Source organism: Pleurodeles waltl, chromosome 7 (assembly GCF_031143425.1).
Source record: "Pleurodeles waltl isolate 20211129_DDA chromosome 7, aPleWal1.hap1.20221129, whole genome shotgun sequence".
In the NCBI taxonomy this organism is placed as follows: domain Eukaryota; kingdom Metazoa; phylum Chordata; class Amphibia; order Caudata; family Salamandridae; genus Pleurodeles; species Pleurodeles waltl.
This window is the reverse complement of record NC_090446.1, coordinates 1388413453-1388485541: the sequence shown is the minus strand read 5'-3', so window position 1 is coordinate 1388485541 and position 72089 is coordinate 1388413453.

Genomic DNA, 72089 nt, shown 5'->3' with positions numbered 1-72089 from the left:
ACCTCCGCAAGTGTCTTCTCACCTTCGTTTATCGCTCCGCTGACTTTCTTACATTTGGCGATGAGGTCCTATTGAGAAAGCAAAGAGAGGTCAGACGCAAACAAGCAAATCCATGCGGTGAAGAATAGTTCTGAACTCAGCAGTCCTGACAACACGATCCTCGAGGCTTCAGGCATCTAAGGTACTTCGCGCTCGTACCTGTGTATTGTTTTCGCTCTCCGCCCGTTAATCATTGTAGCACGAGAGTTTCCATGCGCGACCCTAACAACGCTTAACAACGCATCTATCAGGAGGCATGAACCTCGCGCATAGCAACAGTAACCACGACGCGTGCATAGCAACAGTAACCACGACGCGCTGGGCCTTGGCGTCTTATCCGAGGCACGAAACTTGCTGCATTCAGTTCCAGCAACTGTTATTTTTTTGGCGCTTTTGATCCAACGCGTGTTACACCAAGATTTTGATCTTTATCTTTGGCACACCTTCAATAAGAACTAAATTAATCAAGATCTCTTTCACTAGGAATGCTGTATTGGAATTCAGTTCAGGATGAAAAGACAACCATTAATTATTTCATTGTCTTGCGGCTAGGGTAACTGTATCTACCCACTTGATTTCTAATCTAACAGTCATGCAGAACGTACCTGATGCACCGTTTTTTTTAACCTCTCCAGGGGATCCACCCATCCCATGGCAGAAGTGGAAAAAAGTTTTTAACAATTATGCTAGGGTGTGTGGTACCTCTCTGAGCGCAGAAAGGAAGACATCACTTTTAATGCACTGTTTAGGGACCGAGGGCCAAGAAGTCTATGAAAATCTTCCGGAGCTCTCTGATGCAGATTCAAATGGCCTCAATGAATTTGAAATTTCGTTAAAAAAACTGGATTTACATTTTCTACCAAAAGTGAGTACTGTTCTAGAAAGGTACCAGTTTGGAAAAAGGATGCAATGCCAAGAGGAAACCATGGAACAGTATATAACAGAACTCAGAAGACTTGCTTCCACTTGTGCGTTTGGAGCTACTTATGAGGAACGTTTAAGGGATCAATTCTTGCTAGGGTGCTCTTTGGAAAAAGCAAAGGAGAGCATGTGACAAAAAGAAAATCCATCCCTAGACGAAGTCCTGGTATTGGCCAGAACTTGTGAACACTCCAAGAAATGTGTTGAGGTGCTTCGTAAGGACTCCATTGTATCGGACACAATAAGAGAAGAAGGAGCTTCTGTGAAAGCGATACGATGCAACAACACTGACAATAAAGGTGCTGGAGAATCAGCAATGACATTGACGAAGATGTGCTACCCAAGGGTTATGGTGGTGAGCCAATAAAGCTGTTGGGTTACTTTTGGGGAAGTATAGAATTTAAAGAATGCCTTATTCCGGCAAAGATTAATATTTCTGTAAAAGGGGACTCTTTAATTAGTTGGTTTCATCAATGTGATCTTCGAATTTTGCTTGATCCAAATGAAGATCCTCCGGTTAGACTTAAGGAAAATCACATGGTTCAATCTGTTTCAGAAGATCTATGTGGTTGGGTGAAAGAGTTTCCAGATGTATTTAGCAAGAGTTTAGGTTGTCTTAAGAACTATGTACATAGAATCAGGCTTAAGCCAGGAGCACAGCCGAGTTCAGCGAAAGTAGGGAATGTTCCCTTGTTGGTAAGGGAAAAAATGAAAGCTGAGATTGACAAACTCATTGCGAGTGGGATCATTCAAGAGGTTGAGGCTTCAGAATGGGTGGCACCAGTGGTGATGGCAAGGAAAGCCAATGGCGACGCTAGGCTCTGTGTTGACCTTAGAGATCTAAACAAGTCTGTCATAATAGATCACTATCCACTCCCAAATATTACAGAGTTGTTGTGTTCACTCTGTGGAGCAAGGCACTTCTCTACCCTAGATTTGACCTCGGCTTACCATCAGATTAATCTGCATAGGTCTTCCCAAGAACTCACCACTTTTATTACACTTAAGTTCCTAAGAATGCCGTTTGGTCGATTTCGGCGGCATCGGTCTTTCAGAGGGCCATGGAAATAATTTTGGGAGGCATGGAAGGGGTGAAAGTGTATCAGGATGATCTACTTGTCACAGGGACCAATCTAGTGGAACACAATACGAGATTGAGGATGGTCTTAGAGAAGCTACGTAACAATGGTTTAACACTCAAGGCTGAGAAGTGCAAGATAAACATTCCCAACATTGAGTACTTGGGTCATGAAATTTCGGCGAGGGGAATTTGTCCCAAGACAAGTTTAGTCAACACTATCAAAAATTTGCCAAGTCCACAAAATAAAGAAGAACTTGTGAAGTTTTTAGGGATGGCGGAGTTTTATAATAAATTTGTCCCACGCTTTGCAGAAAGAACCTATAACATGAGACAGTTGTTAAGGAAAAGAGCAGAATTTAAGTGGGATCAGGCATGTGAAAGGGAGTATCAAGACATCAAAGTCAGCTTGGATAGGGCAGCAGATTTAGGAAGTTTTGATGCACGTGATGATATCATTCTGATGACTGACGCTAGCTCAAAAGGTCTTGGTGCGGTCTTATTGCAAAAAAAGCAAGGTCAAGTGAGGACAATTCTTTTTGTGTCTAGATGTTTGAAGGAAGCAGAATTCAATTATTCTGTTGTTGAAAAAGAGGTGCTTAGTGTCTTTTGGGCAGTGAGAAAACTGAGGAAGTTTTTGTGGGGACATAAATTTCAGATAGTGACGGACCACAAGCCTCTCATAGAGGTATTTACTAAAAAAGGAATAGAGATGATTTCTCATAGAATCAGAAAGTGGGTAGTGGCACTGCAAGAATTTGTTTTTGTGATCTCCTACATGCCTGGGACATTAAATATTCAGGCTGATTGTCTTTCGAGACTTTGCACAGACACAGGAAAAGATGATGAGATTTTTGAAGGAGGGTGTTTTGCAGACATAGTGGCTGATGAGGAGATAAAAGTTTGCATAGTTACGGAGGGAGCTATTTCAGAACCAACATGGGTGGATGAGTTGTCTAAAGATGCCACGTTGCAGCTAGTGCTAGATAAAGTCATTAATGGTTGGGGTGTCAAAGAAAAACCAGGTGAAGAATTGTCAGGTTACTGGCAGGTTAGAAATTAATTGTCTGTGGTGAAAGGGCTTTTGATGAGAGGCAGCAAGTTGGTTCCCCCAACTAGCTTGAGAATGGAACTCGTAAATCGTGCTCACTCAAGTCACATGGGCATATCCAAAATTAAGGAGAGATTAAGGAACGCCTACTGGTGGCCTGCCATGGACATGATGGTAGAAAGGGCAGTGAGGAATTGTCATGAGTGCGTGTGTTTTGATAAAGTATTAAAATGTAGGATTCAACCCATGGTCATGCGTGAAGAGTCCTCCGGTCCCTGGGTTGACATAGCTTTAGACATTTTAGGTCCAATCAAACTGAAATCTACTGACCGTTATATTTTAGTCTGCATTGACATGTTTTCACGTTGGCCAGAAGTCAGATTTGTGAATTCGGTTGAATCAAGAGACATAATTAATTTTCTAGATGACTTATTTGAAAGAGAGTTATTCCCCTCTACTTTGCTAACTGACAATGGAGTGCAATTTGTTTCTGAAGCAACGGAGTCCTTCTTGAAAGAAAGAAATGTAGTACATAAAAGGACAGCTCTTTATCACCCAGAGTCCAATGGAGTTGTTGAGCGCTTTATTAAGGTGTTGAAGCAATGCATGCAATTAGCGCTTGTTAATAGTGTTGAGTGGGAGAGTGATGTGAAGAGAAAAGTTCGAGAATATCGTCTAATGCCACACTCCACCACAGGGGTGACTCCTTTTCAGTTGTACAGTGAGATGGAACCTAGGTGGGTAACGGAGAAAAGAAAAGAGGTCAATGATCAAGTAGATAACATTGAAGGTTGGAGAGAGAGAGAGAGAGAGAGAGAGAGAGAGGTGAAAGCGAAAAGAAAGTCGTGGTATGACCAGCGTAAAGCTGTAAAGAAAACAGTGTTGTGTGAAGGTGATTATGTTAAAATAAAGTCTCCAAGAAAGGAAGGGAAATCATCTAAATTTAAAGGTCCTTTTAAAGTTATAAAATTGTTCAAAAATGCTGTGAAAACAGATGATCACAGGATATGGAACTTGAATAGGGTGGCCAAATGTTTGGGGCCTGATGTAGGTCAAAGCATGTCCTCAGATGTTACTGCTCGAGAGGCTCGAAATGCCTTAAGTGCTCCTAGCATACGAGATCCAACTGAGACTCGACCGAAGAGAAATGCATCAACACCGTCATGGTTCAAAGACTATGTATTGTGAACACTGAACTTTGCTCTTTCTTCATGGATTTTTTGTTGCTAATTTCAGGCTGTTTGTGTTGGTTTGCATGTAACATAATCTGCTTATTACTCAAGTGTTATTAATGTGTAGTTCCATTAATATGCTATTTATTTATTCTTTTTCGAGTTGAGATGAGGAAGATGGTGTGGTATCCTCTATGTGGGTGCTCTGGCATGAGCATAAGAATGAGAGAGGTGGCACGAGCGTAAGAAGAGAGAGAATGTAAGAATGTTGGGAGAGTGGAATGTGGGAGGCGTTGGTGAGAGAAGCCGTTTGGAGGCAGAGAGAGCCAACATGAAGAGATAAGGACGTGGTTGGTGTAGGACTTGTTATATAACTTATTTCGGAATAAACTTACTCTTCTTTGAACCTCCGCAAGTGTCTTCTCACCTGCGTTTATTGCTCCGCTGACTTTCTTACACACTCCCAAATCAAGGTCCCCTATATGAGGATGAGAAACTTTTACACACAGAAAGTTCTAAGGGAGATTTGACTATACATGTATATTATAAATTATTATATGAGTACATTGAAACCATGGAGGTGCAGAACTGTTATGTTTGTATGAAAAGTCTGTCATCACAGCTTGAACTAACATATGAAATTTCTTGTAGTCTGTTACTAACATGACTGTATGATCAGAAGTAGTACCATTACTTCTATTCAAACTATGAACTAGTGTTTTCTTTTGTGCCTATCATGAAGCACCTGAGTAGTAAGCACAAAACATTGGCATTGTGGGAGGATTATTTGAACCTATCCTAACATTTCCAACAGCATATGCACATAAGAATAATTTGCCCTGCATACTTAGTTCAGTAGAAAAAGAGTTAATTGGACAAGTTGACGACAAAAGGAGTGCAATGAAAGCTAACATAGAAAAGGGAGTAGTTTTACAGAATTGGGAAAAAAGTAACACATTCAATGTCTGAAAGTCAAGGATTTTTAGCATTAGATTGACAACATGTAGAGAAATTATGTATATATAGACCAAAGTCAATAACAGTCACACATTTTGTAGGAACTAGGTGAATGTAGACATGTTTTTGTTTTCAAAAGTACTTTGACTTTTATGTTAAATGGACAGGATCTAGCAATACTATTTTATTTATGGGAAAAAACGAATTAAGGCTGCCTAGAGGTTGGTGCGGAACTTGTTATCTGGAAGTAGTTTTTCTGAAAATGTATCATGTGGACAGTACTAATGAACCAGTCTGGGATGAGAAATCAAACTCTGAGGTTAAAAGAGGAGCAAGTACCTCAAAGATAGTGGGAAATATATTTGGTGGCGTAATTTAATCAATGGGAGTTATCTTGAATGATATCAAGATTAGGAAATTGTCAACAATAATAGATAAGTTATCTACTGACTATGCAGGAGCTTTGTTATTAATGGACACAGAGATGGTTGGTGTGAGATCAATGGTTTTGCAAAACCGTCTTGCATTAGATATCTTATTCACAAAGGAGGGCAGAGTCTGTAAGACATTACATGTGCAACATTGTTGCACATATATACCTGATAATAGTAAGGAGATAAGAAAGTAAATTGTAAACGTGCCTGACCTGAAGAGCCATAGACACAGGTGCATGGAAAGCAATTGGAAGCGTTTTTTCAGTCATTGGAAAATGTTTTGGAGATATGAGAAAAGGAATAGTAGGAACCATCTTGAGACCTCTGTTGATTGCGGCTTTGTATGTTGTAGGTACACTTGGCTTTTACAAACTGTACAAAATACGCAAAGAGAAACGAGCAAAGAATAGGCAGATGAAAGAGGAGATATAAGTGGAGAAAAGGAGAAGCATTTACTATTGTAATCCCAAGAAAATGGAGAATTACAGCAGACCTTATCGAAATAAGACAAAGCAATTCTGAATCATCTCACTGAAATGAGAATTTGGCATTTTGCAATGGCTTAATTCGCCATCAAAGGAGGTCCTGATAGAGCGTAAATTTTAGCTTGGTTCCTCGTATCACTGAAGTCAGCAGACTGTGACACGTTTAAGGTCATAAACGTAGAAGAGAGAAAAATTAATGTTAAACGTAGAAGAGAGAAAAATGAATGTAGAAAGCTGCACTGACACACATTTTAAATGTGCCCTTTGCTTGTATTTCACAGTTCAGCATGGGTGCCTTTCTGGTTAAATCATGTGCTAAAACGTTAAAGCTGATGTTAAATGTAATTTAGACTCTAAACTAATCGCCAATGTCATCTTATGTTTAGTGAAAGATTAATGTCTTTGAAAATATGTGAAAATGAGAACAATGCACTTCTCTTTTATACCCAATGTAATGCAATAACAAAGCTTTTTCCAACTTAAATGACATGTTTTACTTATACTGATTACATTTATTAATGCAAAATTTATGAGTTTGCATATTATGTGTGTTTCATTAACAAGCATTATTCAATTGCATTTTATGTTTTTTTCTGTTAGCATAACTAAGGCCTACAGAGCTTGCATTTTGCAGTCATGGGAAAGTATTGAAATGTTTGTTTTTTCATAACGTGGAGTTTTCCTTCAGATTTGTTTCCATTGAGAAGAAAAGCCCCACTTGTAAAGAGTCTATTGTTTGACTGCAGGAGAACTGTGCCCAGTTGGCCTTGCAATGGACATAATGTAGGAACCTAGACTGAAATCGTACACATTTGTACAATCCATTGGAGTCACACAGAAAAGGAGATGTTCTCATGACAGACTTGGGAAAACTGTTGCAACCTGAAGTCAGACGATAAAGCCTAATTGGATGATGCCTCTTTTTTTCGTAATATGAACTCATCATGGTGATCTGCAGAGCAGCCCTCGTCCTGTCTTGGTCAGAGACAGACACTTCCCTGATGCTGACTAGATGCTTTGCTGATGCAGGTTCCCTTAATGCTGTACCCCTTTGAGAGGTATTTGCTCTTGCCCCTTGAAATGCCCTCTGAGGTTAGAATCTCCACTATGCTGACACGTATTTTATTTTTCTTTTAGTTAGTGTCGTGTAGCTTGAGTTATTCTATTTTTTCAAATTATTTTTATCCTTTTTGCATTTTGTATTTTGCCCACATGTGTTATTCCCCACACATGTATGTCCGAAATTTGCCAAGCTGGAGAGTTGGCATGTGCAATGATTATTAACTTGATCTGAATTTGAATTGACTAAATGATTGCAAAATCTGAGCACTGCGTGATTTCCATGTCTCAGATCTTTCTGTCAACTTTATGTACCATTCTTGAATGCTTAGTTTTGCTAATGTTAATACGCCTGAACTTATTTAATCGCCTTGGGCAACCCTTGGTGATTATGTATCTTTATAATTTTGTTTTGATCATAGTCTACATGAATTTGAGCTTGTGTTTGTAATAAAGCTTTGAACTATATTCCTGATTGGAGTTTTCCTTCCGTGGCCACATTCGTCATGGTGTCTAAATTATTGGGTGATGTTGAAGTAATTGTTTATGGTTCACCACACATCTTATGGGGTCAAAAGGTTTGTCAACCTTGATGTGCCTCCTATTCCTGCAAAGGATGAAAAAATGCGTTCAAAAGAGCAGCCTGATGTGCTCCCTAACTCCTTCAATGCAGAAGCCGCATCCATAAGTATTGCACCATGTAACCCAGACTCAAAGCTTGACTTTCATCAAACTAACAGACTGAGGTCGCCCTCATTAGTGCTCCTTGGCCCATTCGGTTACCCTGTCTGTATAATGTGACCATTCATGGACTTCAGGGGCAGGACTAGAGAAGCAGGTATAATAATAATACTAATAATAATGATAATAATAATAATAATATATGGGATAAAGTACGTACTGCAGTAAATTATAAGGATAGTGCACCAGTGAGGAGTTCTATGACAATACAGAGGAATGTGGTTGAAAGCAAAGTTTCTTTATAAGGTCATGGAACTCCAAGGTGACTTGCAATAGCCATGTAATATACAGCAGGGGTACGTTATTCTATATCATACATGGTCACACCACAACTCTTTCTATGAATTACTTAAATACTTGTTGTGGTGTTCTTTTATATGAAAGAAATAGGATGATTGAAAACATGAAGAATACATTTAGAATCACTAGTGGAAAATTAATAACACCAAAAAGTAGTTAGACTTTGTTGCAAAAAATAAAATGCTGCAGCTCAGGACGTGTAAAACATGTAGAGAGATTTTCTATTTCCTTTAATTAGCTAAAGGGTGGAAAAACTAAACGTGTTGCCATAAATATATCCTTTCTGCATATCACTGTTGAGCTAGAAAAACAGAGCAGAAGAAGAAAAAGACCCGTTATGTTTTTGTTTTTTAAAGTGCAACTTTAATTATGCCTGAGACTTGTCTTTACCCTCAGCTGTTGGCTCTGACAGCAAGCATTGTGATGCCAGACCTCAACTGTAATAAGCTAATATAGTTGAGCAGCTATGTAGTTTGGGATGTCACAAGTCACCTTCAATAAGTGAATTAGAGTTACTTTTACATAGGAATAACAGGCTCCCATATATAAAACTAACAATAATAATACTAATAATAAATTGTTTTATATATAACTAAATATTACATGTCTGCATTTCTAAGTGCTGTAAATTATAGGTGTTACTGTTGGACCTGGCCCTTTTTGCAGGGTCATCCCCAAAACGTTTTGCCTCCTTCCTCCTATTTTTTCAGACCAGTTTTTGTTGGCTTCAGGACTCTGGACACTTTGCCACTTCTAACCAGTGCTAAAGTGCATATGCTTTCTTTCTAAATTATATTGGTGATTGGTTTATCCATGTTTGGCATACTTGATCTACTACTAATAAGTCCCCAGTAAAGTGCACTAGAGTTGCCCAGGGCTTGTAAATCAAATGCTATTAGTGGGCCTGCAGCACTGATTGTGCCGACCACATAAGTAGTCCTGTAAACATGGCTCAGACCTGCCGCTGCAGTGTCTGTGTGTGCAGTCTTGCACTGCCAATTCAACTTGGCAAGTGTACCCACTTGCCAGGCCTGAGCCTTCCCTTTTTGTACATGTAAGGCACCCTTAAGGTAGGCCCTAGGTAGCCCCCTGGGCAGGGTGCAGTGTATGTTAAAGGTAGGACATGTAGTGATGTGTTTTACATGTCCTCACAGTGAAATACTGCCAAATTCGGTTTTCACTATTGCAAGTCCTATCTCTCCCTATAGGTTAACATGGGGACTGCTTTTAAGTAACCTTTAAATACAATTTCCCACTTGGAGCAGATAGTGATTTAAAGTTTGGGGTCTCTGAAATCACAATTAAAAAATACATCTTTTGGTAAAGTTGTGTTTTAGACTGCCAGTTTGAAAATGCCACTGTGTCTCTGCCTGCTTTTGTATTCCATGTCTGGGTCAAACTGACAATTGGGCTGTTGTGAATTCCCTCTAGCAAGTGACTCAAAGGAAGCTGGGGTGTAGCATACATAGCCTGATGAGTCTCCTGGGCTAGAGTGGGGAGGGAGGAGCTGACACTTACACCTGAAAGGGCTGTGCCTGTCCTCACACAATGCAGTCTTCAACCCCCTGGTGTGTGTCTGGGGCCAGGCCAGGGCAAGGCATGATCTTGTGAACAACAGAGACTTCCTTTGAAGTTTGCCATCTTCAAAGGCAGAAAGCGGTTTAAGTAGTGGACCCAAAACCCCAGACTTTTAGAACATTCTGGATCAAGATGAACCTCTGCCAAGGAGAAGAGCTGAAGAGCTGGAGGAGCAGTACTGCCCCTTTGCTGTGTGTGCTTTGGTGGGTTGGCCTGCAGTTGCTGCTTCTGCCTTAGAGAGGGCAAAGACTGTGTAATCCTGCTTGTGAAGTTTCTCCAAGGGCTTTCACTGAGCTTACCCCCATTCTGAAGTCTCAGGGCCATCAGAGGCTTCCTCTCCCAGCACCTGAACTCTCTTGCTGAGACTCCAACCATGCCAAAGGGTGCCTAATCCAGTACCTGGGCCCTGGAAAGGAGAAGTTTGTGAAAAACCAAGAAAAACCAAGTGCACCGACTTCAGAGGATGCCCAGACTGATGACACTGCCGGATCCCGCGCTGCCGCCTGCAACTGAAGTAGTGGTCCCCATTCAAGTGAGGCGACCCCGACCGACCCCACGGGCCTGCCACCGCCACAGCCTCACTGAAGTCCACAATTCTGTGAGATTCTGAAGTGCTGTGTCACCGACCTCAGTGGCACCCGATTCTGCCACGGCACCTGCAGCCTCGTGCCGCGACCCATTGAGGTCGCCACACTACGTTGTGACTGCCGGCTATCAACCCCGCCGGAAGTGGAAGGAACTAATGCTTCGCACTGATACCGCCTCACCTCCACAACTCAGCAGCAAGGAACTGATGCCTCCGCTCCTTTTCTCTGCAGTACCGTAACCAACACCGCACCATCGCCTCGATCCCTGACTCCGTGCACCGGATTGTTTCCTCATTTTCACAAGGTACTGTACCTGGGGGTCCGTGCAAGTCTGTGACCGGTGGCATTGGGGTTAGATCATTGGGAACGACTCCGCCACGATGCTGTGATATCACCAATTTGAAGCATTTGTGTTTCTAAGCGCTATATTGAAGTTTAATCTTTAAAAATTGATAACTTTGCTTGTGTATGTTGGATTTGTTTTGTTTGGGTCTTGTTTTACTCAGATTATATTGGCTATTTGTCTAAACTGGTGTTGAGTGCTTTTGTGGTGTTTTCACCGGGTTACTGTGAGTGTTGGTACAACTACTTTACACATTGCCTCTGAGATAAGACTGACTGCTTGTGCCAAGCTACAAGGGGGTGAGCACTGGTTATCCTAGGTGTGCATCTCCCTTACCCTGACTAAAGTGAGGGTCCCTGCTTGGACAGAGTGCAAACTGACTGCAAACCAGAGACCCTATTTCTAATAGTTACTATTACTGGAATGAAGATTCTCAATTTACTCACCTGATAAGGATTTGAGGATGAGTTTTTCTTGCAAAATGCAAATTCGCCGTCTCTGGATTATCCAGGAGTTGTATCCTTGTTTTGTCAAAACAACACCCCACCCCATCCTACTTTACACAAGTGAGACAAGAGCAAAGCTCGTGGGAACCTTTAGTGAGGCAGCCAAGCTGCTTGGGCTCCTGCTCACCAGAACTTTCCAGAGTCCTAAGGGATTATACCTTCAATGGTATCAGTCTGAAAACTAGAAATATGCCAGCAGACAACAGGAAGTATATTTCAAACACTGGTACCAAGAAATGGGAAGGGACATCCTCAAGCTTAAGCTCAAAGAGAGCTGAATTTTAAGCACCAACAAAAGATCATCAAGCTGAAGAGTATGGGTGGAAATGTAAGGATGGAACCAAGGTCTAAGATACATTGAAAAGTACCCGCAGCTGCCTTATGGACAGTCCCTTCACCTCTGTGCCATATTCTTAGGTATCTTCTTGGACATGGTTTCTCATCTCATTTTTCCACACCTCTCAGCCTTGCAGTCCTGGTAGATCTCAAGGTCTGAGCTGTTTCAAACATTTGTTTACTGACTCATGAGCCTTGAGCCCTGACTTGGATGGTCAAGGGTCCAACTCACACCTGAGTCTGTGTTCTTGACCTGATCTTTTCTTCACAGTCCCCCATCCAGGTTCACCACACCCTGGATTCCTGTTTGTATATTATCTGGACTAAACACCAACCTGAGAAAAACTATTTTTTACAATCGTTTTATTTCGAACCCAAATCCTCAACATTTTCAAAATTAATTATATTCACAAGGTGGTTAATTCCTATCTGATGATGCCTTTCAGCCTTTCATGTGCATTTTGTTTTCAGCAATCTGGTTTTTCGTTGGCTCATGTATGCTAGGGGACACTCCTGAACGAGTCTTACAGTTACCCTCCTGCTATTAATAGCTCTGTGGCATTGCATTCCAACCTGCCCTTGTATTTTTTTTTAATATTTTTGGAAACCCCCTCCACTTGAAATGCCTTACTTCAAGGAAGTGTTACTACTCCACTAGTTTTCTACTGCTGTCTAAGGTTATCAGAAATCAGGTTGATAATTTGGGAAAGGCAACCCCCTACAAACTCAGTTAACACTTAGACTGGTATCTGTAGTACAAGCGGCAAGCAAATTCCCAGAAAATGCATGTTAAATTCAACCAGTACCAACAGTTCGTAATGCAAAACAATAACACAGTAAAATTGCCAATTAAAATAAATTAAATCTGATAAATAAATAAATCTGTAACTGATTTTCTGCTTTTTCATCCAATCACACATAGGCAGTGTAGTTGGCCAATTTCCAACATTCTTTTAAACCTATTACTGCAGGATTTCCACAAGGTTCTTCTGTAAGAGCAATATTATATTATCATTATGGTCATACTCTGGCGAATATTATTGTTTCTTTCGGACTAAAGGTTTTTGCTTATTCTGGAAATACACACACTGTTCTCAGACTTGATGGAGATATGGTGTCACTATAAATAAAAAATCAAAACATGTACGGAAGAAGTGTCCAACTGGATGAAATTCAATTACTTGATTTTTGAAAATCCGTCTTTGCAAACTCCAGAGTGGTAGCCGGATTCTCTCAGTCTGCTTCCTACAACGGGTCACCGGGTTTAAAAGACCAGGGATTATCTTTGATAAGCAGCTCTCTTTTGAAACTCAAATTAGCCAAATGATTTCTGTTTGCTTTTGTCTGCTTAGCACCATAAGAAAAATCTTGCTTTTCCTGCCCACTTCCTCCAGGGAAATATTTATGCAGGCTTTAATAATAAGTAGACATGCCTGATAATGTGCTTTAGGAAGCATTCCTTACATTTGTGCACATCTCACCCAGCTCCAATGACTGCTAATTTCCAAATTGATCACTTTCAAATCTTATTGCCACTGGCTCAATGTCTTCCATGATCTCTCTGTTGACAAATATATCTCCTTGCCTTCTGTTTTCCAGTTCCCTGAACTTCATCTCTGGTTCGGGAAAGCCAGACTGACTGGCTGACTTTTGCAATGATCACCTCTTTCCAGGGTAAACATGTGCTGTAAAAAATGTGCAATCAACCAATCAATCCCATAACGGGGAACTGGAGATATGATTTTTAAAACTTTTAAGACAGAAGTCTCCTAGTAAAAGTAAAGCACGATTGAGAATTATTAGCTCATGGTTGACAAGGACCTCAGCAGGATATTTGGTCAACCGCAATGAAGTGGACTATTGAATATCCACCACCAGAATATCATCGTACAAAAATATAAAGGACAGAATATTGAGGGACAAAATATTGAACGCTAACTGTATATTGGGAAATATAGATTTACTATTCCTAACTCTACATATCTTGAAGATATATGTCCTGCATAGGTGCATACTTGTGAAGTTAGGTATAGAAAACCTAGACTTAGCCTGTCAATATTGTTTTTGATATTTTGTCCTCCAAATTATTTCCTGACAATATCCTGGTGTCAATACGCACAGAGCCTTTAACCAAACTTTGGGATTTTCATTTTGAAAATAAAAAACATAGGCCGTCATTACAACCTTGGTGGTCAAAGACCGCCAGGGCTGTTTTGACGGAAGCACCGCCAACAGGCTGGCGGTGCTTCACATGGGATTATGACCGCAGCGGAAGCACTGTGGTCGCACCGCCGGGACCGGAGGTTTCCCGCCACATTGGTCCCGGAGGTTGAAATCCCCCAGGGCAGCGCTGCCCAGGGGATTACGAGTCCCCCTCCCGCCAGCCTTTTCATGGCGGTATGAACCGCCATGAAAAGGCTGGTGGAAAGGGGAGTTGCGGGGCCCCCTGCCACAGCCCCATGGAGCTTTTAACTGTCTGCATAGCAGACAATGAAAAGCGCGATGGGTGCAACTGCACCCGTCGCACCGCCGCAACACCGCCGGCTCCATTTGGAGCCGGCTCCCGTGTTGCGGCCGAGATCCTCGCTGGGCCGGTGGGTGGAAACTAGGTTTCCACCCGCCGGCCCAGTGGGGATCTCCAAATTGACACCCCGGGAATGCGGCCGCATTGGCGGGCGCGCGGCGGTTTCAACTTGGCGGGCAGCAATGAGGCCCATAATGCCCCCTCGCCATGGGAGTCATCTCCAATGGAGAGGGGGAAATCTGTTTTTTTCACTTTCGCTTATGGATTGTAAAAAACAGCAATGCCAGTCCATCCTAATTGGGCGGATGGGCATATAGCCAACTCTTTGACAGCCCCTTACTCCATCGTGCTCTCAGAGATGTTTGCCCATGGCTGTGATGGCATAGTCAGTGTCGTGGCCAAACTAATGTCTGCCTGCATATAAATCGGGCAGGCGGACCGCTGTGTTGGTGGGGAGGGGAAACTAATGCTGTTGTGATGGAATTCCCTTTTTGCAGACATATACATTAAGGCCCTCATTATGATATTGTTGGTAAATCCCACTTACTGCCACGCTGATGACTGTCAACTTACTGCCGCGGCGGCGGACATCTGTTCACCAAATTATGACACACATACACACCAATCTATTAGTATACAGCCACATACACAAATCTGCACTGCATGACCTGTGTCTGGAACCTACCATGGCCTGTGTGACCAGGGAAAGGGCCCCAGCCTCTCACTTTGGAGGAGTTGGAGAGACTGGTGGATGGGGTCCTACCCCAGTATGGACTGGTGTATGGGCCCCCAGACCAACAGGTGAGTACACTGTGAGCACGATGCATGTGGCAGGAATGCCTGGAGTTGTGTGTGTAAAGGCCTTGTGTAAGGGGGTGGATGGATGTTCTCTGCAGGTTGTGTGCTGGGCCATGTGTGTGTAAATGGTAATGGAAACAGGTATGGTGGACCATATGTGTAACAGGCAGGACTGTTTGTCTTAAGCTATTTTTCTGTGTGTATTGCCTCTGCAGGTTAGCGCTCATCAAAAGAAGGGTATAATGTGTGCCATCGCCACGGCCGTGCAGACCCTGGGAGTCTATGGCAGGCAAAGCACCCACTGTCGCAAACGGTGGGAGGACCTGAGACGCTGGGCATGGAAGACAGCGGAGGCCCAGCTGGGGATGGCCTCCCAACGAGGAAGGGGTGCCCGTCGAACCCTGACCCCACTGATGGCCCGCATACTGGCGGTGGCCTATCCTGAGCTGGATGGGCGCTTGAGGGCATCACAGCAGCCACAAGGGGGTGGGTACAGTGCCCATCATTACAACTTACGCATGGTAGGGTGGTATCCAGCTGGGGGATGTGTTTCAGTGGGTGCCCCTAGGCCAGGCCTGCATTGCAGCGTAGGTCCCCTGGTGGCTAGGGTTTAGAATGGAAAATCTTGGAAACTAGCTTTTAGGCATCCACTACTGTTCAGGGCTGTTTGGGTCCCAGGTGTGCTGCATTTGGCGGTGTTTGCCCCTCCTTATGCTTTGGTCGCTTACTATTCCTCTGGAAGTGCAATGCATATTGCCTAGGACTGTTCTCTGTGTGAGACAGTACTGTGTACGCCAACGGTGGTGTTGTTGCAGCCATTGACCAAGTGTATCCTTTGTCTCTTTCCCCCCGTTTTTTGTTTTGCCATCCTGTCCTTATGTGTATTAGCATCATCTGGCGGAGGAGCAGAGGCACCGGCGAGGGAGGGAGCTGCATCCCACAGGACCCAGGAGGAAGGGTCCACCGACGGTGAGGGCACCAGTGGGACGGAGGGCGAGGGGGGCACCATGGCGGAGTCTGGAGGGGACAGTTCTGACACAGATACCTCCTCCGATGGAAGCTCCCTGGTGGCGACGGACACTTCTGTGACCACCCTAGCTACAGGTACAGCTGCCACCCCCCGTACCAGCGCCTCCCTCCCAGCAGCCCCTCTTTGAGTTGCCGTGCCTGTTCACCCAGGAGGGTGGTCATCTCCTTCACCCCAGGCACCTCAGGCCCTGCCCCAGTTTGCCCTGCTGCCCTGAGTGAGGAGGCTATTGAACTCCTGAGATCCATCTCCCTGTAGGGCAGTCAACCATTGTGAATGCCATCCAGGGGCTGACAGCCCAGATGCAACAATCTTATGCATTCCTGGAGGGCATTCACACTGGATTGGCGGCCCAACAGAGATCGATTCAGGCCCTGTCCTCCTCTCTGATGGCAGCCATTGTCTTTGTTCCTACTGTCCCCCCTCCAACTTCCACTGCCCAGTCCCATTCCCCTCAACCCCAACCTATCCCAAGCACACATACAGACGAGCATGCACACAGGACAACACCCAAGAGTGTCACAGGCAAACACAAGCACCACACTTCATCCCACAGGCACTCACACAAACACCATCCAGTTGCAGACATAACAACATCCACTATTTCCACTGTCTCCCCTCCTCCTCCTCCTCCACCTCCCACCCAGTTACGTCCACACTCACACCTGCATGCACTACATCATCATCCACTACCAGCATCATCACCACACCAAGCTAAACACACACCTCACTGGCAGACACCTCCACAACAGCCATGCACATGTCCCCTGCATCCCCTCCCACTGTGTCTGTCCCCCCTCCTAAAGTACACAAACGCAAGCACTCAGACACCCAACAGACATCCACCTCACAACAGCAAACAGCCCATTCACCTGTACCCAAAGGCAGCAGACACCTGCACAACCACTCCCTCATCCTCCACTCCTATTCCTTTGCCCTCTTCCCGCCCCAATGTCCCTAAAAACTGTTCCTATCCACCATTGACCTCTTCTCTGCCCCTCCCCCCCATCCTGCACATATGGCCAGGGTAGGAAGAACCCAGCCAAGCACCTCAGCCACACAGTCCACGGACCCAGTCCTCACTGCACCCACTCGTGGTGGAAAGGATCGAGGCCACATGTCCTGAAGGGGAAGGAGTCTGCACCAGCCAGCCTAAAGGGGAAGGAGACTGCCCCAGCATGCAAGAAGGGAAAGGAGCCTGTACCTGCAACCCGAAAGGCCAAGGAGCCTGCACCAGCAGGCAGGAAAAGCAAGGAGCCTCCACCTGCCACCCGAAAGGCCAAGGAGCCTGCACCAGCAGGCAGGAAGATCAAGGAGCCTGCACCAGCAGGCAGGAAGATCAAGGAGCCTGCACCTGAAGGAAGGAAGATCAAGGAGCCTGCACCAGCAAGCAGGTAGAGCAAGGGGCCTGGACCAGGAACTGTGACGGAGCACCCACCACCAACCATGGTTGTGCAGCTGTCCGAGGTTGCAGGGGATAGGCAGGAGCCTCACCCCACCAGCAGCACCACCACTGTGCAGCTGTACGAGGTTAAAAGGGATGGGCAGGAACCTCCCCTGCCAGCAGCACCACTACTGAGCAGCCGCCCGAGGTTGCATGGGATGGCAGGAGCCTCCCCACCCCCCAGCAGCACCATTGGCATGGGCACTGCAGGGGCCCCCAGGGGCCCCACGGCACCCCATACCGCCATCCTGTTCCTGGCGGGCGAACCGCCAGGAACAGGATGGCGGTATGGGGTGTCAGAATCCCCATGGCGGATTCCCATGGGCAGCGGAAAGTCAGCGGTACACCGCCGGCTTTCCGCTTCTGGCCGCGGCTGTATCGCCGCGGTCAGAATGCCCGGCGGAGCACCGCCAGCCTGTTGGCGGTGCTACCGCCAACCTCCGCCCTGGCGGTATTTACCGCCAGGGTCAGAATGACCCCCATAGTGTTTGTGCCCAGCTGTACCTGGCTGAATTATGGACTCGTGCTGAGGTGTCCGGGTGCTCCTAGCTACACCATGTCAACTGCAAATCTTCAGTCTGCCTTTTCGAGGCTGAGAGACTGATTGTGGTGCTTTGTTATTGTTTTATTTTACAGGTTGGACTTTGTTTGGTTCCTCAATAAAGTTTGGGAGGGATGTAGAGTCCAGCTGGACTCGTTCTAGTGTTTCTGTCAGCCACTCTGCTGAGGGCTGGTCTTACATGTGCACTCCACACCCACCCAACACAGGCGTCACCAGTCAGGTGACCCTGCCAATAAAAGGGGCCAGGCGCACGTGCCTGAGGCCAGTTTATACCACCAAAATACTGTGTCTGCGTGACTTCGTTCCGGAGCTGAGGGCCTAGGGCCCCCAACATTACAAAGCCCACTGGCATGACCTGCCTCGGTCCCCCTTTGGGCGCTCCATGCGATAGGTGAATCCCCGAGCAGGGAGGACACCAGGACCCACAATAGTTCAGAGGAGCCCTGTCATAAGTGTCACAGCTCCCTAGTAAACAGCAGCAGGGGCCTAGAAACAAACAGAATATTAAAAATTGGCGCATGCTTGCCTTTACTGCACCTTTCCCCTGTAAATCTGGCACGGGGTACTGGACTGAGAAGCAGGAGGCTCATTATTGCCACCAACCCACACCTGCAGACGGTGGTTTGAGAAACGTTAGAGGGGAGCTCCTGCCAAGGCCACACCAAAAATATGGGTACCAGATGGACTCGAGCAACTCCATACACTAAGTGGGGTTGTAGAGACAGAGGAGCTTAGACGCCTGACGCCCCCCCCCCCCAAGGGAAGTGCCCCCGCAGTCTACACCAGGATGCAACCGGAAAGGAAATTTCCTTGGCATACTGTTTACTGCAAGCCCCAAGAACAGTGCGCCATATGCTTGCACAGGTGCAACATTGCCACCCAAGGACTACAAATGACACAGAGCGCTGGACGACTGGCCTGAAGACTGACATGGGAAAAACAAACAAAAAGAAACAGCAGGACCCGAAGCAGACACGGCCTATAGGAGAAGATAAAGACACGTCTCAGGGAGTCGGTGACCCCGCTGCCACAGACCGGGACACTGGAAGACCAAACGCTCCAAGGTATACTGCAGGCAATAGCGGAGAGGCGCTTGAAACTAAAATCGATCAGTGGCGTAGCGTGGGGGGTGCAGGGGGGGCCGGCCGCACCGGGCGCAACATCTGGGGGGGGGGGACTCGAGTGCTAAAATCCACGGGTTAGGGGGCGCAAATTACTTGCCTTGCCCCGGGTGCTGACAACCCACGCTACGCCACTGAAATCGATACACAGAACAGATCTGGAAATACTGCGCAATGACCATAAACGCCTAGCAGAATGGGTCACAACAAACGAAAGAGACATAACCGATCTATCTCCATCGTTAATATCAGCAAAGGAGCACCTAACCAACTTGGAAACAAAGTTATGGACACTAGAAATTCGAGCAGAAATTGCTGAAAACAGAGCATGCCGTAATAATAATATTCGCCTAGTGGGATTAGCGGAGAAAATCGGAAGTGACGAAATTCTGGTTTACCTGGAAGGCTGGCTGTGAGACGAAATAGCACATGAAGGCCTTTCTGTTTTCTATGCCCTTGAAAGGGTGCACAGAGTCCTGGCAAGGCCCCCACCCCATCAGGGGCTCCTTTGCAACCAGTGGGGGCCAGCTTACTGCACTACAAAGATCGCAACCACATTTTCAACCATGCCAGGCAAAAGGGCAATATTGTGTGGAGACTTGGGACTGGGTGGAGCGACAACCCCAGCAGGTCAAAACCACCAAAAGAAGTGACCTCCCCCCAATAATAGATCAGCACGGGGAACACCACTCAGGAAGAGAACAGCCCCATCCACAACTGAAACCCATCGCGAAAGGGAGAGAGTAATGTACATGGTGGCGTCAATGAATGGGAGCGGCGCCAGCCGAACTTCCACGATGGAGGATGAGGCTGAGGGGGTCTCTGATTCCAACCAAGAATCCACCTCCTCTGGAACACTAAGCAACGAACTGCCTATCGTCACACCAGAAACGCCCCACAACATTATCTGAGCAGCAACCTGCTTGCCACAACACACAAGACTGAAAGATAAAATACCTGAATCAGTGCCACTGAACTTTTTCTTCAATCTCTGAATAGCTGGATGGGCGCTCCTGGCGGAGTGCCTCACATAGGAAAAGGACTTACCCAAGACATTTGGCCAGTCCTCACAGGAGAGGTTATAGTTAGATAATACATTTGGATAAGGGTTTAATACCTACTCGTCTTGGAGAGTGGGAGCTGGGTTATATGCTCTATGTTGGTTTTCTTGGGAAAAACAAGCTGTTTCCCCAGGGCCCCTAAAGCCCTGCCAGGAACTAGGAGGCTAGCAGACCCTGGAGTGAATGACAAAGGGTGGTGGCAGAACGACCAGATAGAATAAATGGTTGCATGGCGCCCCCCATAAAGTATAGGATCCTTTCCTGGAATTTAATGGGGATGCACACAATGACAAAACGATACAAGGTATTCTGTTATTTGAATAGGCAAGTATTCAAATAGCTAGGCTGCAAGAAACACATCTAGCAGCCAAGGAGAGGGTAGCTTTGCATAGAAGGTAGAGGGGCCAGCTAACCTTCACAGCCTACTCTGCATATGACCCTTATCTGGAAATGGGCGGAAGTCCCATTCCAACACACAGGAGAGGGATAGATCATGAAGGAAGATATGTGGCAGTTATGGGCAGACTGGAGGGACACACAATTAATTAGTGCCTGTGCCCCAAACACAGACCAGGGGGCCTTCCTAGTGACATTATCAAGAACACTAGCTCCTCATTTAATTCACACGCCACTCATAATACGAGGAGACTTCAACTGCATCGCAGACCGACCCTACTATGGATCACTCACACCCGCACCTGACGGAATCCCCGATAAACCCCATTGCCCACACCTACAAGTCCTGGCAAATGCAGTGGAGCCCAATAGAGACTTGGTAGAGGCCACCCCTTCAAACAAAGGACTACTCCTTCTTTTCTGCCTACATGAGCTACATCTAGACACCTTTTTCTGCTCATTCGAAGCACATTTGCAGGGTAAGCGACATGGAATACCTGTCCAAGACCATTTCAGGCCCCAAAGCAGTCCTACTTCAACTAAACTGGGCGGGCCCCAGATGCCGCATTCCAACCTGGAAGCTAAAACCCAAATCCCTTGAAGACCCAGCCTATCAAACTGTGATACAAGAACACATATGACAATATTTCAAGGAAAATAAGGGCACAGCGTCCTCTTCCCTGTTGTATGGGATGCTTTCAAAGTAGCAATAAGGGGAAAATGCATAGCCACATCGTTGGGAATAAGGACTACCCTAATGCGGGAAGTCATGGTGGCAAAGCATGATCTAAGGGTGGTGGAGAAGGACAGACCAGGCCATCCGGAACTGCAGACTACACTTTTGGTTGCTAGAGAGAAGGTAGAAGGGTGTATCGAAAGGCTCCAATGCTTTGATTACAAACAATATATGGTAAGGGCACATTAGGAAAGGGATAAAACGGGGTCCCTACTAGCTTGGCTAGCAAATCATCAAAGAGGAAAACACCAATAGCAGGAATTCAAAATGGAGATGACGAGCAACTCTATCAACAAGAGAAAATAAACAAAAGCTTCACTCAGTACTACACCACCCTATACTCAAGTAGCACTATCAGCAATGCATCTGACCTATAAACATTTATGTACCCTCTAATGGCCCCAAACCTCACCCAAGAGGAGATAGAAGAACTGGAAGGAGAGATCACCCTGGACGAGGTCTGAGCGGTGGTGAAAGGACTGACACAAAGGAAGACCCCGGGAACAGACGGATTCCCGGGAGAGATCTACACTTCTTATCTAGATTAATTAGGCCCAAGACTAGGAGACCTATACACAACAGCAAAGGAAGAAGGTGGCTTGCCGGGACCCACTCAGGTGGCACTGGTGGTCCCACTGCTGAAACCAGGGATACATGACAGTGCAGCATACTGACCTTTGTTGATGTTAAACACAGATTACAAGCTCCTTAGCCGAATCCTTGCCACCAGACTCTTACCCCTTATGCACAAATTGGTCCACCCAGACCAAGCCAGCTTCATACCAGGCCGCAACACAGCTCACAATATTAGCCATTTCCTAGCACTCATTAAAGTGGAAACATGCTGCTGAGAAGAGGTGGCAGTGTTTGCCATTGATATAGAGAAAGCATTCAACAGCCTTGAATGGGACTATCTATACAGGGTCTTGACACGCTTGCAGCTCGGCCAGGGCATCATAACCTGAATGAAACTACGTTACACTGACCCTGTGGTGAGAGTGCGGTCGGACAGAACCATGTCTGACAGATACATTGTCAGCAGGGAAACAAGGCCCTTGTCCGGGTTGCTGTTTGCACTAGAAATTGAGCCACTGGCCACCCAAGCCAGAGATGGAGGTTGGTACCATGGCGCCGCAGCCGAGGACTACCCACATTGCATAGCATTGTATGTAGATGCCTTGCTGATGTTCTTGAAGAACACCACAACTGACCTCAAAGCAGCTAGAAACTCACTTGAGAAATTTGGCTCAATATCAGGCTTCAGGGTTAATTGACACAAATTGAAACTGCTCCTGATGGCAGTGGGCAACCCCTGCCCCCTGAGGGGCTAGAGATACTCCAATGGGAGCCGATCTGTCTGACTTACCTAGGCGTGAGGATCTACCATGATCGGGCTGATGTCCTTGATATATACAGAAGGCAATCAGAGCACTGAAATCAAGCATGGATTTCTGAAAAAGGCTCACCCATTGGCATGAGGGAGAGTGGCCTTACTCAAGATGGTGGTCATCCCCCACTTGTTGTACTACTTCAACACTCTTCCAATATGGATCCCTAGTAAGTGTTCCATGAGCTGTTCTCCATGGTAGTTGCCTTCCTGTGGGGAGAGGACTGCAGGAGAGTGGCTCTCACTACTCTACAGTGACCCACACATAATGCGGGACTCGCAGTCCCCGATTTTGAGACATATTACATAGCTGCACAGCTGCAGTGGTTCACACAGTGGCTTTCTGGCTAAAGGACATTGGAGCGATCTGTAGGACCATTCTTCACTGTTCTCGCTCAACTCAATCGGAACTCTGTTAAGATCTAACCGCCCAACAGAGAGAAATACCCAATAATTCTGAACCATCTGAAATTGCTGAAACAGATGTTTGCAACAGACACACACTAAATTGCCCTATTCCCCAGACATACCTTGTCTACCTATGTTAGAGACATTGCCTCACAGCAGAGATTGGAGGGGATTAAGAGACTGGACTCCCGCAGGGGACGAACACTGTGGGTGACATGTTCCGTGAGGGGGGCCTTCTTCTGTTCAAGGACTTCCACTCGGAGTTCGACCTTCCACAAGGACACTTTCTACTACCCAAGGCTATCACAACAGTATTCCGCAAACATTGGAGCACAGGGTTATTAGAACCTCAACCAAACATAGCATGTCAATACATAGTACTATCCTCTGGTACAATCAAAGCAGTAACATTCCTCTATAGAGCTATACGTAGCAATATAATGCAACCTCTTGACACATTTAGAACCCACCGGGAGGAAGACTTGGAAACCCCCCTAAGGGATAAAGACTGGGATTCATTACTAGAGAGGGCACCTAAAGTATCTATAAACGCTAGATTCAAATTAATCAACTACTGTATAATACACAGGGCATACATGACCCCGGGATGCATCAATAAGTACTTTCAGATGACCGAAGTGGCATGTCTGGGATGCGGGGAGGTGGGTGCCGAACTAATACACATGATCTGGACATGCCCGTAGCTTGCTGACTATTGAGTGGCTGTGACCACCACAGTTGCGGAGGTAACCTCAAGGGATGTACCTAATTCCCCTGCCCACTGCATATTGCACTGGTTTCCACACACCCCTAAGAATAAGGTCACCAGCCGATTCCAACACCTGGCATACATACTGGTGAAGAGAGAAATAACTAGGAATTGGAAGGCCCCGAGTGGGCCCGGACTCACTTGCTGGCAAAAGGAACTCGAACGCTGGGCGGGATATAATGGAGGGGTCCTACTAGAAATGGCCAAGCATGGGAGACTATAATAGATTGTTTGAAAGAACATGCCCCACACTCTCAACTGGGGTCACAGGAGAACTCACCCACCGCAGCACCCGCTCCACCCCCAATTAATCATAGCCTATAAAGACAACACAACAGACAGAAATAGCCACGCTGATAGAAACGAACAAACAGCCACGGCAAACTCGACACAGGAGCCACAATAGCACCACAGAAATGGCAGAGGCACAATATACAAACATTCAGGTCATACACTCTGAGTGAACACATCATATTTAGGTCAGGGATATGGCTCAGGGGTGAGATGGGAGGGAGGTCTGACTTAGCGCAATTGTACCAACATTGTGACTTTCAACACAAGATAATGTATAGTAACGAGGCAATTGGTGCCTGAAATGTGATATGAATGAAAGACTAATTATTCAAGACGGTTTGAAAACTCAATAAAATATGTTTAAAAAAAAAAATCAAAATAGGTAGTGTGAAGGCTGCCTTTTGTTCTGCCAACTCTTCTTGTAGCCCTACTAAATGGCTAATCCTTGTTACGTGGGCAGTTATTGAGTTATTGACAACCCGTGACTTCCTGGACCCAGAGGGAAGACTATTCATCTGGTGACAAGAGTTGTAAACACCAGCCAGTAATGTGTGGGGTGAGGCCTATGGGGGTGAGATGAGCGGAGAAATTGGTTGTAGGCTAGTTGTGGCTCAGGCAGCACAAATAACAATTTTATTAATTTGCTTTTCCACTATAACTATCAAACATTTACTTTTACAACACAATTAGATTTTAAAAACTAAGTAGAAAATAAACCTGAATCATTTTGCTAGCATTTTTACAGGCATAGGTAGGAACCAATAATGTCTAGGTTTGATTACAATAACAAATGGAGCTCTGTGAAAAAAGCAGTATCCCACTGAGCATTACACATAAAATTCTGTTGTGTGATCTGAATGGTACTCAGGCCCATATTTATACTTTTTTAGCTCTGCATTTGCGCCGCTTTTTGACGCAAATACAATTGTATTTTGTAAATTTGCGCCGCTTTTGTGTAAAAAAATGACGCAAATGCGGTGCTAAAAAAGTATAAATATGGGCCTCATTCTTTATTTGGGGTCTTCCATTTCATCTGTCCCATAGACTACAGTTAGTGCAGAACACCTCAGGCTGTCTGATATTAGGCCTCAACAAGTGTTTCCACATTTCTGCCCATAGGATCCAGCTCTAGTTACGTCTGATTTCCAAATGGAACACTTTCAAAGCTTTTTGCCACTCTCACAAATTCTTGAATGACCTCTCCGTGAACACCTATCAGACACATTTATTCACATTGTGCACATCTCCCCACCTTCTGTGCTCCAGTTTCCTAAACTTTGTTTCCGTTCCGAGGTTCAGGAAAGCCAGACTGGGTGGCTGGCCCTTTGCAGTGAAGGCAGCTAAGACCTGGAATGCTCTACCTCATGAAATGTCAATCTGAAAAAACTCTTACACAGTTTCACAAGTTATTAAAAACACACATTTTTACCACCTTCTGTTCGAGACTCTTCAGTGCTTTAAGGTCTAGTCGGCTCCAGAACATCCTTTTCTGGGGTGATTGCGTGCTTTATAAAATTTGCAATCAATCATAAGGCAAAGTGGAGAGATTTTTTTTTTAATTTTAAGGCAAAAAGCTCCTTGTAAAAGTATTAGTTTAGAGTTCACCAAAATCTAAGCTTGCTTTCCGGTTGACCGCAATGGAGTGGCGATCAGACACACCAAGCAGGTGTGTCTGCTAGTGTTTTTCTGGGATAAGATAGATATGAACTGTTTAATTATACCTAGGCCTACTCATGCAGAATCCAGCTTAACCTACACAGTGAAAAAAGACTTTGGAAATCCGGGGCCTGATTTAGAGTTTGAGGACAGAGTACTCCGTCAGAAATGTGCTGCACATACACTGTCCACCAAACCCTCAGTCTGCCTGCGCAGTTATAAGTGTGGCGGATCATTGATTTTTCCAAAGTGGTGCCCTCGCTGTCTCTGACATCGAAAAACTTACTACGATGACCCAATGGAGTAGAGGCTGTCAGAGGAAGTGCATCAGCCCCCCACGCCATTTAGAGTGGATAGTCTGATGTCCTATCTTTCTGTCTGTCATGAAAATAAAAACATAATGACCCCACACCATGGGACAAAACTCTAAGGCTGTGTGGGCCATTTTTTTTTTTTTCAGAAACGAGCCTTGGAAGTGTGTTTCTAAAAATCAAAAAAAGTTTTCTATGTAGGTGTCAGAAACATGGTGGATGCACACCAACCTTTATGTGCCTTGACAGGAGCTATTTCTAATATGTAGTGTGGCATCTTTTTATAAATCAAGCACCCAGCTTCAGGGTGACTTGTTAACATATAAAAATAGGTGTTCATACCCACAAAAGGCACTTTTCCTTTCCAGGAGTCATAGCAAATCACAGTGGTGCTCCTGAGAGTTACATATTTTTGTCATCTATGTGGGTGGTGAATATATACACCGCAACCCATATATATGACGTGTAACTTCCATGACACTGGTGCAATTTCTGCACTATCTACCATGTACTTACAGGAAACTTAAATACATCAGTTGGGGAAACTAATTTCACAGTACCATTTTACGGTCAGAGCAAAACTGGGGCACTGATTTGGAGCGTTACTACACACACAGACCTAATATCACAAACATACGGTTCACACAAAGATGAACAATCCATGGTGTCAAGAAAAAGTTGAAAAAAGCAGGACTTACCTCGCAAAAAAGTCGTCTATGCTGCACCAGTGTACTACCATCCACTTTTATCCTCTTCATTCCCATTCCAACTTTCCACTTCCCACTCTTTCATGGTTTGTTTTTTTAAACATCTCTCTAACTTCTTGTCACTGTTGTCCACTCAACATTCCCTCTTCTTTCTTCATTCTATTTGTCCTCTTCTGCTTTCTGTTCAAGATCATAACAGAAATACAGAAAAGACAATTGCATCCCTAATTTCCCCGTTTACATTTCTCCATTCACCTTTTTGGGGTTTATTTAACAAATATATGTGTGTCATTCGTAAAGCATGAACCTAGCTACAAAACACCACAGTGCTCTACAACATCAAGGGTTTATGATAGGAAGGAGCAGCACGCAGTGACACATAGGTAAGGATAGCACAAATACATTCCAGTGCTTATGTTTACGAGGTGCTTGACTTTTTTTGTGTATTTTTACTGACTTTTTAATATCTTTACCTCAGATTTGATTCAGGGACTGTAAGGTTCTTGGCACTTATTTTTCATTCAATAAGATTTAACATCTACATTTCTGAACTGACGTCCATCAGTTATGATTCACAATAATGAGTCAATAATTATGGATTTTTCTCATTTGCACATAACCAAACATCTACTTTAGTACATGCAGGTTCTAACAAAATCACAATTTGTTTCTATCTCAAATGGATCTAAAGTTACTAAAACACAGCAACACATGCTACTGTGCAGAGTTAGGCCCTTCGCAAAGGTTGACCGGTCACCTTTAAGAAAAAGCAACCGGTCAAATTTAACAATTAGCAAAATGACTTGAAATATTTGCTCAGGCAGTGTTGCATGAGTAACAATGACAAAATAATGAAGTAATACTATAACAAGATGTGTAACAGTATGCCACATCATTTGCCTTTTGCAGATGCTTAATTTAGCCAACCCTGCAGCATAATTCCAGTGGCCCTGGCCATGAGGAATGGAACTTTCATTAAGAAGAACTTGATTTTTCACAACATACATTAACCAGGAATGGCTTGAAACCCATAAAGGAACTTGGTTATTGTATTAGAACAATGTGCCATTTCCTAAAAATAAGAAGGAACTTGCTTCATTTCTCAGTTTAGCTGATTGTTACAGCAAATTTGTTCCAAACGTTTCTGAGAAAACGTCTTTTATAAGAAGATTGTTAAAGAAAAATGTAGAGTTTAAGTGGGATGAGGAGTTTAATGGGGAATTTTTGAAACTGAAAGAAGAGATGGAGTATACAAAGCCTAAAGAGTTATTGTTATGAGTACGAAAACATAATTTGTACGGATGCTAGTATGAAAGTGTTAAGCACTTCCTTCATCCAGAGATATGCGTGTATAGAAAGAACTATTACTTTCATAATATTTAGTCTTAACCTGCAGAAAAAAGGTACTCAGTAATTGAGAGGAAGGCATTTGCAGTCTTTTGGGTAATCAAAAAGTTAAAGTGTAAGGACTGTAAGGTTAGTGTAAGGACTGATCATAGACCTTTGAGAGAGGTGCTTAAGAATAACAAGATTGATAACATCTCAAGTAGAAATACTAAATGGGCGAATGTCTTACAGGAATATGATTTTCAAGTGTTTTATGTACCTGGGAAAAGTAACATGGTTGCAGACTGCTGTCAAGAATGGTAAAAAAAGGAACAGAAGATGAAGGAAAAAGGATTAGGAAGAAGAAGAGAAAGTATGCATAACTGGAGATGGAGCAGTTGAGATGGAAGAATGGAAGGTAGAAGTCAACAGACATAACATTTTGCAGAAAGTGATAATACTGATGAAGAATGGTTGGAAATCTAGGAAATTCCTGAATGAGGAAACCAAAGCCTACTGTAATGTAAAGGATGAACTGTCGCTAGATACAGGCATAGCACATAGAGTGACTAAGTCAGTTCCACTGGAATGAATGCGTAAGAAGCTGATGGAAATGTCCATGAGGGGCATCAGGGTATTTTGATAAGTAATGAGAGGTAGCAAATGAATTATTGATGGCCAACAATGGACAACAGGTAGAGAGGAAAGTGAGGGTGTATGTAGAATGTTGTCAGGGTAACAAAATGCCTAAGACTATGGAGCAGTCCATGATTGTCAGGGATCTACCAAAGAAAGTCTGTGGTGAGATTGCCATGGACATTGAAGAAACCCATAAAAGAACTAATACAAGGGAGTATAGTATTCAGTTGATTGACATGTTTTCTAGATGGCCTGAGTTGAAAATAGTTAATGAGATTAATACCAAGAGTATAATAAAGTTCTTACCTGAGATTTTTGCCAGAGGGTTTTCTAGGGTCGTTACTTACGAACAATGGGGTTCAAATTGTTTCCAGGGGATGTGCCAGTTTGTGAAGGAAAGGATATTAAGCATAAAAGGTGTGCTTCGTAGCATCAGGAAACAAATGGTATAGTGGAGAGACTGAATTGAATGCTTCAGGATGCCATCCAGATGGCGAGATATGCAGGACCCGACTGGATGTTGGAAATTAAGAAATGGTTGGAGGCTGTACAGAGTTACATGACATAGAACCACTTGAAGGGTGCCTCTTAAATTATTTAGAGGTAGGAAAACCAATACCATGTTGCATCCAGCGTGGACGAATGAAGGAAGGAAAGTGAACGAGATGAAAGGGTTGGTGAGTAGAGATGTAAAAAAATAGGAAGGTGAATGGAGTATATGGAGTTAGGAGAAATGACCAAATAGAATTACCATGGAAGTGGAAGATATTGTTAAGGTAAAGGATCCTGTGAGTCATAAACAATTTTCCCAATGTAGCATTCTGGTGAGAGTTATCAAATTATTTAGTAAATCTGTAAACACTGAGGATTTTCGCATTTGGAATTTGAACAGAGTTGTCAATGTCAAGGATGCTAGTGATCATGGTGTGGAAGAAGAACGCAAAGGGTTGTATCAAACTAAGCCAAGGATACCAAGAAGGTCGAATAGAAACACCAAAAGGCATAATAGATTGGAGGATTATATAGAGTATAAATGATCCATTATTTCTATGAATTCATTGTATTTATATTATTGTGCATAGTTTTCTCTGTTGTACATAGAAAGGGGGCTGTGGGGTATTCCAGGCATGGAATTACTCTTGAATTCTAGTTCTGTAAGGAGGAGTAGACCATGGATTGTATTTGGAAGATTTGAGTGGTAAAACAGATGGATCCAGTAACCTGCGTGGCTGTAGCTGTAGCTGGAGCAGTGTAAAAAATAAAATCAGTTTGGAATGAATACACTCAATTGGTTTTACTTTTGAACACTGGATACACTTTTCCACAGAAAGGCTTCGGCTGGGTCTCTTCACACATTTATTAAAACCAGTAATGAAAACACACCGGGCGAGTGGTTAAGGATAATAAAATTCATCTAAAAGTAATCAACATTCAAGTATGAATTGGAAAAGATAGTAAGAGGCAAATATATAGTTAAAAACACAATCTAACGAACTATTGTAATAAAGCCAGTCTGGAACAACAGTAAATACAGTCCATTACACTGAGTTCATTTGGAACTGTATACTGGGGCCAGCTAATTAGATAAGAATTCAGTTAGTGAGCACCATAGTTCTTTAAAATAGGTGCCTGGAGAGTTGAATTCGGCCATTTTGTTTTCTATCCCATGAATGGCGCAGTCTGTATTCCACCAATCCGAGAAGAGAGTTAGAATCTTTCCGGTGACTGGTGATTTGCTGGATAACAGTTGTCATAAGAAGGTGAAGACGGTTGATTTTGAGTTTCCTTATCTGATTAAAGGAGGAAAGAAACGGAATAAGAAGGCTTCTAAGTGAAATGTCATTATTTGGCAGCCTGATAAAGGTAGTGTCTTTGGAAATTCGACACCAAAACGTGCCAGTTGGGAACAGAAAACTAAACTGCGTTTTATATATGTTTTTAATACTTTTATTTTTGTTTCCAGATATTTAACAAGGTAACAACTGAAGCTGGCATTAGTTTGCTCGTGTACACAAAGGAAAATGAGTCTCAAATCAAACTGTTGTATTATTATAAATTGAGCTGAACACATAACATCCATATACACATGAAGTGACATGCCGCCTGCCCTTTCCTCCTCGGCCACCCGCATCTACAGAGGTTGCCCCTTCGTGTCAGCATTTTGTACTTTGTGTAGTGGCTCTATATAATCCACTCACCGTCACTCCCCCCAATGGCGTGTGTGGGGTAGCACAGAGGGAGGTCAGTGACACAGTTGCACATCTCATAATTTCAACTAATTGCAACACCCAGTACTGGATACCATACTCCAGTGGTAAATAACCTGTGGTCTGGGGACACCTGGGGTTCAGTGAAGCCTACTAAGGGGGTCCACAACTGGTTAGAAATGCGATATAAGTAAAGTAGCAAAATGTACAATTGAACTTTTTAAAACGTTCTGAAAGTGTGAAGGATTTTAAAACTGAACACTAAAAATTAAGTTAGTATCCTTAGATTGATTTGTGGGAGGAATGTAAGTGCATCAAACAGAGCATAGTATGGCCTCGATTGAATTTGGAAAAGCTTCAAGCTTCCTATTAAAATGTGTATTTTTATAATTGTTTGTGAATTAAATAAAATATTTCATAATGTGTGTATTTGTTTGATGAATGCTTGTTTCTGTATTTGTGTGCATTGTTTTGTGGTTCAAATGATCGAAAATACAGTAATAACTCAGTGGTGGTATCCGTAATCCAATAATAATTCAGTGGGTGTTCCTGGGTTCCAGTAATGATTAAGGAGGGGGGGCCCACAGAACTCAAAAGGTGAAGAACCACTGCCCTACTCCTCTTCCTCTGCAGAATTACCAATCCAGTTACCTATCATGGCTGCCCACTCCCACATGTAGTCCTCAGCCTTCTCGTCCGTCCTAAAGGTTCTCAAGCGAAGCTCATTCACTACAGCCCACTCCATCATCTCTACTCCATTTACCACAGTGGGCCCCTTGCTAGATAACCAGTGAAGTGCTATATATTGCTTCACCAAAACCAGACCCAGCGTAAAAACTTTATGGTGCATTTCTCCGCTTTTAGTCTGAGGTATAATATATTGCCAGGTTAAGTGCAACACCACCTCTTCCCAATGCTCCAATAACGCCCACAAGTGCATCGCGAAAATATGTGGCTCCTCGCTCATCTCATTTCGGACAAGCCGATGTTCTGTTTGAGTATGTTCTCTTCAATCTTGTATGTGCAAGATACGTGCAGTGGAGGGAGTTAAAATGTATGAGATATGTTGAGTCGAGATGCATACTGCACTGAAGTTATGCTGTAATTGTTTACTGCAAAAGTCAATAAATATATATTTTTTAAATGTGTCAGTCTGAATCTTGCATTACTTGCAACCATCTGCAGCTGCATGCAGGTCCTCGCCCAGTCTGCATCTCTCAGGGGGTCCGTAAGTGCCTGTCCCGAGCTAGCCTAGCTTGCACCACTACTGGCGACCTATCACTTTTTCACAGGGAGACGAGACCCCTCCCTCTTCTCTCCAGGAGCAACTCTACACTAACAGAACTCTTCAGGGCAGCTGGGAAGCCAGTCCACACCTCTCTAGGTGTATGTGTGCTGAGTTATCCTGCTAGGCAGATGCGTAGTTTTACGATATTTATTCTCATCAACAGAGACACAGAGACTCAATGGTCGCTTCCTTCTCCTTCAAGTGCTTTCTCTCTCCCCATCATTCTACCCAGTCTCTATGGTGTCCTTGGAACCTCACTGATGGAATATTTACACAGTGACGTTCCACAGACTGACCACAACACATCCCTATGAACAAGCCATAACACATCTCCCTTCCTATAAAAACAACAATAATGTTTTAACAAAAGGATATGACACCCATGAGGCAATCATAAGAATTAAAACCAAGAAATGAAATAAAATTTAAAATGTAAAACTAGAAATCAACTCAACTTATCCCTGTGAACAGTTTGCTTATATATGTATGACACACAAAAATACTATAATGGACACATATATTCTCAAAAAGTTACATACTATGTACATTTTGTACAATGGTCACTAGTTGCTCAAATCATAATCTGATAAGTGGGAAGGTATTTTCCTTGAATGAGTACTGTGACGACTTCTGGAGGTCCCTTCCTCAACCTCCTTATTATTTGAATCCAAGATGTTGTCTTGTATGGCTCTTCTGTCACACTTTGCCAACCTAGACATGATCCAGACACTTCCATTACACAAAACCACTACATTTGTTTACTAGAACTATTCACTTGAGACCCCAATAGTTGGATTTCCCCTTGGGTGTCCACCCTGGTCTTCTTATGAAAACCCACTCACCAACGTGCTATTCCTCTCCATTCCTGTTTACAAACATTGTGTTTGTTGTCAAAACACTGCTTGTATTGTCATTGAAACCTGGATAAGGAACAACTCACTTAAATTAAATGGGGACAAGGTGGAGGTGATGATCCTCAGTAAAAATCCCCAGCTTTGGGGTCCACAACTTGGCCTTCTTCCCTGGGCACGCTTCCGACTCCCTTTCCCAAGGTGAAGAATCTGGGCTTCATCCTGGATGAAAAGCTTTCTACAAGCCCTCAAGTGGTCAAGGTGATGTCGTCCTGCTTTGCTATATTCAAATGGTTGAGGAAGATTATCTGGCTCATACCCTTCTCCGCTCAAAAAATTGTGATCCAGGCGCTAGTTCTGTCCTAACTGGATTATGGAAATGCCCTTTATTTCGGCATTGACCATATTTCCATTCAGCGTCTTCAGACAGTCCAGAACGCAATCGCTCAGCTTCTGTTCTGCCTTCCACGGTCTTCTCCAACCTGCCAGCTCCTTTGTGAGCTTCATTGGCTCACTATTCCGAAATGTGTACAGTTCAAGGTACTGTGTTGCATGTTTAAGGCAAGAGCGCAGGTCGGCCCATGCTATAATCAGAAGCTCATTCAGCCTTAGTTTCCTACGCGCTCCTTGAGATCTCAATACATGGCCTTTTGCACTGTTTCCAGGTTCCGTTTGTCTCGCTTGGGAGGCCGATCGTTCTCAGTTCTGGGTCCCAAACTCTGGAACTCCCTTCCTTTCTCTTTGAGGAACTGTTCTACTCCCTCTGTCTTCCCTACAAACTTAAAGACTTGGCTGTTCTATTCCTGGAGTTATGCGGTCACTGTCTCACTGGCCATTACTGGGAAAGGGAAATCCTAAATGGGTAGCTGTGCACTTTACAAAACGAATTCAAAACTCAATCCAAAACTGGATTTAGTTTGGATTCCACAATTCTTCCCCTCAAACATTGGAAAGGTGATAATTGAGTCATATTGTTAGGTGTGTTGTGATGTGCCCACAGTTTTTCTCTAAGGACTGTCTTCAAATGAATTTTTCTTTCTGTTGCTAACTGAGCACAGACTTTAATCATCCAATTTATGGACTCCACCATCCCACTGGCCTGTGGTGAGTACAGTGCTGTCTGTAAATGAGCAATACCTAGTTCCTCCAAAAAGTCTTTCATTTCCCTTGACAAAACTGGACACCATTGTCTATGACAATAGATTTGGGAACTCCCTCAGAAGTGAACATGTCCTTAAGAAATTTTAAAACAGTTCTGGTTGTTCATACAACTTGCACTGACCCACTTGGATGTGTAATCAACCAACACCAAAACAAATCTTTCACTCGGTGCTAACAAGTCAAAAGGTCCTACAATATCTAGCCCCAACTTAATCCATGGTTCTTCTGGAATGGTTACTGCGGACAACGGGGCTGTCTGATCACTTTAGACGTGTCACTTTCTGCACATTGAGTACAACTCCTCACTACTACTTCAACCTGACTGTCCAGAGCTGGCTACCAGCATCTTTTCCTAACTCTTGCCTTGGTCAGATTCCTTCCTAGATGTCCTTTGTGTGCAAGATTCACTACTCTTTCTCTTAAACCTACCAGAGGAACAATCCTATTTCCATGGTAAACTTCTTCACCTTCAGTGCACAGTTCCTTACGTATATTCCAAAATCCCTTTGCTCCTTCCACAGGGTCCTTGAAATCTGGCCATCCTGATACCACCAATGTTTTTTCTGTTTCTCTTACCTTATCCTTGGCAGCTTCCCTGTTCCATTAATGCTTGTTAAATGCCCCTTCTCTTACCCATGATAGGATCTGTTGTTATCTCATTCCTGCTGGATTTCTCAATAGGTGACTGTGACAAGAAATCTGCCTGTACATTCTTAACTCCTGGCAGATACTTGACCTGATATTGAAGTCCATCAAACCTTCTACCCACCTTCTTATACGTGGGGACACATAGGGGGTCATTCCGACCCTGGCGGTCCAAGACCGCCAGGGCCGGGGACCACGGAAGCACCGCCAACAGGCTGGCGGTGCTTCCCAGACCATTTTGACCGCGGCGGTAAAGCCGCGGTCAGAAAAGGGGATCCGGCGGTTTCCCGCCGGATTTCCCCTGCATGGGCTGAATCTCCATGGCGGCGCTGCAAGCAGCGCCGCCATGGAGATTCCGACCCCCTTCCCGCCATCCTGTTTCTGGCGGTTTTTACTGCCAGGAACAGGATGGCGGGAACGGGTGTCGTGGGGCCCCTGGGGGCCCCTGCACTGCCCATGCCACTGGCATGGGCAGTGCAGAGGCCCCCTAACAGGGCCCCATAAAGATTTTCACTGTCTGCTTAGCAGACAGTGAAAATCGCGACGGGTGCAACTGCACCCGTCGCACCCCTGCAACTCGGCCGGCTTCATTCGGAGCCGGCTTCATTGTTGCAGGGCCTTTTCCGCTGGGCCGGCGGGCGCTCTTTTGGCGGTCGCCCGCCGGCCCAGCGGGAAAGCCAGAATGGCATCCGCGGTCTTCTGACCGCGGAGCGGCCATTTGGCGGTGACCGCATGGCGGGCGGCGACCGCCGCCCGCCGCGGTCAGAATGACCACCATAGTCTATACTACTGCATGACAACAGTTGCACAAGAGGTTCATGATCGGTCCTGAGAATGAATGTAAACCCCACAAGAAAAATGTAAAGCGATGTATCGCCCAGGTACATGCCAATGCCTTGCGCTCAATGACTGATTATCTTTCTTCAGCTCCCTTCAAAGAACGAGATGCAAAAGCCTCCACTTTCTCCTCTCATTCTTTTACATGCAACAACACTGCACCAATACCTTTTAGGCTGGCATCAGTGTTAAGAAATGTTTCTTAGTTACATCAAAACGACCTAATGTTTACATCTTTGCAATCTCATCTGTCACCTGTTTAAAATCCTCCACCTCTTCTGTCTAGTTAAACGCTGCTCCTTTCTTGAGTAGTAATCTAATGGGCTGTACAACACAAGCAAAGTTATTTATAAATTTAAGAGTAATACTCTGCCATTCCCAAAAATGATTTGATTTGATCTTTTTTGGATGGGAATGGTGCCTCAATAATTACATTTTGCCAATTCAATCTTGGGACTGATTCCATCCCCAGAAATAGTGTACCCTAGATAGTCAACTGATATTACTTCAAATTTGCACTTTTCTTTTTGTTACAGTTAGTCCTTTGTCCATTAACCTAGTCAAAACATGCCTCAAAATCATGTCATGTTGCTGCTTGTCTTTTCCATACTCTAGGATGTCATCTTGGAAAAACAACACTGAATCGATGCCTTCCAACACTGATTTCTTCAATCTCTGGAAACATGCCCCCGCTGGTGCCAATCTGAACGGCAATCTTTTAAATCGAAATGCTCCTAAATGTGTAACAAAAGTAGTGAGGGCCCTGGAGTCTTTATATAGTATAACCTGATGATAAGTGGCTGATAAATCAATTACACTAAATATCTTGGCATCTCTAATTGTCGTGAGAGCCTCCATGATGCTTGGCAGTGGTTTGGCAATCTACCCAAATATGTTGGTTGAGGTCTCTAAGGTCAACAAATGTATGAATTTTGGTTTCATTGTTCTTGGGGGCGAACACTACTGGGACCAACCATTCTGATGACTCTATTACTTCATTTATCTCATTTTTCAACAACCTGTTTAATTCCTTCTGTAGTGACCTAATCATCAACTTGGATACCTTTCTCACATTGTGTACCACTAATTTTGCATCCTTTTTTAATAAGTTCTTGTGTTTGAATCCTTTAGGCATCCCAAGTTGATTACTAAAAGCTTCTTGAAACTCACTCACCCATTCCTTGTCTTTCCCCGGTGTGGTCACCATCATGACTTAATTGGGAGCATTAGGGTCTAAGATGATGCCCAAATCTCTTTGGTGCCTCCATCCCAATAAGTTGTGCCCTCTCTTGGCTACATAAATCTTTCCTACTGTTTCCCTTCCTTGAAAATTTATCACCATCACTACATATCCTACCACATCAATCGTCATGTCTCTGTACCCTTGTGGGCTGATATCAGGGGGTAAGAGTGTGATACTGCACTTTCCATATATCTTTTCCAATTTTTGTCTTCCACCATGGTACATGGGGACCCCGAATCAGCTAGAACCGTGAGACATTGAAACAAGCAAGCTGGAGCAAAATGCCCTCTTTCCACACGTTGTGGCATGTTAGATTTCTGCCTAAGCATTATGGACTGTTTAACAGATGGTGGGGACAACCACACTTAAAACATTTGAATTTTGAGTCTTTTCCTATATTGGATCCCACAGCACCATCAGTACCCCCATATTTCAGAGGAATGTTCATTTGAGTGTTACTTGTTATTTTATCATTCGAAGTCCTGATGTTCACCATTTTATCGGCAGGTGTAATCACCCAGTCCACAGAACGAGGAGTGTTCCCTTTTATTTCTTTTAACCAGCCAGATGCATGTTTCATACTTTCTACAATTTCAACGGCTTTAAGTGAGGGTTTTTTCCTAATAACTTTTCCTGTGCTCCTTTGTGGACCGAACAAGCTGATCTCTAATGAGAGAATCCGTAAAGTCACTAAATTCGTATGTACGGGCAAGATTCGTTAAAGTAGCTACATAGGTGGTTACTCTTTCCTCTTTAGCTTGGACCCTTGTAAAAAATGTGTGCCTCTCCATAACCACATTAATTTGTGGTCCAAAATGCCTCTCTAACATGTGGATAGACATTTCAAACACATCCCTTGGTTCACCCCCTCCCCTCCATTGCTTATGTTAATGACCTCTTAACACTCCTAAACGTTGCATCCCTCTATTCCCAAATTATAGAGAACAACCGCCTGCTTCCTGTCTGTTGAGAATTTCTCCTCTCCAGTGCCAATCAAATAAGAATCAAAGAGGCTTCTCCATCTTTTCCTTGGCAAAATTGGTTCCCCTGCTTCTGACAAAAACTGAGGGGGTTGTGACATGTTTGTTGCAGCTGTGGCCATATCTAAGTACCTGTAATACAGCTCAATATCACAAACTAAAGTAACTGGCTAACGCAATAAGTCAAAACAATTAGCTAAATTAAGAAACTAGTATAAAAAGTTAAAATAATTACATTTCACCATGTAAGTGTGAGTATTTCTGTGTTCGGGATTCACCACAAATAATTCTCCTTTTTTCTGTTGGTTTGTCATATATGCAGCTTATATTGGCTGCCGTCTTTCGGTTCTCTCATATGTTTGGTAAATCTGAAATGAGGTTGATGTTGTGTTCTTTAAGATCCTTTCTCACAATTGCCACACAATCAGCACTGACAGGAGATCACACTTTTAAGATGCATATTATTTTGTTTTTCTTTTGGCTGGGGTGTCGTACACAAGTTATACGTGGCTCATGTTGCCCCACAGACACTTTGGTTCTCTTCTTGACCCATATTATGCTGCCGACACTGCCTCAGATGTTTTCCACTGCCTCTGCTGTCACACGCAATAATCACTATGAGGTGGGTCTTATATAGGTGTCAGACAGTCCTAATACCTCTGGATACTGCGCACGCCTCCCTCACGGGCAACAATCAACAATGTGGTGAGTGAGGAAGGCTAGCCTGGTGTGTGGTTGACACCTATGGTGTTTGCACCTTATACCAGGCAACCCCTTATTAGTTACTGGGACAGTGTCTAGGAAGCCAGGGTTCTCTAGTGGAAGCTGTGGTGAGCAGCCAAGACTTATCAAGGAGACACGCAAATCACTTACATTAGCACATTAGTCTTATAGTACGTTATCCCACAAGAAAGGAACCACACAGTGTTGCAAAAATAAAAGTACTTTATTACAGTAACATTGAACTAGATTACTATAGGCAGTCCGACCAACTAGAGGTAATTATACACTGTATGCACACAGAAAATATTACGAATTAGCATATAGAAACAACAAGTATTGGCAAGGACTAGTAAAAAATAGCTAGGGCCCAATGGGGGGGGGGGAAACCCTATACTAACATAGTGGAATGTGAAGTGAGATCCCCAATCCAAGGATGGGGGTAGTTAAAAGGGAGCTGGGAGAACTTGGGACCCCAAGAGGTGAGTTCCTAGGTGACCCCCAGCGACCAGGAGGGCAAAGGTAAGTTACCCGGTCTTCCCAAAGACTAACCAGGGGATTGGACAAGGAAGATTTCAGTACCAGGACCAGTCCAGTGGAATACAATGGTGGATTCCCAAAGAAAAGGACCTGCAAAAGAAGGGGACAGAGTCCAATCCACACAGGAGTGTCCAGGTGGGGCAAGAGCCAAGGCCCACCTTCTGTGGCTGAAGATTCAGGTCGACGAGGGAAGGTGAAGGTCAGCTGTGGAGTCCAGGAACTGCAGAAAGGTCCTTGGAGTCATGGAGATGATGTCAACCACTGGTCATCAGGTCATCGATGGTCAGTGGTTAGGAGGACCACCAACAAGCCTTGACAAATGCAAGTGCGGGCAGAGGAGGATTTGCAGCACTGAAGAGGACCAGCAGGGCCCAGAAGACTTGACCCCTAGAGGGGAGTCTAGGCTGACCCTCAGCAGTGGGGAGAGCCAGCAGAAGCAGTCACACCCCCTACAGGTAACCCACTGGCAGCAGGCACAGTAAGTTGTAGTGAGGCCCAGTTAGCACGGCTGGAGAGGAGCCCCACGTAGCTGGAGCAGCAGGCAAGAGACTGTGCTTTGCAGCGGAAGAGTGCTGGAGGCTGAGGCTACCAGGAGCCTGAAGATCCCTTGGAAGAAGAGCCAATAATCCTTGGTAGCTGCAAGAGTTGTGGTGCACAGGGTACTGTCCTGCAAGAAGAAGCAAAGACTCACCACCTCCCAAGTTAGACAGCTGGTAAAGGGGACCACTCCAGACCACCAACTGTGTTGCAGGATCCACGCAGAGTTGCAGGAGAGATGATCCACGTGGCCACTTGTTGATGCAGTTGTGCCTGTGGATGCAGGGGAGTGAATCCTTCACTCCAAGGGAGATTCCTTCTTGCTTCTTTGTACAGACTGAAGTCTTGCCACCCTCAGAGGATGCACAGCTGAGGAAATGTTGCAGTTGCTGGAAGGAGCCAGAGAAACAACTTATAGGGTGACGTTGTCGCTGGAGCTGCAGATTGTAGGTTCCTGTGGAGTCCAGTTGCGGTTCCAGTGGCCAGAAGTCAAAGTAAACATTACAGAGGAGTCCCGCTGGAATCGTGCACATCAAATCTGAGGACCCACCCAAGAGGGAGACCCTAAATAGCCCTAGAAGGGGGATTGGTCACCTAGCAGGGTGACTACCTATCAGGAGGGGGCTGTGACATCGCCTGCCTTACCTGGCCACTCAGGTGCTCCCAGGGACCTCTGCACACCTTAGATTCAAGATGGCAGAGTCAAGTGGCCACCTAGAAGAGCTCTGGGCACCACCCCTGGTCAGTGATGTACAGGGGACTGGTTACTCCCCTTTCCATTGTTCAGTTTTGTGCCAGAGCAGGGGGTAGCGGTCCCAGTAAACCATTTCATGCAAGGAGGGCACCAAATGTGCCCTTCAAAGCATACCAGTAGCTTGGGGAGGCTATCCCTCCCAAGCCATGTAACACCTATTTCCAAAGGGTGAGGGTGTTGACTCCCTCTCCCAAAGGAAATTCTTTGTTCTGCCTTCCTGGGCTTGAGCTGGTCAAGCAGCAGGAGGGCAGAAACATGTCTGTAGGAGGGCAGCAGTGCAGGCTGCCTGGGAAAGCCCTGAAAACTGGTAGGAGCAAAGATGGGGGTCCTCTATGGAGCCCTAGAGTGCATGGAATCTTACAACTAATACAGGCAACAGTATTGGGGTATGATTCCAGTATGTTTGATACCAAACATGCCTAGGTTCAGAGTTACCATTATCTAGCTGGACACAGTGGCTGTGTCCGGAACAATGCGTAAAATGGTGTCCCTGCACTTATGAAGTCCAGGAAAATTGAGATGGAGTTCGTAGGGGCATCTCTGCTCATGCAGGGGTGCCCTCACACACATATACTTGCACCCTGCCCTCTGGGCTAGGAGGGCCTGCCATAGGGGTGACTTACAGTGACCTAGTGCAGTGACCTGAAGTGAAAGGGTGCATGCACCTTTTCACATTGACTGCAAAGGCAGGCCTGCAGACACATTTTACATGGGCTCCCATGGGTGGCATAATACATGCTGCAGCCCATGAGAATCCCTGGTGCCCCAATGCCCTGGGTTCCTGGGTACCATATACTAGGGGATTACATGGGTGCATCAGTATGCCAATTGTGGGGTGTACAAAGTCAGGAACAACCAAGTTTAGAGGGAGAGAGCACAGTCACTGGGGTCCTGGTTAGCAGGATCCCAGTGAACACAGTGAAAACACACTGACAGCAGGCAAAAAAGTGGGGGAACCATTCCAAAAAGAGGGTAGTTTCCTACATGTCCACCCCCCCCCCACCAACCAGACAATAAGGCTAACATTGTCCAGATGAGTCTTCACTGTCTAAGTGGAAATATTTGGAGAGTCCATCTGCATTGGAGTGATTACTCCCAGGTCTATGTTGCACGGTATAGTCCATTCCCTGTAGGGATATGGACAATCTCAACAGTTTGGGATTTTCACATTTCATTTGTTTTAACCATAGAAGGGACTTGTGGAATGTTTGAATGAGGAAGTGAGTGCCAAATAAATATGGCCTCAGCTTCTTCAAAGCCCAAACCACAGCAAAGGCCTCCCTTTCTATGGCTGACCAACGCTTTTCCCTGGGGGTCAACCTTCTCTTTATAAAAGCTACAGGTTGATCCTGGCCCTCTGTATTCAGTTGTGACAGCACTGCCCCACCTCCTACCTCAGAAGCATCTGTCTGAACTATTAATTGCTTGGAGTAGTCAGGGCTTCTCAAAATAGGAGCAGAGCACATGGCTTGTTTAAGATCCTCAAAAGCTTTCTGGCAGCTAGCTGTGTACAAAACGTTTTTGGGCATCTTTTTGGAGGTGAGGTTATTAAGAGGGGCTACAATGGAGCCAGGTACTCAATGAACCTCCTTTAGTACCAAGTGAGACCTAATAATGCTCTAACCTGGGTCTGGGTAGTAGGGGGCAGTCCAATCTAAAATAGTTTGGATATTCCCCTATAGTGGCTGAATCTGGCCTCCACCTACCAGGTGGCCCAGATATACTACTTCCCCCTGCCCTATCTGGCACTTAGAAGCCTTGCTAGTGAGGCCTGCTTTTTGTAGAGCTTCCAAAACATTCCACAGGTGGACAAGGTGATCATCCCAGATGGAGCTAAAACAGCTATATCATCAAGGTAAGCTGCATTGTAGTCTTCCTATCCGAGGAGAACTGTATTCACCAGCCTTTGGAATGTGGCAGGTGTACTTTTCAGCCCAAAGGGCATTACAGTGAAGTGATAGTGCATCCAATGGTAGAAAATGCTGTTTTAGGTTTAGCATCCTCTGATAACTTGATCTGCCAATATCCAGCAGTCACATCAAAGGTGCTTAGACACTTAGCAGATGCCAGTGTATCTATAAGCTCATCTGCCCTAGGGATAGGATGAGCATCTGTTTTTGTAACAGTGTTGAGACCTCTGTATCTTCACAAAACCTCATTTCCCTTTTGCCATTTTGGGATTGGGGTTTTGGGACGAGCATTACAGGGCTAGCCCAAGGGTTATCTGAGGGATCTATGACTCCTAGGTCTAGCATCTTCTGAACTTCAGACTTGATGAAGTCCCTGACATGATCAGGTTGCCTGTAAATTCTGCTTTTAATAGGCAAGCTATCCCCTGTGTCAATGGTGTGTGTTCACACCATGTGGTTTGACCAATTGTCATGGAGAAATGCTCTGAGAACGGCCCTAGGAGGTTTCTGCGGTCCTCTTTTTGGGACTCAGAGAGGCAGTCAGCAAGTACTACCCCGTCAACTGAGCCATCCGCTGCACTGTGGGAGACGAGGCCAGAGAGAAGGTCACTCTCTTCTTCCTGTCCCTCATCAGTTGCCATGAGCAGAGTCATATCAGACCCGCCATCGAAGGGTTTAAGGTGGTTCACATGAAGCACCCTAAGGGGCTTCTGGGTGTGCCAAGGTCTACCAACTAGGTATCCTCACCTTTTTTCCACAATGGTGTGGGACCACTCCACTTGTCCAGGAGTGCCCTGGGAACCACAGGCTCCAGGACCCACACTTTCTGTCCTGGCTGGTACACAGGTCATTCCATTGTTTCTGCAACTCCTGGCTGGCCTGAAGGTTCTTAGTGACCCTCTTCATGTACTCAGCCATTCTTGATCTAAGGCCAAGTACATAATCCACAATGTCTTGTTTAGGAGGCTTGAGAGATTGCCCCCAGCCTTCTCTAACAAGAGCCAGGGAACCCCCTAACAGGGTGCCCAAACAGAAGTTCAAATGGGATGCAGCCCATACCCTTCTGAGGGACCTCCCTATAGGCAAAGAAGAGGCATGGTAACAGGACATCCCATCTCCTCCAGAGTTTTTCAGAGAGTCCCATTATCATACCCTTGAGAATGTTGTTAAACCTCTCTACTAAGCCATTTTTTGGGAGGTAGTAAGGAGTGGTGAACTTGTAAGTCACACCACATTCCTTCCACGTGGCTTTCAGGTAAGCAGACATGAAGTTTGCACCCCTGTCTTATACCACCTTTTTAGGAAAACCCACTCTTGAAAAGATACCAAGAAGTGCTTTGGAACTGCAGCAGCTGTAGTGGTCCTAAGAGGAATGGCCTCTGGGTACCTGGTGGCATGGTCCACTACCACCAGTATGAATCCATTCCCAGAGGCTGTTGGAGGGCCCAGGGTGCCAACAATATCCACCCCAACCTACTCAAAGGGTACCCCAACCACTGAAAGTGACATTAAAGGGGCCTTTGGTGGGCCACCTGTGTTGCCACTGGCTTGACAGGTGATACAGGAACGACAAAACTCTTTGGGGGTCATTCCAACCCCGTCGGTCAAGGACCGCCGGGGCCGGGGTCGGCGGGAGCACCGCCAACAGGCTGGCGGTGCTCCGCAGGGCATTCTGACCGCGGCGGTATGGCCGCGGTCAGAACAGGAAAACCGGCGGTGTCCCGCCGGTTTTCCGCTGCCCTGAGGAATCCCCCATGGCGGCGCAGCTTGCTGCGCCGCCATGGGGGATTCCGACCCCCTCACCGCCATCCTGTTCCTGGCAGTTCCGACCGCCAGGAACAGGATGGCGGTGAGGGGTGTCGTGGGGCCCCTGGGGGCCCCTGCAGTGCCCATGCCAATGGCATGGGCACTGCAGGGGCCCCCGTAAGAGGGCCCCACTTTGAATTTCAGTGTCTGCTTAGCAGACACTGAAATTCGCGACGGGTGCTACTGCACCCGTCGCACCCTTCCCACTCCGCCGGCTCCATTCAGAGCCGGCTTCCTCGTGGGAAGGGGTTTCCCGCTGGGCTGGCGGGCGGCCTTCTGGCGGTCGCCCGCCAGCCCAGCGGGAAAGCCAGAATGGCCTCCGCGGTCTCTCGACCGCGGAGCGGCCATATGGCGGTTCCCGCCAGGCGGGCGGTGACCGCCGCCCGCCGGCCTCAGAATGAGGCCCTTTGTGTCTTCAGACATGTGGGGCTAGTGAAAGTGTGGGACAAGCCTGTCCCAAGTCTTGCTTTGCCCCAAGTGCCCTGCCAGGGGAATATCATGGGCTACGATCAGCAGAAACTCCCTGTACTTAAGAGGGACCACTAATCTCCTGGTGGCACCAGGTTTGGGATTCCTGGACTCTGAGCACAGGAGACTGTCTTCCCAGTGCATCTTCCTCTTCCAATGTCCTGCCTCTTGGGCTGCAGCTTGCCTCAAGCTCTCCAATGTGGGACAAGTCTGTTGTTCTCTACTGAATTCTTCCCTGGCGTACCCCCCTGCACCCAAGAGCTCAGCTGTGCCAGCTTGCAGCTCCTCTGGTGTCGAATCCACCAAAGGAGTGTACTTGTCACCCTCTGGAGTTGAATCCTCACTGGAGGCTGGAGCAGGGGGTACTTTCTTACCCTTCCTGCTCTGGGATTTATTCAGCTATTGGGCCATTGTTCCAGGCTCCTAAGTTCCTTGCTCCTTTTTGTTCTTTGCCTGTGCTCTTGTAAGGGCAAAGATATGCACTGGGATTCCCAGCATGGCTGCATGGGCGTGCAATTTCACTTTCGCCCAAGCTGAAGTCTCCAACTCATTCCCTAGTAGACATTCTACAGGAGGCCACAACTTTCTTGGGACCAGTAACCTACCCCCCTCAGCTGAAATCAGTAACTGCCATGGGGTGGCACAAAGTGTTATTATGAGCATCAGTCACTTGGTACGTGTGACCAAGTAGGTGTTGCTCAGGGGACACCAGTTTTTCAGTCACCATAGTGACACTGGCACCTGTGTCCCTGTAGGTCTCAGCCTCAATACCATTTATCAAGGAGTGCTGCCTCTACTTACCCATGTTAAGGGGACAGGCAGCAAGGGTGACAAAGTCATTGCCCCCATCAGAGACTAGCACTGCTTCAGTGGTCTCTCTAATCAGCCCAGACCCCACTACAGTTCTCAAGGTGAGCCTCTTGGACTGACTACTGTTCGTAGTCCCACCACTACTGCTATTGCTAGGGACGCAAGGTGTGGAAGTGGGGCTAATAGTGGTGCAATGCTTGGTGCCTTTCTTAGGGCAGGAGCTGTATCCTGGCCTATGACCTTTGTTTTTACAAACATAGTACCAAGGCCTTCTAAAGTTAGAGGAAGAGGATTTGCTCCCACCCCCAGAGGAGTTTTGTGGGTCTGATGAATACTGTTTTTCGTTGTCCCCATCCTTCTCTTGATGCTTACCTGCTTGCTTCTTTTTGTGGTCACCCCCTGTGTGATTCCTCCTACTCACTCTGGTGCAGACCCACTTGTCTGCCTTCTTTCCCAATTCTCGGGGACAGGTCAGATCAGAGCTCACCAGATATTGATGCAGCTGATCAGATACACAGTTATTCAAACTGTGATCTCTTAGAATTAAGTTATAGAAGCCCTGATAATCACTAACTTTGCTCCCATGCAACCAGCCTTCCAGAGCTTTTACAGAGCAGTCCACAAAATCTACCCAATCTTGGGAGGACTCTTTTCTGGTCTCTCTGAACTTGATCCTATACTGTTAAGTAGTCAGACCAAACACATCTAAAAGTGCTGCTTTCAAAACTGTGTAATTGTCTGCATCTTCTTGTCTGACAGTGCAGATGATGTCCTCACCCTTGTCAGAGAAAGAGAGCCACACAATTTGCTGCCCACGTCCTTTGGGGGACTCTCTGTATCTTATGAACCCTCTCCAAAGCAGTGAACCACTTGTAGATGTCAGCCCTGACTTTGTAAGGGGGGACTACCTTGTTCAGGTTCCTGGAGTCAAAAAAGTCCTCCCTGACCCTAATGTCCCTAAAATCAAAACTGCTGCCACCTAGGGGTGCTAACCATATAACCTTTCTTTCTCTCTCCACTGCCAACGCCTTTCTGTCTAGGGCCAGCTGTTGCTGCTGCAGTCACAGCTTGGCCTCCTCCAGTCTCAGCTGCCTGAGTTCCCTCTCTCTAGGGAGTCCTCACCTGAAGTTGAGCAGTGGGTCCCCTCAGAGACTGAGGAGACATGAGAATGTGCAAAGGAGGATATGTTCCTATTTTTGGAAACCCTCTCAACCAGCCCTCTAGGGACAAAGGTGGGCCTGCTTATATGACCCCTCTTCCCACTACCAGTAGTGCTCCTAACAGGACTGTGAGTGTTGTCAGGTTCTCTCTGATCCTCTCTGTGTACTTCCTGACCCTCCTTAGTGTTTAAATCTACTCCCTCTAGCACTGGGGGTTCATATTCGTCTTCTTCCTACTCCTCCTGGCTACCAGCATGGTCCTGGTCAGCCTGGAGAAGTAGGCCTAGAAGCAGGCTCTTATTGGGATTTTTACCTGTCTTCAGTTTTCTCTCAGCACACATCTCCCTCAACTCTTGGAAAGTTAGATCTCCATATTGGGAGTCCAGGGCCTGAGAGGTGTGCTCTACTGAGGACATGTTGTCTAGCTAGAGTGGTGTAGGTGACCCTAACTACTCTAACCACTAGTCTCCCAGTAAAGTTTGGAGCAAGGCTATGCCTAACCCTAGCTTACCAAAACCTATGAGACTAGGGTGGTTATTATGACATTGGCGGTGACTGTTAAAGTGGCAGTAATACCGCCAACAGCCTTGCGGTAATTACCGTCAAATTATGACCATGGCGGGGGTAGCTCCCATAGACAGCCAATGTACCACACCAACCACCAGGGCATTAAGACCACTGACCACGGCGGCCAGGCGGAGTCAAGGTACCGCCCACCATATTATGACACAGCAAACCGCCAGGATTTACGGGGCGGTACTAACGCCATCAAAAACCTAACGGAAACACAGTACAGAAAACAAAAGACTCACCATCAGGGACACAGAGGACTCCGTGGCCGCCATGGAACCGGAACTCCAAGTCTTCCCGATGCTCTACCACGCCACGGCCGTCCTGGAGCACCAACGCCGACGAAGACGATAATGGTGAGTACAGGCACCTAGCACAAAAGGAGAGTGACACACACATGCGCAACACACACCATTCACACACACACCAAACACAAAACCAGCTGCAGAGTAAAACGCCTGTCACATAATCCACCAGCAAATAATGCAAGGACAACAATTCAGAAGTACAAACACTGTAATTTGCTGTCAACAGCCACCATAATGAATCCTGACAAAAAAATGCAGGTGTCAATGTCCAGATTGGGCCAATGGCCAGTTCAAAGTACCAAAGGGACACATGGCCACAGGGCATAGTCCAAGGCCCAACTTGACTCCTGACATATTCCGGACTCCACTGTTCAGGGGCATCATGTTGGAAATGGGCAGACAGCTCAGGGGGAAGGAGGGTGGGAGGGCACCTCAGCTTGAGTGGGTAACATGCCCACTGGTTCTAGAGGGGGCTGCTTGCCCAACAGTCTCTGAAGGGGAGTGAAAGGCAACAGTCTCTGGAGTGGGTATCATGCCCACTGGTTCTGGAGGGGGCTCCTTGCCCAACAGTCTCTGAAGGGGAGTGAAAGACCACAGTCTCTGGAGTGGGTATCATGCCCACTGGTTCTGGAGGGGGCTCCTTGCCCAATAGTCACTGGAGGGGAGTGTTAGGCCACAAGTCTCTGGAGGGTGGGCTCCTTGCCCTCAGGTGGTGGAGGGGGCTCCTTGCCCTCAGGTTGTGGAGGGGGCTCCTTGCCTTCAGGTGTTGGAGGGGGCTCCTTGCCCTCAGGTGGTGGAGGGGGCTCCTTGCCTTCAGGTGGGGGAGGGGGCTCCTTGCCTTCAGGTGGTGGAGGGGGTTCCTTGCCCTCAGGTCGCATAGGGGGATCCTTGCCTTCAGGTGTGGAGGGGGCTCCTTGCGCACAGGTGGTGGAAGGGGATTCTTGGGTTCTTTCTTGTGACGGGCCCCCTTTTCCTTTGTCATGTGATTTGTGTCCTTGCCTTCAGGTCTAGGAGGTGCCTCCACTGACCCCATCCTCTGTCGCTTAGGTTTCGCCACTCTAGGCCTCCTTTTTTGAGGCGGAGATGTGGTCTTACTGGGAGTGGCTGCCCTCCCACTCAGGGACCCCTTACTGCCAACAGCAGATTTCTTGGTGGGAGCAGTGGCAGACAGGTTGGCTGAGTTGCTCTACTGGGTCGTTGCGACCTTGCACTTACGGGCAGGATGGAGGGAAGGGAAGAGGTCAGGATGGGCAAGGAAAAGCTTCTTAGGAATGTTGGGGCGGGATGTGGGAGGAGGGATGGGAGTGGAGGTAGAGGTAGTGGTTGTAGGGGGTGTACGTTTGCTGGACTTGGGTGCAGGTGCATGGACAGTGTGCATGTGTGAGGTGGATGGCTGTTTGGTGTCTGAGTGTGAGCGTTTGTGTTTCTTAAGGGGGGCAGACAGGGTGGGAGAGGACAAACAGGATGTGTGGATGGATGTTGTGGAGGTCACTGCAAGTGAGGTGGGTGTGCTGCATGAGGTGGTGATGGTGGTGGTGGCTGTTGATGCAGTGCATTCAGGTGTGAGTATGGATATGATTGTGAGGGAGGAGGAGGAGGAGGAGGGGAGACAGTGGATGTTGTTGAGTGTGCAACTGTCTGTTGTTTGTGTAGTGCTTGTGGCTTGAAGTTTGCTGCCTGGATTTGTCTGTGCCACTCTTGTGTGATGTTTTGTGTGCATCCTTGTCTGTATGTGTGCATGGGATGGGTTGGGGTTGAGGAGACTGGGACTGGGATGTGGTAGTTGGAGAGGGGACGGTAGGACCAGGGACACTGGCTGCCATTAGAGAGGCGTCCAGAGCCTGAAACGATCTCTGTAGGGCCGCCAAGCCACCATGAATGCCCTCCAGGTAGGGATTGCATTGCTGCAACTGGGATGCCAACCCCTGGATGGCATTCACTATGGTTGACTACCCTACAGAGATGGATCTCAGGAGGTCAATAGCCTCCTCACTGAGGAAAGCAGGGCTGACTGGGGCAGGGCCTGAGGTGCCTAGGGCAAAGGAGATGCCCACCCTCCTGGGTGAACGGGCACGGGCAACTCAGTGGGGGGCTACTGGGAGGGCAGTGGTGGTACGGGGGTGGCGGCTGTACCTGTAGCTGGGGTAGTTCCACTGGTGTCGGCCACCACCAGGGAACTCCCATTGGGGGAGGATTCAGAGTCAGCGTTGTCACCTCCTATCCCGGCCATTGGTGCTCCCGTCGCCCTCCGTCCCACTGGTCCCCTCGGCATTGGTAGACTCTGCCTCCTGGGTCCTATGGGCTGCAGCTCCCTCACTTGCCGGTGCCACTGCTCCTCCACCATATGATGCTAATGCACACATGGACAGGATGACAGATGAAAATAGGGGTGGGGAAAGAAAGGGAGCACTGGGTCAATTACAGCACAAACAACACAGATGGCATACACATCGCCATCACACACAGGGACCACGATTGAGCAGTATGCACCACACTGGCATTCCCTTGGCTAGGTACCACAGCAGGATGAGAGCCAACCACTGCCAGCTGCACCCCTCCTGGGACCTACTAAGCCCTGTCTGACATGGAATGCCACCAAGCTAGCTATCCAGATTTTGCTATTCACCCACATACCCCGAGCTGGACCACGCAGCAAAGTATAAGCTGGCATTAAGGGGCACCCACTGACTTAAACCCACCACCAGCATCCTATGCCAGGCAACAAAGATGGTTGTTACACACACTGTACTCACCCTCTTGTGGCTGCTGTGCTGCCCTCAAGTGCCCATCCAGCTCTGTGTAGGCTACCGCCAGTATGTGGGCCATCAGGGGGGTCAGGTTCCAACTGGCACCCCTCCCTCATTAGGAGGCCATTCCGAGCTGGGCCTCTGCGGTCTTCAGGGCTCAGCGTCCTCCCACTGTTTCCTACAGTGGGTGCTCCACCTGCTATGGACCACCAGGGTCCGCACATCCTTGGCGATGGCACGCCACAATTCCTTCTTCTGATGGGCGCTGACCTGCAGAGGAAACACAGATAGGACACCATTACCCATACAATCCAGCCTGTCACACATATGGCCCACAAATACCATTTCCCCTCAAAAGGCACACACATCACCCAGAGCCCTGCATGTATACTACAACCAGCCATACCCCCCACCCAAATGACACACTGCCAGCACACTCACATCTTCATGCAACCTTGTTGCATGCATCATCCCCATGGTGTACTCACCTGTTGGTCTGGAGGCCCATACAGCTATCCATACAGGGGTAGGACCCCATCCCCCAGGCCTTCCAACTCCTCTGAAGTGAAGGCAGGGGCACTTTCTTCTGTCACACGGGCCATGGCAGGTTCCAGACTCAGGTCACAGCAGCGTACCCAGTGGATGTGTTGTCCTGTAGAAAGTAAGGAATCAAGTTATAGTCAGAAAATGGCGGTCACGTCCGCGGCGGTGTACACCGTCACCGCCGCCGGTGATCCTCATTGGATACTGTACTGCATAGAGCCCCATGTAAGCCAATGAGGAATAGCACGGTGGTGCAAGACTGCCTTCCGCCATGACGCCCAGTGCTGGCGGAGTTACATCACTTCCACCTGTCCCTACATACAGGACAGGGGGTTGCCATTTTATGGTGCAGGTCACCATTCTGAAATTGAAAACTGCGTCATTGATGTCAATTGTACATAAATTGCCATTTACATAGTTCAGCTACATACAAACTCAATGTACACTGAAGTGGTGGTTCCATTGTTCAGTTTGTCACTCCCTTCTCACTGTTGTGTCCCTTAGGTACCTACCACTGCAGAGGAATAGGAGGAGGAGGCAAGCCCCCGTGTACAGACTCCTTGTGGACTTGGCTACACTGGAGAATGGGCACATTTTACTCACCTATAGACTGGAAAGGGCCACAATCACAGAGCTGTGTGCACAATTGGAGCCTGATCTGACATCTGCTATCCGTCAACCCACTGGGATTCCCCCTCTTGTGCAGGTCCTATCAGTGCTCCATTTCCTAGCAACTGGCCCTTTCCAAGTGACAGTGGGCTTGGCTGTAGGAATGTCACAGTCAATGTTCTCAATAGCGCTAGCAAGGGTTTTGGCTGCCCTGCTCAAACACATGTGCAGCTACATCTCTTTCCCACCAGTGGATGATTTGGCCAATGTGAAGGCTGGTTTCTATGCAGTGGGACATATTCAAAATGTTATTGGGGCCATTGATGGAACACATATAGCATTTGTTCCCCCCAGGCACAATGAACAGGTGTTCAGGAATCGGAAGAGTTTCCACTCACTCAATGTGCAAATGGTGTGCCTGGCTGACCAGTACATCTCCCATGTCACTGCCAAGTATCCTGGGTTGGTGCATGACGTCTTCGTCTTGAGGAATAGCAGCATCCCACATGTGATGGTACAACTACAGCGGCACAGGGTGTGGCTAAAAGGTGAGCCTGAGTCCCCACCCAATGCATGTCAGTGTATGGCTTCAGGAGTCATCCCCATACCATTGTGCAAGGCTAATGTTTGTCCCTCACATCTTGAAGGTGACTCTGGCTACCCAAACCTGTTGTGGCTCTTGACCCCTGTAAGGAATGGCAGGACATGGGCTGAGAATAGGTATAGTGATGCTCATGGGCGAACCATGAGAAAAATTGAGAGGACCTTCGGCCTCCTGAAGGCTAGGTTCAGATGCCTCCATATGACAGGTGGATCCCTCTGCTACTCCCCTGAGAAGGTCTGCTAGATAGTTGTTGTATGCTGCATGTTGCACAACCTGGCCATCAAATGACATGTGCCCTATCTGCAGGAGGAGGAGCATGGAAATGCTCCTGTGGCAGCAGTGGACCCTGAGGACAGTGAGGATGAGGAGGCAGAGGATGAGGATGTGGACAACAGGACATCAGTCATACGGCAGTACTTCCAATGACACACAGGTAAGACAGTGGAACTGACCATTCCTCTGATTATTTATCATTTCTGTGTGGCTGTAGCATGATGGCAGTCACTGCCTTAGCATTCCAACTGACTGTCACCTATGCCTTCCCATTTTGCAGATGTTGGTGTGGTTACAATTGTGTACTGATATGATGGCTCCAGACAGCTACAGGCCATTTTTTGGATGGAATCACAAAGATCCGGACAATTGCACAAGATGAAACAGTTAAATGTATTGCACATTATTGTCACATGAAACACTATCACTCAAGTTGTGTTCAAGGGTGTTTATTGAAGTGGAAAATATAGAAGAAATAGTGCAATTGAATGGGGTGATGGTAGAGGAAAGTCTAGGGGTATTGGTCCAGTCTGTTTGTAGCACAGGTCCATTGTCCAAAGGGCCATAGGAAGGGGAGCAATGGCAGTTCAAAGTGGACAAGGTGATAGAGTGGGACACAAGGGGGACATTCAGAAGGGTCGCATTTCCTGGCGGTGGTCTTGGCATGTGTCTCTGGCATCTATCTAGGTCACAGGGAACATTTGCGGGGTGTTTCACCTTCTGCAGGGAGAGGGGTGCTGGTGGCCTGTGGGTCCTGTGGCAGGGCCATCTGTCCACTAGCTGCAGCAGATGTGAAGGGCTGTTCAGTTGCATGGCTAGTGGAAGGGGCCCACTGGTGTGATGTGCAGTCCCTCATGATGTTGGCCATATCACCCAGCACCCCTGCTATGGAGACCATTGTGGTGTTGAGGGCCTGCAATTCTTTTCTGTTCTCCTGGTGGTGTTCCTCCTGCAGCAGCTGGTTCTCCTGCATGATTTCTATCATCTGACCCATCTTGTGCTGGAATTGTTGGTAAGCCCCCAGGACATCAGTGAGTTCCTCCTGGACAGTCGGTTCCCTGGGCCTGTCCTCCCCCTGGCGCACAGCTATCCTCCGAGTGTCCCTGGCCCCCTGTGCCTGTGTCCCCTGACCAGTGTGCCCACTGACCCCCAGACCCTGATTGTCTTGGCTGTGAGGTGTGGACTGAGGTCCCTGTACAGGTGGGCACACTGCTGATTGACGTGTCCTGGGGACAGAGGTGTGGGGACATTGGGTGGCTGCTGTGGTGTTGGATACTGAGAAGGGAGGCTCTGTGGTAGATTGGGAGTGGGCTGAGGTATCCGACTGACCAGTGGTCCCTGATGGGCCAGGGAGTTCATCCAGATCAGAAGTCCAGAGTTACTGTCATCACTGGGGGCATCTTCTGATGGGGAACTGGGTAGCCGTGGCACCTCCTCGCCGCTGGGATTGGCTGGGGAACCTGTGGGGATGTAAGCGGTGTATTATGCTACGTCTGTGACATGTTCTACATCCCTAGCTTCCTCCATATCATTGCTGTTGCCCTGCAATTTGGTTTGTGTATGATGATGTATTGTGGGCTTGTTAGTTCTCCATGCTGTGCATGCATTGGTGGGGGGTGTATATGCAGGGCTGGGAGGGATGGTCATGCGGTGGGTATGACATGAAGGGCTTGGCATTCAGGTTAGTATATTGTGGTGGTGCACTGTGGAGGGGAATGGAGTAGAGTGGTGGGTGTCACAGTGAAAGGTGGTTGCGGCATGCAAGTATGTGGGGGGGGTGGTTAGTAAATATTGACTCACCAGTGTCCAGTCCTCTGGCAACTCCAGTGAGTCTCTCAGGATGCACTATTGCCAAAACTTGCTCCTCCCATGCTGTCAGCTTTGGGGGAGGAGGTTGGGGGTCCTTGCTGCTATGGAACGTACCTTCCCCCGTAGGTCGTTCCACCTCTTCCTGATGTCGTCCCTTGTTCTTGGATGCTGTCCCACGGTGTTCACCCGGTCCACGATTCTCTGCCATAGCTCCATCTTCCTTGCAATGGAAATTTGCTGTACCTGTGCTCCAAACAGCTGTGGCTCTACCCTGACTATTTCCTCCACCATGACCTGCAACTCCTCATCAGTGAAACGGGGGTGCCTTTGTGGGGACATGGGTGTTGTGTGGTGTGTATTGTGCAGTGGGTGTTGAGTAAAGTGGTGGGGTGTGGGGTGCGTGTCTATGATTTGCGTGGCTATCTCTTGGCCATTTTTTGTGTTCGTAAAGGGTTGTGGGTAATGTGGGTGGGTGTTTTCTAGTGCTGTGGGTGGATGGGTGGGTGTGGTGTGTGTATCAGTGCCAGGTGTGTGTTTTTAGTTTTGGCTAATGTTGTGTTGTCTTATATTTGGGTGGCCATTCTGACCGCGGGGTGTGTACCGCCAATGGTTTACCGCCATTGAATGTTCGATGTGGTGATTCGTGGGTCATAATGTGGAGGGCATTGTTTTGTTGGCGTAACAGCATGGGTGTTTGTACTGACAGTTTAACACTGACCTTTCGTCTGGCAGATATGTGTTTGTGGCAGTAATCTGTAGGTTTAGTGTGTGTGTCATAATATGGCAAATGGAGGTTCGTCTCCGTGACGGTATGTTGGCGGCTGTCACCGCAACGGTAAGCGGGATTTACCACCAATGTCATAATGAGGGCCTAGATCCCTAACACAAAGAGAATAGTGTACCTACAGTTAGTAAGTGCTCTTTCCTATGGAAAGTACCTAGTGACAGAGTGGTAAGGGAATTGCAAGTGCTTATCCCACTGCTGCACCACCAATGTAGGAAGCTGGCCTGGTGTGTGGTGAGCCGCTATGGTGTTATCATCTTATACCAGGCCCACGTATCCCCTATTAGTAAGCTGTTGTCAGTGTCTAGGAAGCCAGGCTCTCTAGAGGTAGTTGTGGATGAGCAGCCAAGACTTATCTAGGAGACATGCAAAGCTTATGCAATACCATTATAGTCACACAGCACTTACACACATGAAAGAACCACCCAGTGTTACAAAAATAAAAGTACTTTATTATGGTAACACAAATACTAAAATACTGTGTAGGGAATACTCTACTAGCAGGTGAGTAAACATACTATTATATACACAGTAGTAATCAGGAATGGGCATAGAAAACTATAGAAAACAGTGAAATAACAGTAAATAATAGCGACCCTAGAGGGAGACCAAACCATATACTAAGTAAATGGAATGCGAACAGCAGGTACCCACCCAAGGAAGTGGAATATGTAGAGGGGAGCTATAGGAACTAGGAGCCCCAAAAGGTAAGTACCAGAGTGCCCCCCAGTGTCCAGGAGAGAAGAGGTAAGTACCTGGTTTTTCCCCAAACCCAGTGGTAAACTTTGTAAAAGGGCTATGCAAGACCCATGCAAGGCTGGAAGAAATAGAAGATGGGTCCTGACAGGAGAGGACCTGCAAATGAAGGGGACCAAGTCAAGTTCCAGTTGGAGTGTCCGGTTGGGGCAGGAGCCACTACCCACCCTTCTGGAGATGCAGGACCAGGTCGACAGTGAATACCAGGAGTCGGCTATGCAGCACAGGACCAGAAGAAAAGTTCCAGGAGTGATGCAGTTGATGTCCTACCTCGGAACAAGAGTTGCAGTCAGTCAGTGGTGTGGAAAAACCACCAACAAGCCTTGGCAAAGGCAAGAGTTGCTGAGGTACTGGGGGCCAGGAAGTTCCGAGGGTACTCAACCCAAGAAGGGGAGTCCAAGGCAACTCTCAGCAGTGAAAAGAGCTAGAAGTTGAGGATGCAGCCCCCACAGGCAACTCACAGGCAGCAGGCACAGGAGTCGCAGTGAGGCCCACTCAGCACACCTGGAGAGGAGTCCCATGTTGCTGGAGCAGCAGGCAGGAGACTGTGCTATGCAGGGAAGAGTGCTGGAGGCTGGGGCTACACAAGGCCTGAAGAATCCATGGAAGAAGAGCCAACAAGCCTTGGTAGCTGCAAGAGTCACTGTGCACAGGGGTACTGTCCTGCAAGGAGAGGCAAAGACTCACCACCTCCCAAGTTAGACAGATGGTAGATGGGACCGAGCGGACCACTCCAGGCCACCACCTGTGTTGCAGGATCCAGGCTGAGTTGCAGAAGAGAGGATCCACGCAGCTGGCCATCGATGCAGTTGGTGCCTGCGGTTGCAGGGGAGTTACTTCTTCACTCCAAGAGAGATTCCTTCTTGCTTCAGACTGAAGACATTCTCCCCTCAGAGAATGCACAGCCGGGGAAATGTTGCAGTTGCTGGAAGGAGCCGGAGAAGCAATGTTGCAGGGCGAAGTTGTCACTGGAGCTGCAGATTGTAGGTTTCTGTGGAGTACAGTTGTGGTTCCAGTTGCCAGAATGTGAAATAAACATTGCAGAGAAGTCCTGCTGGAATCTTGCACGTCAAGACCGGGGGTCACTGAACTGGTGCAAACTAGTTTATGCAAGGAGGGCACCAAATGTGCCCTTCAAAGCATACCAGTGGCTTGGGGAGGCTACCCCTCCCAAGCCATGTAACACCTATTTCCAAAGGGATAGGGTGTTGCCTCCCTCTCCCAAAGGAAATCTTTTGTTCTGCCTTCCTGTGGTTGAGCTGGTCAAGCAGCAGGAGGGCAGCAACCTGTCTGTAGGATGGCAGCAGCCCGGACTGCTTGGTAGAAACCTGCAAACTGGCAGGAGCAAAGTGGGGGGTTACTCTAAGGAGCCCCCAGAGTGCATGGAACAAATACTGGCAACACTATTGGGGTGCGATTACAACATGTTTGATACCAAACATGCTTAGGTTTGGAGTTACCATTATGTACCGGTGTCCAGTTCACACGTAGAATGGCATCCCTGTAATTACAAAGTTCAGAAAATTGGAGCTGGAGTTCGTAGGGGCACCTCTGCCCATGCAGGGGTGTCCTCACACACAGGTACTTGCACTGTGCCTTCTGGGCTAGGAGGGCATGCCATAGGGTTGACTTAAAGTGACCTGGTTCTGTGACCTGAAGGGAAAGGGTGCATGCACCTTTTCACACAAGCTGCAAAGGCAGGCCTGCAGAAACATTTTACATGGGCTCCCATGGGTGGCATAATACATGCTGTAGTTTAGTTTAGTTTAGTTTAGTTTTAAGGATTTATAAAGCGCGTAGTGACCCGAAGGCATCCCAGCGCTAAACCTAACCTGACCAGTGCTAGCAATAGGAGAATTCAGAGAGCTACCTACAGAAAAGAATGGTCTTAAGTTTTTTTCTAAAAAGCAGTTCTGAGTGTTCATGACGGAGTTCAGAGGGAAGATCATTCCAGAGACGAGCGGCCTTGGTGGAGAAGGAGTTGGCCCCCAGGCTCTCTTAGACCGCAAGATGGTCACAAGTCGAGAGGAGGAGGACCTTAGACTTCGAGAGGGGACATAAAGATATAGCCGCTTTCTGAAGAACATTGGACCCTTATCTTGCAGGGCTCTGTGAACAATGCATAGGGTCTTGAAATAAATACGCTGCTTAATAGGGAGCCAGTGAAGTATGGAAAAAGCAGGCTTAGCGGATAAATGTCTGGGAAGATTGACAAGAAGCCTGGCAGCTGCGTTCTGGACTGTTTGCAGCCTTTTTATGACATAAGCCGGGGCGCTGAGAAAAAGTGAGTTCCCATAGTCCAGACGGGAAAGGATCAGAGTTTGAACAAGGATTCTTCTGGCCATAGGGGGAAGAAGATTAAAGATTTTCCTAAGGACTCTTAAAATGCCAAAGCATGTAGAGGAAACTCTTTTTGCTTGATAATCCATGGTCAGGCGAGAATCCACCCAAAAACCAAGGCTTTTTACCTGGTCCTTGGGAGGAGGAAGATTGTTGAAGGCCTCAGAGTATAGTGAAAGGGGAGGGGCTGGGGGGGCATTGCCTAGTACAATGACTTCTGACTTTCCATCATTAAATTTAAGCTTAGACTGGATCATCCAAACTCCAATGTCTTTCATACAACACGAAAGGTTGGCCGCCGACGAATCCCCAGAACTAGATAGTGACACCACAAGTTGAGTATCGTCGGCATAGGTGACCAAAGACAGATTGTAGGGAGCGATCACTTTAGCCAGCGGGGATAGATAAACATTAAAAAGAGTTGGACTCAGGGAGGAGCCCTGAGGAACTCCACAAGTCAATGGAAAGATATCAGAGAAGTAGGCTCGGTCCAGGACTTGAAAAGATCTACCTTTGACGAAAGCGGACCGCCAGGACAATGCTAGGCCTCCTATCCCTAATTCAGAGAGCCTACAGCAGAGAAGGTTGTGATCCACCGTATCAAAAGCTGCGCTGAGATCAAGTAGAATCACGGCTACATGAGACCCTTGGTCCAGAAGTTGCCGGGCTGACTCCGTCACTGTAAGGAGGGCTGACTCCGTGCTATGATGGGCTCTGAAACCCATTTGAGTGGGGTGAAGGAGTTCATGGCTCTCTAAGTAGCTGGTTAATTGGTGGTTAACATGTTTCTCCAGAATTAGCCCATGTAGCCCACGGGGATCCCCTGGTGCCCCAATGCCCTGGGTACCAGGGCACCATATACTATGGGCTTACATGGAGACACCAGTATGACAATTGTGGGGTGTACAAAGTCAGGAACAATCGAATTTAGAGGGAGAGAGCACAGTCACTAGGGTCTTGGTCAGCAGGATCCCAGTGAACACAGTCAAAACACACTGACAACAGGCAAAAAGTGGGGGTAATCATGCCAAAAAGAGGGTACTTTCCTACACTGCGTAATGTAGACTTGTTGACCGCACCCAGTGATTTTCTTTTCTTTCTTTAGAGCTTCTACGTCATTGAGACCTAAGTGTATTCTAGAAAATATATGACGGTAGCTCTGAATTTGGATTGCTGGAAGATGGAACAACAGAGGCCTAATCAGTGGGTGAGTATTCCACCATGTCAAGTAGTGTAAGCAGTAAACTGCTTAACAGAGAGATAACATCACCTTTTATCCTCCCTTCAGCTATCCCATCAAATCTAACATTGTTTCTTCTGCTTCTGTTTCCCACATCTTCTTGGGCTTGGCAGTTTGTGCATTTTAAATACAAGTTCTTGAATTTTAGAATGAAAACATTTGAGACGTTCAGTTCTTTTAACATTATTATTGATTTTCTTCTCTGTGTTACCAGGCTACCCTTCTATTGTTTGTAGCTTGTCTGAAGTTAGAGTTAGAGATGGTTTATGGTATTTGACTTCAGTCATTATCTTCAAGAGTGTTTGTTCATGGGGGAAAAAGGCTCCCATTTTTCTCTAGTAGTGCTGGATTTGAGTGAGTTGGGTGTGTTTTTTTAACAGTAGGTCTCACACTTGGTGACTAGTGTATTGCATGCTCAGTTCATTCTTTGCTTTTGGTCTCTTCTGGAGTTCTGTTCTTTACCATCTGTCAGGTGTGAATGCATATCATGATATCGCCCTTAACAAGATTAGGCTGTGGTTATTGTTTGTGCATTTCGTTTTGTAATCTTGATGAATCACTTTTGCATGTATATTCTTGTTTGTCATATGCCTGATTTCTTTCTTATACTGTTATTCAGTTATTCAGTTGGTAGGTTGTGTAGGTGCTAAACTTGCATGCAGAACAATTTTGCAGACTGTGGGGGTCATTACGACCCCGGCAGTTGGCGGTAATATTGCGGTAAGTACTGCCATCAGGCTGGCGGTACTTACCGCCAATGTACCACTCTGACCGCCACTGCAGTAACAGCCGCCAGGCTGGAGAAATCCATCTCCAGCCCAGCGGCCGTCATGTTCCACCTGCGGGATTATGACCCCACCTACCGCCAAGGTTTTCGTGACTTCCTTACCTCCACGAAAACCATGGCGGTAGGCACTATCAGTGACAGGGAATACCTTTCCTGTTACTGAGAGGGGTCTCTCCTCTCCAGTTACCCCCACCCACCCCGCCTCTCCAAATTCCCCCACCCCCCACATTCACGCCCCCTTCACACACACAGACACACACCCATTCCCACAAACAGCCATGCATGCATACATCCACTCACACACACATCCGCACAAACTTTCAAACATACACGCAGGCACGCAGTCACATAACACAACATACATGCACTCACACCTCCATACATGCGCAGTCGCATCCAACATACAACACCCCCCGCATCCACGCACAAACATTCACACATAACACCCACACACACAACACCCCCCACCTCCCCTGTCGGAGACCCGACTTAACTGTGTTCAGGGGGTCCTCTGGCAGGAGACGGGACGGGTCATAAATCGGGTGGTGGCGGTCTACTGACCTGGCGCTGCTGGTGGCAGCAGAGCCACCTTACCACCATCTGCCGGCATGGCCACAGCTGGATTTCCGCCATCCTTCTGGCAGAAATACGACAGACGGCTAGTAGCCGCGCCAACGGTCTTTTGGTGGCCGTCGCCGTTGCGATAGGGTTTTTTAAGCACCAAGGTCAAAATGAGGGCCTGTATTTCTTATGAGATTCACGTGACATGGTTAAGAGATCATTTAGGGTTATTAGTTAGCTTATTAGTCTCAATAATTGCATGCATGTGTGCCTGCTTCTTGATTTTTTTTACCTCCTTAGCTGAGAATAATTCAAGCATTCCATCCATCACTTTTTTTCTACTTTGGTGTGATGTTGTATGAGTATCAGACGTACGTTTATTAGACCCTTTTGTGTTTTAATGTCTCATAACAGGATTGTGCCCTATATTGAGTGTTTCATATTTTGAGTGCTTCATTCGTATGAAGACTGTCTGCAAGATGGCAGCCATTGTAGGTACATTTAAGGCCGGACTGGCCTTACCAGGCATCAGCAATTTCCCAGGGAGCTTGGAAGGGTGGGGGGCTGCTTTTATTACTGGACAACTGGTTTTGTAGCAGTGCAGCAGTTTTTTAAAGCACTGCAGAGTTCCTTCTATATTCAACAGTTTTTAAGGCAACAATAAAAGTGCCAAGATCATTCTGGTGATTAATGTTCCTGCTGGAAAGAGATTATGTTTTGTCTAGTGGCAGTTTTGACTCATCTAGGGAAGTGCAGAGGGTTAATATGCCTGCTGCAAAGGACATGTACTATGCAGATCAGAGAACAGTATTTTTAGAGCAATTCTCAGTGTCATACTGCTTTTGTTATGGAGATCATCTTGTTACTGTGCAATGCATAAGTTACAATCATAATCTAGCACAGTGAGCTATGAACTCCCATCAAAGAGCGGCATGCAAACTGCATGGTACAGGTTAGAAAGTTATGTTTTTCTCAGCCTTTGATTATCCTATTTTTGCCCAAAAGGGTTTGTTCGTGTATAAAGAAATTGTTATTAATAAAGTCAACCATAACCACTGTGTTAAGTTCTGAATCCTGAGTATATGCTTCCCCAGACCAAGCCCTTTTAAAAGAATGCCTACCAGTATGGATGACATGTGAATCCTACACCTTATGGCCCCTTTGCCTTATGTAACATTTTCTATACACAGATTTATACACGTATGATTAATTGTCTCTGTATGTGTGTGATGAAGAGTGCTCCAACACCCTACGCAGGTAAGAGAGGCACTATAAAACACATTAAATACATGTGAGAGAGGGGATATGGAGAGATGTGAGGTGTGTTAGAGGGTAATGGGGAGGAAATCATTGGAGAGCCTCAATAAAGATTACCTCATCCTGGTGCACTCAGAGGGTCATCATTTACAATGCTTTGAAAACGAATCCATTTGAATATATAATAAAAAATGTGTTGTAGAATGCACAATTTTTTCCTAAATTTTCCTGGGGGGGAAGGACTACTGCCCCCAACCCTCTGGCAACCCCCAGGCTCCTTGTAGTGATCAGGCTTGCTTGCTGCGCACCCCACAAGGGTTGGTCTGACAACATTTGCCAGGACTAGTTTAGGTTCGCAGTCTGGTGCTGGGGACACTCAAAGCCATTGTGGGTTCCATGTGGTGAATAATGCAGCCTTGAGAAATGGTGTGTGGCAGGTTTGAGTCTGAGGTAATGTTTAGAGTTGTATATGTAAAAAGCAAGTGCAAAGTACGGCTTCAGAGAAATGGCACACTGCGGCCTTGAGGTTGAGGCTTAAAGCAGAGTCTTGTGGTGAACAACATATTACTATGTCAACCTTTATTTCATAAAATGGCCACCAACTAGTATAAGCACCTCATACGCGAAAGAGTGTTTCCAAGATGGACACTGAAGTGAACAACACTGCAGGCGTGATGCATAGGTAGAATCAGAGGCTTGCAGTGAAGAATATCTCTAGGAACCTGGTGTCAAGCGCATGTCTTGAACTGGTACATTTTTCGGTAGCAGTGGGTTCAGATTCACGTCATCCATACTGGTAGCAGTGGGTTCCTGCACAAAGGACTGTGCATCAGATGTGTATTCCCGTACTCACCACAGGTTAGCAGCAATTTTAGGAGTTGTAGAGATTGTAGTGATTAGGGGGTTCTGCAAAGTCGGTCCTGGAGAGCCGGGTCCATGCCAGAGTTTTAGCATATCCACATTTAGAAAAAAGTTGTTTCAGAAATCTACATTCTTCTAAATGTGGATATGCTAAAAATCTGGCATGGACCCGGCTCTCCAGGACCGACTTAGCAGAACCTTGGTCATTAGGGTGATCAGTGAGCACCCTGCTAGTCTGCCAGTCTAGGTCTAGTGAACCTCCTGTACTTACGTGATGGCGATCCGGCGCCCATATGATGATGTTACGTAGGTTGAACCTACTGGAGCTCAGGCCCTGTAGTTTGCCCAACCAGTCAACACTGCTTCTTTGTGGTTACAAGGGAACTTTTCTCAGTGGGCACAACCCATCCCATTCCAGGGAATATCTAAGCTGCACCACTCCATCATTATATCTGTGGAGCTGTCAGCCTCTCTCATTGAAGAATTGCAGCAAACCCGTTCATCATCTTCAATACAGACATGCTGCACTTGTTTAAGGTCCTCATTACTGGTGTAACGTAAGATTCTGACATCCAAGAAAATCAATGTCCGGCTTTATGAGCTTGTCTGTAAAACTGGAAAACGATCCAGAGCGGGTGCAGGCATTTTCAGTACCTCAGGTATTAACACGAATTCTCAATACTAACTTGAAACACAGAGAGGCATATTCATGAGAGGCTTGCGCGGCCGCAGCGTCACTCTTTAGGATACAGCGGCGGGGCAGACCTCTCACCCATATGTATGAGTGGCTTGGCGTGGCCTTGAATGGCCTCATAGATATGGTGTAAGGCAATGCAGTGCAAGTCGCTGCGTTGCCTTTCTCTGCGCAAGGGAGGCGTTCCATGGGTGGGTTTTCCCACGCAGCACCCAATGATTTTCATGCAGCCTCAGATTTACATAATATCAAACCTGAGGAGGCGCCAAAACCTTACGCCTCCTGAGGCGTGGCGTAACAAGGAAAAATGTGTTTATTTCTCCTCATTGTTTCTTCTTTCCATGTGTGCTGCATACATGGAAAGAGGAAACACCTCTCTGGATTGTTTTTGTGAAGGAAAGTATCCATTCCTGCACAAAAACAAACTGCATGCAACAGAGGCACCCTTGCAGCATGGTGCAAGGGTATTTGCGTTGGCGCTAGACTGCCAAAACGGCACCAATGCAAGGGGAAAGACAGGAATGCATTGTATTTCATAAATACGGTGCATTCCTGTCCTTTCATTTGGCGTAGAGCAGTACGACATGGTGACTTGCTGCGCTGCCCTATGCCAAATCCCCATAAATATACTCCATGTTTATTAAACATACTCCTTGCTCCAGGTAGGGAATGGCGAGGTGGGAGCACAAATTGGGGTGAGATGTATAGACCACGGAATGTAGTTATTGTTGTGATCAGATAGGCCGTCTCCCTCCAAATGGTCGGCTGCGATTGCTACAATTTAAGTTCCACGTTTATCACACCCCAAGCAAACTGTATAAGGCTAGGGTACGAGATGATGCGAGGTGCAGTAGATTCTGTGCCCTGGCCGACTCCTTACGCAGAGCTTGGCTTTGGCCACCCATCAGTAGATGTTAGATAGAGGTATTTAATACACTGACTGACATGATCGGGAAACCTTGCGACCGCCTCCAAAGATGGCATTGCTGGGATACACACAGGAGAACCCAGCGTCCACACAGAGATTTTTCTCTGTGGCTCTGCTGATGGCTAAATAAGAGTGGCATGCGTTTGGGTGAGTCTTAACCCTCAACAGTAAAAACAATGGGTGGAAGACTTGGTTTTATGTAATGAAAGATTGGAAATCTAATTGTAGTGTCCTTCCACCAACACAGAGACCCAAGGACATCTGGGGTCACTACAGACCTACTTGCTGACTACAAAGCATCCATGAACAAAGGTGGCGGTCGGTAGTCTGGTCAGCACGCAGCCAAAATGGATCCTGACCCTGGAGACCTGACTCCGTCAGGTCAAGCAGAACTCAGAAGAACAGAATGATTGTGATGTGCGCTTTGCACTGGATTACATATCTCTGACGCAGGAAGGGCATGAGTGGGAGATGAATGGTTTGGGGCGAGGTTTTTTTTTAATTCCCTTGATTCTGTTCGAAGCACTTTTTTAGTACAACTGTAAGTATGAAACTGCTAATAAATACGTACATTAAAGAAAAACAACAACAGCAACAAAATGTAAGAGTTTTCAACTGTATTCCAAGGGTTATATTTGAAGTCTGTAGGAGAAGCCTGGAATCTCTTCATGGCGTGTCCCTGGCCGCTGGCTAGAATTGCCAAGTTAGTCACTCGCAAATTAACACCAACTGATGATATAGATTGAACACGTTGTCTTTTTAACATTTGTTAAAAGGGGCCATTAATGATGCACCCCAATCAAAAACAGAACTCCAATGACCTAATTACTGGCTAAATAAGAAGTTGTAACTCAGAAGCCAGTTTTGATTTTGCTGTTTAGTCTAAACCAGAGGTCTCCAACATGAAGCTCATGAACTACTTGTAGCTCTTGAGCTACCCATAAATAGCTTTCCTTTGTGTAGCCCATCCTACAAATACTGAAATGTTTATATTTAAAACAAACATGTAAACTTGTCTCTTGTGGTCAGTATTAAAGTTCTAATAATAATTGTAGCTCTGGATGATTTTCATCAACATAAGTAGCATTTACTACAAAAAGATTGGAGAGTCCTGACCCCAGTATAGCATCTCTGCATGTCCGATCTTTCAAAAAAATAGACCTCTGCTCAGCCGGGTTTTGCGTCAGGTCTTGAGACCTTTGGTCTTCCAGTGCCATTATTTCTACGCACCTCTTCTCGGGAGTCTAAAGATCACCCCAAATCACCCTGATGTTCATGCTCCTGTGTCAAGGCTAAGAAAGAGTTTTGGGTGCACCTTTTTCTTGCCTTATTACTATTTTTATTTATACTTTGTTTTACTGTTTGTTTATTCGTTGCTTTAAAACATTAAAGTTTGTTTGGAGAACAAGACACAGTGGGGGTCATTACAACATTGGCGGTAAAAGCCGCTTACCGCCGTGCAGAAGACCGCCAACACACCGCCGCGGCCGCGGAATTCTGCCACGGTCATTGTGACCCAAAGCTTGGAATCCGCCAAAATTTAGACACCCACACAAGTCCGCCACACCAAAGGTCAGTGATAAACTGGCAAAAACAAAACCTCCACCATCACGCCAACAGGAATACGCCCACACTATCACGACCCACGAATCCACGTGGCGGTCTTTCAACTGCAGTATTCCATTGGTGGTACACACCGCCGCGCTCAAAATACACACACATTTACAAAACACATCCACATTGGACAATTTGAAATACACACACTTGATACACATACACACACCACTCCCACACACCCAATACAATATAAAACACACACCCACATCAACCACAAACCCCTACTACCAAAACTTCCGAAAGAAGGCCAGAGACAGACACTACAATCTACAAACAAGCATCCACAGGCACTCAACACCATCACTCACACAACATCCACGCACCTCACACAACACACCACTAAATATCACCCCACACATCACAACACACACCAACCCATACATCACCCACACCACCCCATGGCACGGCAAAGACACCCCAGGTTCTCTGAGGAGGAGCTCAGGGTCATGGTGGAGGAAATCATCCGGGTAGAGCCACAGCTATTCGGTTCACAGGTGCAGCACACCTCCATAGCTAGGAAGATGGAGCTATGGCGAAGAATAGTGGACAGGGTCAACGCAGTGGGACAACACCCAAGAAATAGGGATGACATCAGGAAGAGGTGGAATGACCTACGGGGGAAGGTGCATTCCGTGGTCTCAAGACACCACCTTGCGGTTCAGAGGACTGACGGCGGACCCCCACCTCCTCCCCCGCAACTAACAACATGGGAGGAGCAAGTCTTGGCTATTCTGCATCCTGAGGGCCTCACAGGAGTAGCTGGAGGAATGGACTCTGGTAAGTCATATCTTAACTATTACATCCCCCACCCTACCTGCATGCTATCACATACCCCCACCCTCGCCCTCACCCCATCACTCCAACTCCTCACAAATGTCCCAATATCACAAACCACCCATCCCAACACCAAGCCCTGCATGCATCACCAAAGCATGGACACCCATCACCAAAGCATGGCCACTGCACATACCCATACACCCCCCTAAACCATCATCACACAAGGTCCCACACAGGAATGCAAGCACTGGGGTACACGGTCACCCACCCATTGCACACCATGGCACACACAGATGCAGTAATCATGCTTCTACACCCCTGCAGGACCCCTACCCAACGTCACCGGACAGGAGGGTCCAGACATGTCCACACCACCAACAGAAGAGGCCCACAGTGATGACAGCAGCTCTGTCCAACTGGATCCAGACGACTAGCCCGGCCCATCTGGGACCTCAGGACAGTCGGTTCCCCTCACACTGGCACAGGCCACCACAGAGCTTGCCCCCTCTGGAAACACCAGCACAGCACCCACCCAGTGGGCCTATGCCTCTTTCCCCAGGACACGTCAATCAGCAGTGTGTCCACCACTACGGGGAACCCAGGCTAACCCACTACCCCAACAACAACAGGGACCTGAGGACAGTGGGCACACGGTTCAGGGGACAGAGACCCAGGGAAACATGGGAACTGGGACAGCTGCTGTGCGACAGGGGGAGGACAGGCCCATGGAACCCACTCTCCATGAGGCCCTCTCCAACATCATGGGAGCCTATTGTCATTCCCAGGACACGATGGCAACGGTACTGGCCACATTTCAGGAGACCCAACAGCTGCAGGAGGAACAGTATTTGGGCTTCAGGGAGGAACTCAAATTCATCAATTCCACCCTGGGCACCATGGTAGGGGTGCTGAAGGAAGTCCTCAACACCAGGAGGGACACTGTGTTACAACAAGGGGCCCCTGACACTAGCCTGGATGATGAACTGCCCACCACCTCTGCCGGCGCTAGTGGACAGGAGGCACCGCCACAGGACCACCACACCAGCACCCCACCCCCTGCAGATGGAGAACCACCCCGCAAACGGTCCCTGAGATCCAGGACAAAGACAGAGAACGATGCCAAGACCTCTGCCAAGAAATGAGACCACCCTGATTGTCATCCTTTTGTCCCACCTTGTCACCCTGTCCATCCTCCAACTGCCGCAGCTCCACTTCCTATACCCCTTTGGACAATGCACCTGTGAGACTAATAGACTGGACTCTGCCATGGACATTCCTCGACCATCACCCCTCACCATTTTACAACCCCCTCCAATATTGAGCACTAAAATAAACACCCTTAAAGCACAAAACTATCTGGAGTCTGTCTGTGATTTCGAATTAGTGTATTAGCAATTACAGTGACAAAATGCTCTTTCAAATGTAATGTCAAAATAACTATGACACACAGCTCTAGTCCATGGGGAAACAAAGCAGATGTCACACAGTGGGACCCACATCTTTGAAATGGTAAGGGAAAGTGACAACTCAGTGACCATACACTGGGTGAAAAGGACAGACAGTAGAGAGGTAGTAGTGTTAAAGTACATGTGGCAGGCAGGTTTGTCTTCTTACCTGTGTCTCACTGGAAGTATTGCAGGATCACCGAGTTCCTGTTGTCGATGTCCTCTTCTTCTGCTTCCTCGTCTTCACTGTCCACAGGCTCCACAGCTGCCACAACACCTCCATCTGGACCGTCCTCCTGCAGAAAATGCACCTGTCGTCGCAAAGCCAAGTTGTGAAGCATACAGCAGGCCACGATGATCTGGCACACCTTCTTTGGTGAGTAGAATAGGGAACCACCTGTCATATGGAGGCACCGGAACCTGGTCTTCAGGAGGCCAAAGGTCCGCTCTATAATCCTCCTAGTTCGCCCATGGGCCTCATTGTAGTGTTCCTCTGCCCTTGTCCTGGGATTCCTCACTGGGGTCAGTAGCCATGACAGGTTGGGGTAACCAGAGTCACCTGCAAATGGCGAAGGACAACTGTTAGACACGCACTAACTCTTAGGGATATCCCCAGACCCAGAAAACTATTCCCACTGATTTTGGTCCAGGTGCTCACCTAATAGCCACACACGGTGCCTCTGGAGTTGCCCCATCACATAAGGGATGCTGCTATTCCACAGGATGTAAGCGCCATGCACTGAGTCAGGGAATTTGGCATTAACATGGGAGATGTACTGGTCTGCCAAACACACCATCTGCACATTCATCGAATGATAACTCTTCTGGTTTCTATACACCTGTTCACTCCTGCGGGGGTGGACCAAGGCCACATGGGTCCCATCAATGGCACCTATGATGTTGGGGATATGTCCCAGGGCATAGAAGTCACCTTTCACTGTAGGCAAATCCTCCACCTGAGGGAAAACGATGTAGCTCTGCATGTGTTTCAGCAGGGCAGACAACACTCTGGACAACACTTTGGAAAACATAGGCAGGGACATCCCTGATGCTATGGCCACTGTTGTTTGAAATGACCCACTTGCAAGGAAATGGAGTACTGACAGCACCTGCACTTGAGGGGGGATTCCTGTGGGATGGCGGATGGCTGACATCAGGTCTGGCTCCAACTGGGCACACAGTTCCAGGATTGTGGCACGATCAAGCCTGTAGGTGATGATCACATGTCTTTCCTCCATTGTCGACAGGTCTACCAGCGGTCTGTACACCGGAGGATGCCGCCATCTCCTCACATGCCCCAGCGGACGGTGCCTATGGAGGAGAACAGCCAGCACAGAGTCAACCAACTCTGAGGTACGTACACACAGCTTACTCAGAAAACTATACATAACCCGAAATTTGCCTGTATGAGTGTTAAGCCAAGACCTAGGTATGTGTGACGCAGTAAAAAATAAAGCCATGTGGGCCCCTGAAATGGCGGCTGCCTGACCTGTAAAGTGGGACAATGGAATATGAGGTAACTGCGCTGGCGTTGTACACCGTCGCGGTAGGCGGTCGAAGACCGCGGCGCAATTCTGCATTGGTTAACATTGGACCCTATGGGTCCCAGGAGCCAATGACGATGTACGCCGGCGGTGACGGTACGCACCGCCGCAGACGTGACCGCCATTTTCTATCTGTTCAATCACTCGATACCTGATCTTCGACAGGAGAGGACCTACACTGCAAGCGCTGCTGTGACCTCAGTCTGGAAGAGACAATGGCTCGTGCGTCTGGGAAAAGGGCCCCTGCCTTCAGCATGGAGGAGTTGGAGAAACTCGTGGATGGGGTCCTCCCCAGTACACGCTACTCTACGGTCCTCCAGACAAGCAGGTAAGTACAATGGGAGCATGCTGTATGGGCAATGCCTGTGTGGAGTTGGGTGGATGAAAGATGGGGGGGGAGAATGAGGCGTGCATGAAAGGACTATGAGTGCATGTGCCACATGTGTAGGGATGTGGGTCAATGACTGTGACGGTGCAGTTGGTGATAACTTCTCTTTTTCCCCTGTACAATTCCTGTAGGTCAGCGCCCTCCAGAAGAAGGATATTTGGGGTGCCATCGCCAATGACGTCCAGACCCTGGGGGTCCACCACAGACAGAGCACCCACTGCCGGAAAAGATGGGAGGACATTCGCCGCTGGAGCAAGAAGACGGCGGAGGCCCAGCTGGGGATGGCCTCCCAACGTGGGAGGGGTGCCCGTCGCACCATGACCCCACTGATGTTCAGGATCCTGGCGGTGGCGTACCCGGAGTTGGATGGGCGCTTGAGGGCAGCACAGCAACAACAAGGGGATGAGTACACTCTCATTCAGCTGGTTCAGCGTGCATTGTAGGTGTCTGGGTGGGGGAGGTGGGCTGTGGGTTCCCCTAGGCCAGGGCGAGTTTGCTAGTGAAGTCCCCTTTTTCAGGCAGACCCTGTGTCACCCCACCCCACCTGGGTACAGTGCCAACTACACCTAGTCAGGCTCCTGTGACTTCCATGTGTGCAGAAATCGGCCATAGCCTTGTAAGCCATGTCCCAGGGATTGAATAGTGGACCCCAAGTGCACGACCTAGTGCAGGGGGCTTCTGTGTCTGTCGTGTCCGCCAACGGTAGCGGTATTGCATGCACTCAACATGTCTTTCTTCTGTCCCCCCCTTTTTGTGGTCTCCCTGTACTTGTGTGCACTAGCATCATCAGGCGGAGGAGCAGTGGCACCGGAGCAGGAGGGAGCTGCATCCCACATGGCCCTGGAGGGTGAGACTACGGACTCCAAATTCACCAGTGGGACGGAGGGCGAGGGGAGCTCCACGGCGGGGACAGGAGCTGACACCAGCGATACGGACTCCTCCTCTGATGGGAGCTCCCTTGCGGTGACCGGCCTATCTGTGCCACCCACCATCTAGAGGTAAAGTCGCCAGCCCCCCCTCCAGCACCGCACTCCCAGTAGCCCCTCAGCCTTTGCCCTGTGCCCGCTCACCCAGGAGGGTGGGCATCACCTTCGCCCCAAGCACCTCAGGCCCTGCCCCTGTCACCCCTGCTGCCCTCAGTGAGGAGGCGATTGACCTCCTCAGGTCCCTCACTGTTGGGCAGTCTACCATTTTGAATGCCATCCAGGGTGTAGAGAGGCAACAAACCAATGCATTTCTGGAGGGCATGCATTCTGGTCAGGCAGCCCTTCAGCGAGCTTTTCAGACTCTGGCCTCAGCACTGATGGCAGCCATTGTCCCTGTCTCTAGCCTCCCCCCTCCAACTTCCTCCACCCAGACCCACACCCCTGTACCTCAGCCTATCCCAAGCACACCATCAGACCAGCATGCACACACCTCAACACACAAAGGAAGCTCAGGCAAACATAAGCACCACACATCCCACAGGCACTCACGCAAGCATCAGACACATGCAGACATACCAACATCCACTGCCTCCACTGTGTCCCCCTCCTCCTCGTCTCCCTCCTCCCTCCCAGTCTCGTCTCCACTCACACCTGCATGCACTACATCTTCAGCCACTACGTCCCTCACCAGCACACCCACCACCACACCCCGCTCACGTGCAGTCAACACCTCCACTACCATTCACACATCCCCTGTGTCCTCTCCCAGTGTGTCTGTGAGCCCACCGCCCAAGGTACACAAACGCAGCCACACACCCACCCAACAGCCATCCACCTCACGACAGCCTCCAGCCCATGCACATTCACCCAAAGTCACCAAACGTACACCTCCTACGACCACTACCTCTTCCTCCACTCCCAAACCCCCTCCATCTACCGGTCCCAGTGTTCCTAAGAAACTTTTCCTGGCCACCCTTGACTTCTTTCCCTCACTCTCCCCACCCTGTCAGTCTCCTAGGGCCCAACTCTCCAGGTCCTACCTAGCACCTCA